Genomic DNA, 71,474 nt, shown 5'->3' with positions numbered 1-71,474 from the left:
AAAGAATTTTGTCAACGTGAGCACATCCGGCTTGACGTGTCATCAGTGGCTCATCCTCAATCTAATGGTCAGGCTGAGAGAGCCAATCAAGAGATCCTGCGAGGCATCAAGCCCCGGCTTACGGTTCCCCTGCAGAGGACGCCGGGCTGTTGGGTGGAAGAGTTACCTTCTGTGTTATGGAGCATCAATACCACGCCCAACAGATCTACAGGTTACACACATTTTTGATGGTTTACGGAGCAGAGGCGGTTCTCCCTAGTGACATCCGTCATGACTCGCCTCGTGTGGCAGCTTATGTCGAAGCTGACAATGAGAAGGCACGACAGGAAGCACTTGACCTGTTAGATGAGGAGCGTGACATTGCAGCAGCTCGTTCGGCGATTTACCAGCAAGATCTACATCGTTATCACAGCCGCCGGGTTAGAACCAGAACTTTTCAAGAAGGCGATCTGGTGCTCCGACTCATCCAGGATCAGACTGATATGCACAAGTTATCCCCACCTTGGGAAGGACCCTTTGTGGTCAGCAAGAATCTGCATAATGGGTCATACTACCTTATCGATGTTCGAGAGCACAAAGACTCACGTAAATCGGAGGAGGAGACCCACCGGCCGTGGAATATCGCTCATCTTCGGCCTTACTATACTTGAGCCACAGGCTCTTCTTATGTACATAGTTATGACAATGTATATATTATGATCAATATAATAAACCAGAGCCTCAGCTAAAGTGGGGTCTCTGTTGTTTTTTCTTACATCATGTGTGGTTACATGGGGGCTTCTGTTTATAAAGCAGAGTTCTGTTTACCCATTGATCCGGCTTATAAAGCCCCATATATATAAAAAATCACTTGGGGGCTTGGTCGTATTCGAACCATAGCTACACCTCTTGATCGGCGTAAGGCCACCAGGGAAATCACTTGGGGGCTTGGTCGTATTCGAACCATAGCTACACCTCTTGATCGGTGTAAGGCCACCAGGGAAATCACTTGGGGGCCAAAGAGAGTGTTGCAAAAGCACAACTCAAACATAGGCACCCACTGAGCACAGCTCAAAATATTGCTCGGGGGCTCTTTGCTTCTCAAAGAACAAAGAGTCTACACCCTTGTAATAGGCTATCAAGCCAGGCTTGGAAGCCAGGTGTATTCACCTAAAACCCCGGGTTATCCTGCCTTTTTTAAGTAAGCCACTCCGTCCAGGTAATCCTGGTATGACCCGCCGAACGTTTGGCAAGTCAATCTTATACAGACCCTGAATTTGTCAAAGCTAAAACGACGATTGGTTAATGTGAGGTCCATCTTAAAAGGCTTTGTAAAATGGTTTAACTCAGTGGCCTGGCAGCCCATGAAAAGCCTCGATTTTGGGCCTGGCAGCCCATGAAAAGCCTCGCATGTTATTTTTATGTTTTTATTTGCCAAGTTTTTTCTCCTTTGATGAGGTTTATAATATCTTATGATAAACCGGCATTTATTGACCCGTCTTGGCTTTCAACTATAAGTTGTCAGTACATGATCAGTTATAATCCGGTGCTTATTGACCCGGCCTGGTTTCGACTATAAGTCGCCAGTATTATATATGGTTACTCCGGTGTTTATTACAACCCAGTACGGTTTTATTATAAACCGGCAAAACATGGGAGGAGTTATCAGTACGCAAGATTGGGGTTCTTACCCTTACTACAAAACGTTGGTAAACCAACGATGTGATTCAATGTCACAGGTATCATCTATTTCATATTTGATCATTTTCAAGTACAGCCTTGGCTATAAACCCTGGCTATATGTTTGGGCATCATGACCCGTCCGGCGGTAAACCGCCAGGACGCTTTCAATTTATTGTATGCAGGAACAGCTTGAATAAACCGCTACGGATTATGAGCAGACATAATATCTCTTAAGCATGGCGGATTAATAGTGTCATGCAAAATAAATATGCACGATGGCATAGCAGACCAAGTGTTTGAACTAGCCTATTACAAGGCCCTTTGATGTCCAAAAGGATAATTGTTTTTTTGATCAAGTGTTGCAATATGCAGAAAGATAAACCGGCCTCCGGTTCATGCGTCATCGCCAGGCTGACTTGACGGTTGTGGATCATCCTGCGCCGGTTCATCCTCCTCCTCTCCACCCAGTGGCTGGAAGTCATTGGTTGCCCAGTTGATTCCAGTTAAGGCCTTGAATACAGCTTCATCACTTATAAGGGTGGAAGGTTCAACATCAGGGGCATAAGTATGCTTACGGATTGGAGGAATAAGCGTTGGAGTATCATAAGTTGGCAGATTGACTCTCTTATTGTTAGCATCATAGATCGATTGATAATGATAAAGATCAGTTTCTTCGGCCAGCTTGCTAGCCAAAGGGCGCATTTCCCTCGTCAAAGCTCAGAGATCATCATTATCAAAATCTGATCCGTCCTCCCTTAAGCTTGGAAAGCCATTCCACACGTCAGCCGGATCAAGATCAGGTACCCACGCTTTGGCCCGAGTTAGGGCTGTCAGAGCACCTGCCCTTGCAGCTGATCTCTTTAGCTCCTCAAACCGGGCAGGCATAATTGACAATCTATGAAGCGTTTCCTTGATCGAAGTCGGGGGCGGTTTATTATGGGTAGCCATGTAGATAATCCGTTGTGCACCGGTATAAAGTTGCTCTATGAGAGTATAGGCAGCTTTCAACTTTTTCCGCACATCTGAGCCAAGGTGAGTGATGTGAGATCCTGCATTATACACAATAATCAGTAAACCGGCAGATTTATGGACATTCCAGGCTAAAAGGTTATGAAAAGGTTTGTTACCGAAAACAGCAGAAGTCATGGCATCTATTTGCCGCTTCAAACCAGTCAGCTTTTCTACCACCGGTTTAAGGGCTGCTTCTACGTCCTCAGCTCTCTTTTGCAATGTGGATTTCTCTACGTCCCAATCCGCCCGCTCCTTATTGAAACTCTCCTTCAGCTTTTCCATGGCTGCTAAGGCACTGGTCAGCTCATCTTTGGCTCTGGAGGTTTCTGCTTGTTGGGACTTGATGTTCTCTTGAAGATCAGCGGTTTGGGATTCCTTTTTGCTCAGCTCAGCCTGTCAGAAATATATATCATAAGTTGGCAGCACATATTTGAAGTACCAAGCACATAACAAGTTATACACTTGGTACTTGGGGGCTAATGCCTATTTGCTTGTTATTAGAAATTTTTACAAGTCCCAAGCTCAATACAAGTATTATTCTTGGCACTTGGGGGCTAATGTATATTTTGCTCAAAGTCAAAAGTTCTGGTTCATCTTGAAAGAATAAACCGGCCCTTGGAGTACACAGGCAAAAGTTGCAAGATTAATATGAAAAAGTCCCGGTTCATCTTGAAAAGATAAACCGGACCTTGGGGGCTATGCAAGCAAAGTTGAGGTATTATGAAGTCCCGGTTTACATGGATATCATAAACCGGCCCTTGGGGGCTACTGGAGTTGATATCAGAAATTGGACACAAGAGAAAAACAGTTATGCAGAGTTAAGCAGCAGTTACCTCATATCGCTCTTTCATCAGGTTCACTAAACCGGCTTCATAGTCGCGGCTTGTGTACAGACAGTTCAAAAAGCCAGAATGAATGTCTTGGGCGTTGAGGTGAGCATAGCTTGACAAATCTGCATTCCATTTGCCTTTGTCCATAGCAGAAAATTCTTCCTTGGCACTATGCTTTGATAAAGCGATAGGATTGTCAGGGGTGCTGTGGCCGAAGTGAGTAATCATAATATCATCCGCCTTGTCATCAGCAGCCTTGACTGGGCTTGACGGTTTATCAGCAGCTCGAGCCGGGCTTGACGGTTTATCAACATGGCCCGTTGGATCAACTTCTACTTGTTAAACAAAAAGGTCATGATCTTGTGGTGGCGGATCATCAAGCATAGCGTCAGCATTGGCTTCTTCCGGTTCTGGAGTCTTTTCCGGTTCAGTGACCACATTGTCATCAGCAGGTTTATTTAACTTGGCCTTCTTGCTGGGTCTAGGTTTGGCACTGAGAACACATATAAAGGTCAGTACATCGGGCAAACATAAGGGATTAAAGGTAAATTTAAAGCATGACTCACCCAGGAACCATCTTGAGGGTTGGAAGTTGTGTGGCCGTTGACTCGCCAGATGATGAATGAGGCGTTCCCTGATAGTTTGAGTCAGACGGATTAAGAGGTTGTCGGAAATAACCCGCCTTGGGATAGGAAGTATCAGAAATATAAGAGACCTTTGATTGACATTTCCGGACTGGAGTGTTCGGTAAACCGGCTGAGGTGACAACTTGGCCGCTGTGCCAGGTTGTGCGGCGAGCTTCGTGTTGCTGCTTCTTCAAAAGAAAGTTTGGGTCCAAGTGAGCTAGGGGGTGAGAAAATCTTACTTTCCGGTTTGCTTGACGGATTTTCTGTGTTGGCAGAGGATCTGAACCGGAGGAAAGAATAATTACCTCTACATCATCAGCTTGGCTGCCTTCAGCGTCATCCTGATAATAGTCATTGTCAATGAGGTGTATGAAATAAGAACCAAGAGAGTCAAGTTCTACCTCTGATTCCGGATTATCCAGATCATCATCAATATTGGGTTCAGAGGATTCAGCGGTTTTCTTCTTGGCAGGTTTTTTGGTAACCTTAGTCTTGGGACGAGGTGTCTTTGCCGGTTTATCCTGTGGTTTCTTCTTCCAGAACGGATCATCACCCTGTTGAAGATTGACAAAATTTTGAGGGAATATTTCAAAGGATCGGGTTAAAACAAAAAGTTATATGGTTCTTACAGCTGGCGGTTTATTGGAAGTGCAAAAGGGACTTAGCCCTGTTTTGCTGCAGACAGCCTCCGGTTCATTCAGTATCTTCTTCACAGCTTCAGTAATTTCAGCTTCTATTAGCTGAATGTCAATATGTCGTTGATGATCTTTCAAGTCCCCTGTGTAATCGCACATTAAACCGGGGCGTCGGCTTAAAGGCAGAAAGCTCCAGGAGATCCAGCAACGAACAAAATCAATGCCTGTTAAACCGTTCGCAACGAAGGCCCGAAGTTTTGAAAGCTGTGGCGCGTACTTGGATCGTTCTTTGGCGCCAAGTCCTTGGGGGAATGGATGTGTGTTCGTAAGCCGGTGAGGACGATAACCCGGTAGAGGATTCTCATCAGTTGGAGACGTGTCTCGGCAATAAAATCAAGTCTGATTCCAGTCCTTAGGGTGACTCTGATGCTTGGCGTGAGGGAAGCTGACATCTTTCCTCTTCTAGATTGCCATCCCGCCAAGTTCAGTATTGGGTCCGTCTGTAAATTCTGTACGGCGGTTCAAATAGAAGAAATCTCTAAACAACTCAAGTGTGGGCTCCTCTTGCAGATAAGCCTCGCAAAATACTTGGAAATTACAAATATTGGACACAGAGTTAGGTCCAATATCTTGAGGGTGGAGTTGGAAGCTAGCAAGCACATCACGGAAAAAATTTGATCCGGGAGGGCTAAACCCTCGACCCAGGTGATCAACGAACACGATTACTTCTCCATCCTTGGGCTCAGGAGGATTTTCTGGACCAGGGGCCCTCCAGTGGATGACTTCCTTTTTTGCTAAAGCGCTAGTTGCGACACATCCGTTTAGTTGCTCTTTAGTAACCCGGGAGGGGACCCAGTTACAAGCATAAAATTGCTTGGCCATTTCAAGGAAAAGCTGAAAGAACAGATAAAATGCCGGTTTAAGCATCATGACTGGCAAGTATAAAGCGTCGCAAGATCAGCAGGAGAAGACGTCGAGGTATTTACACATTATTAAACCGGAGTCTAACATTGGAAAGGTTACAAAGATAAACGAATCGGCGGTTTAAGAGGGGACTAATGGTACCTGCCGGATTATCATTTTCTAAAAAGTTAAACCGTCTACTTTGGTACGGAAGGTACAGATCTAAAATATCTAAGTGAGGGAAAAACAAGTTTCGCAGATTGATATGATAATTTCAGATCCGCAGTGTATCAGTAAATCAAAATACACTCAGACCTAAGATACAGGTGCTTAAACAGTTCATCAGATCCAGATGAGATTATTCTATACAGAGAGGATGCACTAATGATGAAGAAGGGGACTATAACTACGACCGCACAGGAAAATATATGATCTAAACTCGCCATTTATGCCACGGAGAAGAACAGGGAAGAACAGCACTAAGCTTCGATGAACTCGCAGAAAACCCTAACGGGATCTATGGGAGGAGCAAAGAGAGACTTACCAGGGTTGTTGAACGCGGAGGCGTACAGGCGGAACTCTGGTCGAATCAGGTTGATGCAACGGCCGTTGTTGGGGCAGAGGCGAAGATCGACGGCGGCGGCAGAGCTCGAGGGATATTACTACTGAGTATAAACCGTCCAGGAGGGGCCAGGTTATACCCATAACAAGTTATTCATATTGAAGCCCATGAAGACAAAGGGGTATGGCGCTTTATGGAGGAGATCTAAAGGCCCAGGGCCCAACGGCGGATTAGGGCCCGTAGACATAAACCGACATATGATATGTAACTTGTGTTGTAAGGTAGGAAAGGGTAGAAACCGAGCCGGACACGTTTATGAGCCGGCTCGGGATTCTGTGAACCGCCGGGCGTCAACCTATGTATATAAAGGGACGACCCCGCGGCGGTTTAGGGACAAGAAACAACAACTCGAGAGCCAGGCATAGCGGATTCGCTCCCTGGTCATCGAAACCCTAGCAATTCCACATCAACTGGATTAGGCCTTTACCTTCACCGCAAGGGGCCGAACCAGTATAAACTCCTTGCGTCCTTTGTCCCGCTTTAACCCCTTTAAGCTAACTACGTCGCGATGGCTCCACGACTAAGTCCTTACATTAGGACATCTGCCGTGACAAAACCACGACAATTACGCTGTGGTGTTCCAAGTGGCGTGAGTTGCGAAACTATTCCGCACTGTTTCAAATGAAGACCAAACTCATAACTCAAATATTCTCCTCCATGATCAGATCATAGAAACTTTATTTTCTTGTTACGATGATTTTCCACTTCACTCTGAAATTCTTTGAACTTTCCAAATGTTTCAGACTTATGTTTCATCAAGTAGATATACCCATATCTGCTCAAATCATCTATGAAGGTCAGAAAATAACGATACCCGCCGCGAGCCTCAACACTCATCGGACCGCATACATCAGTATGTATTATTTCCAACAAGTCTGTTGCATGCTCCATTGTTTCGTAGAACGGAGTCTTAGTCATCTTGCCCATGAGGCATGGTTCGCAAGCATCAAATGATTCATAATCAAGTGATTCCAAAAGCCCATCAGCATGGAGTTTATTCATGCGCTTTACACCAATATGACCTAAACGGCAATGCCACAAATAAGTTGCACTATCATTATTAAACTTATATCTTTTGGCTTCAATATTATGAATATGTGTATCACTACCATCGAGATTTGACAAAAATAGACCACTCATCAAGGGTGCATGACCATAAAAGATATTACTCATATAAATAGAACAACCATTATTCTATGATTTAAATGAATAACCATCTCGCATCAAACAAGATCCAGATATAATGTTCATGCTCAACGCTGGCACCAAATAACAATTATTCAGGTCTAAAACTAATCCCGAAGGTAGATGTAGAGGTAGCGTGCCGACGGTCATCACATCGACTTTGGAACCATTTCCCACGCGCATCGTCACCTTGTCCTTAGCCAATCTTCGTTTAATCCGTAGCTCCTGTTTCGAGTTGCAAATATGAGCAACATAACCAGTATCAAATACCCAGGCGCTACTACGAGCATTAGTAAGGTACACATCAATAACATGTATATCAAATATACCTTCACTTTGCCATCCTTCTTATCCGCCAAATACTTGGGGTAGTTCTGCTTCCAGTGACCCGCCCCTTTGCAGTAGAAGCACTCAGTCTCAGGCTTAGGTCCAGACTTGGGCTTCTTCACTTGAGCAGCAACTTGCTTGCCATTCTTCTTGAAGTTCCCCTTCTTCCCTTTGCCCTTTTTCTTGAAACTAATGGTCTTGTTAACCATCAACACTTGATGCTCCTTCTTGATTTCTACCTCCGCGGCCTTTAGCATTGCGAAGAGCTCGGGAATAGTCTTTTCCATCCCTTGCATATTATAGTTCATCACGAAGCTTTTGTAGCTTGGTGGCAGTGATTGAAGAACTCTGTCAATGACACTATCATTAGGAAGATTAACTCCCTATTGAGTCAAATGGTTGTGGTACCCAACCATTCTGAGTATATGTTCACTGACAGAACTATTCTCCTCCATCTTGCAGCTATAGAACTTATTGGAGACTTCATATCTCTCAATACGGGCATTTGCTTGAAATATTAACTTCAACTCCTGGAACATCTCATATGCCCCATGACGTTCAAAACGTCTTTGAAGTCCCGGTACTAAGCCGTAAATCATGGCACACTGAACTATCGAGTAGTCATCAGCTTTGCTCTGCCAGACTTTCATAACGTCCGGAGTTGCTCCTGCAGTGGGTCTTGCACCTAGCGGTGCTTCCAGGACGTAATTCTTCTGTGCAGCAATGAGGATAATCCTCAAGTTACGGACCCAGTCCGTGTAGTTGCTACCATCATCTTTCAACTTAGTTTTCTCTAGGAACGCATTAAAATTCAAGGGAATGGTAGCACGGGCCATTGATCTACAACAACATAGACATGCAAAAACTACCAGGTACTAAGTTCATGATAAATTGAAGTTCAATTAATCATATTACTTAAGAACTCCCACTTAGATAGACATCCCTCTAGTCATCTAAATGATCACGTGATCCAAATCAACTAAACCATGTCCGATCATCACGTGAGATGGAGTAGTTTTCAATGGTGAACATCACTATGTTGATCATATCTACTATATGATTCACGTTCGATCTTTCGATCTCAGTGTTCTGAGGCCATATCTGCATACGCTAGGCTCGTCAAGTTTAACCCGAGTATTCTGCATGTGCAAAACTGGCTTGCACCCGTTGTATGTGAACGTAGAGCTTATCACACCCGATCATCACGTGGTGTCTCGGCACGATGAACTGTAGCAACGGTGCATACTCAGGGAGAACACTTATACCTTGAAATTTGGTGAGGGATCATCTTATAATGCTACCGCCGGACTAAGCAAAATAAGATGCATAAAGGATAAACATCACATGCAATCAAAATAAGTGATATGATATGGCCATCATCATCTTGTACCTTTTGATCTCCATCTCCAAAGCACCGTCATGATCACCATCGCCACCGTCTTGACACCTTGATCTCCATCGTAGCATCGTTGTCGTCTCGCCAACTATTGCTTCTGCGACTATCGCTACCGCTTAGTGATAAAGTAAAGCAATTACATGGCGATTGCATTTCATACAATAAAGTGACAACCATAAGGCTCCTGCCAGTTGCCGATAACTTTTACAAAACATGATCATCTCATACAACAATTTATATATCATCACGTCTTGACCATATCACATCACAACATGCCCTGCAAAAACAAGTTAGACGTCCTCTACTTTGTTGTTGCAAGTTTTACGTGGCTGCTACGGGCTTCTAGCAAGAACCATTCTTACCTACGCATCAAAACCACAACGATTTTTCGTCAAGTTTGCTGTTTTAACCTTCAACAAGGACCGGGCGTAGTCAAACTCGATTCAACTAAAGTTGGAGAAACAGACACCCGCCAGCCACCTGTGTGCAAAGCACGTCGGTAGAACCAGTCTCATGAACGCGGTCATGTAATGTCGGTCTGGGCCGCTTCATCCAACAATACCGCCGAATCAAAGTAAGATGTTGCTGGTAAGCAGTATGACTATTATCGCCCACAACTCTTTGTGTTCTACTCGTGCATATAACATCTACGCATAGACTTGGCTCGGATGCCACTGTTGGGGAACGTAGTATTTCAAAAAAAATCCTATGATGATGCAAGATATATCTAGGAGAAGCATAGCAACGAGCGGGGAGAGTGTGTCCACGTACCCTCGTAGATCAAAAGCGGAAGCATTTAGTAACGTGGTTGATGTAGTAGAACGTCTTCGCGGTCCAACCGATCCAAGCACTGAGCGTACACTCAGCTCGATGATGTTCCTCGAGCTCTTGATCCAGTTGAGGCCGAGGGAGAGTTCCGTCAGCACGACGGTGTGGCGACGGTGATGATGAAGTTACCGGCGCAAGGCTTCGCCGAAGCACTACGACGATATGACCGAGGTGTGTAACTGTGGAGGGGGGCACCGCACACGGCTAAGAGAAACTTTGGTGTGCCTTTGGGGTGCCCCCCTCCCACGTATATAAAGGAGGGGGAGGAGGAGGCCAGTCCAAGTAGGATTCCCCCTCCTCTTTCCTTTTCGGAGTAGCAAAGGGGGAAAGACAGGAGGAGTAGGAGAGGGAAAGGGGGGGCGCCGCCCCCACCCCTTGTCCAATTCGGACTGGTAAGGGGGGGCGCACCACCTCTTGGTCGGCCCTCTCTCTTCTCCACTAAGGCCCATGATGGCCTATTAACTTCCCAAAGGGGTTCCGGTAACCCCCGGTACTCCGAAACTCATCCGAAATGTCCCGAACCATTCTGGTGTCCGAATGTAACCTTCCAATGTATGAATATTTACCTCTCGAACATTTCCAGACTCCTCGTCATGTCCGTCATCTCATCCGGGACTTCGAACAAACTCCGGTCATCAAATCACATAACTCATAATACAAATTGTCATCGAACGTTAAGCGTGCGGACCCTACGGGTTCGAGAACTATGTAAACATGACCGAGACACATCTCCGGTCAATAACCAATAGCGGAACCTGGATGCTCATATTGGCTCCTACATATTCTACGAAGATCTTTATCGGTCAAACCGCATAACAACATACGTTGTTCCCTTTGTCATCGGTATGTTACTTGCCCAAGATTCGATCGTCGGTATCATCATACCAAGTTCAATCTCGTTACCGGCAAGTCTCTTTACTCGTTCTGTAATGCATCATCCCGTAACTAACTCATTAGTCATATTACTTGCAAGGCTTATAGTGATGTGCATTACCGAGAGGGCCCAGAGATACCTCTCCGATACACGGAGTGACAAATCCTAATCTTGATCTATGCCAACCCAACAAACACCTTCGGAGACACCTGTAGAGCATCTTTGCATTCACCCAGTTACGTTGTGATGTTTGATAGCACATGATACGTCTCCAACGTATCTATAATTTTTTATTGTTCCATGCTATTATATTATCTGTTTTGGATGTTCAATGGGCTTTATTATACACTTTTATATTATTTTTGGGACTAACCTATTAACCGGAGGCCCAGCCCAAATTGTTGTTTTTTTGCCTATTTCTGTGTTTCGAAGGAAAGGAATATCAAACGGAGTCCAAACGGAATGAAACCTTCGGGAACGTGATTTTCGGAACAAACGTGATCCAGAGGACTTGGAGTGGACGTCAAGCAATCAACGAGGAGGCCACGAGGCAGGGAGGCGCATGCCCCCCTGGGCGCGCCCCCACCCTCGTGGGCCCCTTGTAGCTCTCCTGACCGACCTCTTTCGCCTATATATACTCATATACCCTGGAAACATCAGAACAGGAGCCGAAACCCTATTTCCACCACCGCAACCTTCTGTACCCGTGAGATCCCATCTTGGGGCCTTTTCCGGCGCTCCGCCGGAGGGGGCATTGATCACGGAGGGCTTCTACATCAACACCATAGCCACTCCGATGATGTGTGAGTAGTTTACCTCAGACCTTCGGGTCCATAGTTATTAGCTAGATGGCTTCTTCTCTCTCTTTGGATCTCAATACAAAGTTATCCTCGATTCTCTTGGAGATCTATTCGATGTAATCTTCTTTTGAGGTGTGTTTGCCGAGATCCGATGAATTGTGGATTTATGATCAAGATTATCTATGAACAATATTTGAATCTCCTCTGAATTCTTTTATGTATATGATTGGTTATCTTTGCAAGTCTCTTCGAATTATCAGTTTGATTTGGCCTACTAGATTGATCTTTCTTGCAATGGGAGAAGTGCTTAGCTTTGGGTTCAATCTTGCGGTGCTCGATCCCAGTGACAGAAGGGGAAATGACACGTATTGTATTGTTGCCATCGAGGATAAAAAGATGGGGTTTATATCATATTGCATGAGTTTATCCCTCTACATCATGTCATCTTGCCTAATGCGTTACTCCGTTCTTATGAACTTAATACTCTAGATGCATGCTGGATAGCGGTCGATGTGTGGAGTAATAGTAGTAGATGCAGGCAGGAGTCGGTCTACTTGTCACAGAGGTGATGCCTATATACATGATCATACCTAGATATTCTCATAACTATGCTCACTTCTATCAATTGCTCGACAGTAATTCGTTCACCCACCGTAATACTTATGCTCTTGAGAGAAGCCACTAGTGAAACCTATGGCCCCCGGGTCTATTTTTCATCATATTAATCTCCCGTCAACTAGCTATTTCTGGCGCTGTTATTTTATTTTGCTTTCTTTACTTTTTAGTCTTTATCATAAAAATACCAAAAATATTATCTTATCATCTCTATCAGATCTCACTTTTGCAAGTGGCCGTGAAGGGATTGACAACCCCTTTATCGCGTTGGTTGAAAGGTTCTTATTTGTTTGTGTAGGTACGAGGGATTTGAGCGTGTTCTCCTACTGGATTGATACCTTGGTTCTCAAAACTGAGGGAAATACTTACGCTACTTTACTGCATCACCCTTTCCTCTTTAAGGGAAAACCAACGCAGTGCTCAAGAGGTAGCAGCACACAAGGTGTTCCTCCAGTATTCGGGAGTTGCATAATCTCATAGTTAGAGGAACATGTATAAGTCATGAAGAAAGCAATAGCAATAAAACTAAACGATCATTATGCTAAGCTAACGGATGGGTCTTGTCCATCACATCATTCTCTAATGATGTGATCCCGTTCATGAAATGACAACACATGTCTATGGTCAAGAAACATAACCATCTTTGATTAACGAGCTAGTCAAGTAGAGGCATACAAGGGACACTCTGTTTTGTCTATGTATTCACACATGTACTAAGTTTCTGGTTAATACAATTCTACCATGAATAATAAACATTTATCATGATGTAAGAAAATATAAATAACAACTTTATTATTGCCTCTAGGGCATATTTCCTTCATGATCAACGTGCATGGATTGCATGGATTTGAGGATCGGATTTTGCGGTATGTGATGTGCGGCGCAACATTTGAGGGGTGCCCGGTCAGTGCGCGCGGACGCGTCCAGACACGTCCGCGGACGTTTGAGAGGCCGGATTTGCAATGTCCTGCTCAAATATGAGGACGATATGAGGGCTCGCGGACGCGTCTGGGCATGCCCGGTCAGTCCGCCACGCATGACACGACCCCACCCAGACCACATTTTCTCTTTCTTTATTCATTCTTTTCTTTCTGTCTCTTCTCCACCAATCACGTGCAAGTGACCGAACATATGAGAAAAATATGAGAAGTGTGGCTGCGCGGACGAAAAAAATAGGGGCTCAAAACGGACACGCCCGGCCAATGGTTGGGCGCGTCCGTGGGCGTTTGAGGGGGTCAAATTAGATGTACGTGACCGAAGATGCTCTTATTATACCATTTCTCTATTCCCTCCGTTTCTAAATACAAGTCTTTTTACTATGAACTACATATGAATATATGTAGACATATTTTAGAGTGTAAATTTACTCATTTTGCTCTGTATGTAGTCCTTTATTAGAATCACTAAAAAGACTTGGGAACGAAGGGAGTAATCCTCTATAAAACTAAGCTCCCTAGTTTTAGAGGTCTCACAATCAACTAAGGTCTCCAATTTGGAATTGGTCATCCAATTTTGACCGGGTCAACAAGTTTACAAGGAGCTCTCATTTAATTTTTATAATACATTATGCTTTCTAATTTTGGAGCTCTCCCATTCCATTGAGGTATACAATTTTAATCCTTGACTTGACTCGGTCAATCCTTAGTTGTGGCCCAGTGACATCTCTAACTTCATTAAGCTCTCTAATTTTCAAGCCCCTCATTTAACTGAGGTCTTCAATTTGGATTGGATACACAATTGATTGTTTCGCTCGCCTGGACTTTATGACGGGATCTGTCGATGAATAGGTCCCTTGGTAAGTGCTTTGGTGATGTGGGCCTTCGTTGACAAAAAGAAAATATCGACTATGACATGTTTAGCATCAGCACAACACAAGCGGCCAACAACATAGGTAAGTTTCTAATGTATATGTATTAATTAAAAGACGCCCTCAAGTCACACGATCAAAAACACCTATCCAAACACCACAATAAAAAAATGAAAAATAATACACTCATGGACGACTTACGGATTCACTATGGATTGGTCATAGCAAACACCACCAATTACTTCCTAGATTTTCACCGTGGGGCCACTCTTTCCTAATTTTCAACCATAAATTGACACATTCATCTGTAACCATGATTTCGTAAAGTCTGTCCATAGGTGTAGCATCTATAATAAAAAAACACTTCATTGTTTCCCCCACACGCTAAACCAACTAGCACGTAAATAATTTTCACAACTTAAAAAAATATCACGTAAAACAAAACATGTACAACCCTAAGAACGTAAGCGGCGCAGCAGAGCGCGCACTGCCATTCTAGTTTAGGATGATGGCTGATAGGTCTTTGGCTTCCACGATACCATTATCCTGTCCAGGACAGTGTGAAGAAGCTCCTAAACTTTGGTCAGCGAACAGGGCCGGCAAGGTAAAGCAATGTGAAGATCATGACAAACCAAGTAGTCCAACCAACAGAGATTCAGATGCCTCTTAACATTTCCGGCACAAGCGTGATTATAACAAAAATGCTGCGGAGACTCCTGTCTGATTTTTCTTTGGAAGATTTCATCAAGTTGTACATTGATCAAATTGCGACGGTTTTACATGATCAGATTGTGAACTGCTCAGAGATTGTAGACTGTTTCTCTTATTCCTTCGAAAATGAAATATGGAATTACAGATAGTTCAAAACTGTGATGTTCTGGAATGACGAAACTTCAAAACTGAGATTATTTCTCTTGTCCCTTAAATGACACATACTTGTCAAACAAAGATTGGTCCATGCATTGTACAGATTACGAATGAAGGCTAGAATCATCAATTCTTTCAATCTGTACACTCATGTTTGAGCATTTCTCATGAAACCACCCTGATATCTTCTTCAGCCACGATGGGTGTATGTTCAGCTTCTGCTCCAGTTTTGCCATACTGATTTCAGATGCAACAAAGAGCATGTGTTGCTTGATTATGCTCCACATGTAGAACAAATGATACTTTCTATAATCCCACATGTGACAGCGAGTATATCTCCCTCCACAATTAAATCATATGTGTAGTGTTCAGACAATCTTTGTTACAAGAAAAGGTGTCGATATAAACAAGTTTCTATAAGAAACATAGCACACCATTTTGAAGGAAATATGCACTAGAGGCAATAATAAAGTTATTATTTATCTCCTTATTTCATGATAAATGTTTATTATCCATGTTAGAATTGTATTAACCGGAAACTTAGTACATGTGTGAATACATAGACAAAACATAAGTGTCCCTAGTATGCCTCTACTTGACTAGCTCGTTTATCAAAGATGGTTATGTTTCCTAACCATAGACATGTGTTGTCATTTGATGAACGGGGTCACATCATTAGGAGAATGATGTGATGGACAAGACCCATCCATTAGCTTAGCATTATGATTGTTAAGTTTTATTGCTATTGCTTTCTTCATGACTTATACATATTCCTCTGACTATGAGATTATGCAACTCCCGAATACCGGAGGAACACCTTGTGTGCTATCAAACGTCACAACATAACTGGGTGATTATAAAGATGCTCTATAGGTGTCTCCGAAGGTGTTTGTTGGGTTGGCATAGATCGAGATTAGGATTTGTCACTCCGTGTATCGAAGAGGTATCTCTGGGCCCTCTCAGTAATGCACATCACTATAAGCCTTGCAAGCAATGTGATAAATGAGTTAGTTGCGGGATGATGCATTACGGAACGAGTAAAGAGACTTGCCGGTAACGAGATTGAACTAGGTATGAGGATACCGACGATCGAATCTCGGGCAAGTAACATACCGATGACAAAGGGAACAACGTATGTTGTTATGCGGTTTGACCGATAAAAATCTTCGTAGAATATGTAGGAGCCAATATGAGCATCCAGGTTCCGCTATTGGTTATTGACCGGAGATGTGTCTCGGTCATGTTTACATAGTTCTCGAACCCGTAGGGTCCGCACGCTTAACGTTCGATGACGATTTGTATTATGAGTTATGTGATTTGATGACCGAAGTTTGTTCAGAGTCCCGGATGAGATCACGGACATGACGAGGAGTCTCGAAATGGTTGAGAGGTAAAGATTCATATATTGGAAGGCTATATTCGGACATCGAAAGTGTTCCGGGTGATATCGGGTCACCGGAAGGGGTTCCGGGCAACCCCCGGCAAAGATATGGGCTTTATGGGCCAAGTAAGTGAACACACCAGCCCACAAGGGGCTGGTGCGCCCCCTATAGGGCCAGCCTCGTGGGGAGAAAGGGAAAGGAGAGGAGGAAAAGGAAAGTATGAAGTAGGACTCCTACTTCCTTCCCCTCCCCCCTCTTCCTTTCCCCCTTGTCCAAATATGGTAAGGGGGGGAATTGGACTAGGGGCCCAAGTAGGATTCCTCCTACTTGGGCGCGCCCTAGGCTGCCTCCCTCCCTCTCCCTCCTTTATATACGTGGGGAGGGCACCCCTAGAACACACATCAATTGTTCCTAGCCGTGTGCGGCGCCCCCCTCCACAGTTAACACCTCGGTCATATCGTCGTAGTGCTTAGGCGAAGCCCTGCGCCGGTAACTTCATCATCACCGTCACCACGTCGTCGTGCTGACGAAACTCTCCCTCGGCCTCAACTGGATCAAGAGTACGAGGGACGTCATCGAGCTGAACATGTGCTGAACACGGAGGTGCCATACGTTCGGTGCTAGGATCGGTCGGATCGTGAAGACGTACGACTACATCAACCGCGTTGATAAAGCGCTTCCACTTTCGGTCTACGAGGGTACGTGGACACACTCTCCCCGCTCGGTGCTATGCTTCTCCTAGATAGATCTTGCGTGATCGTAGGAATTTTTTTGAAATTACTGCGTTCCCCGACACATTTAAATAGGAATGCCAACATGCTGCAGTCATTCAGAGGACTTACTACAGTACCTGAAAATTGGAATGTAAATTAGTAGGAATGTTGCTACTAGTCGATACATGAAGGCATCGGCCTTCTGAATATGAAACAGATGTAATATGATTTGCGAAAAAAGTTTTTCTAATGGCAAGGGCACCTAACGGTGGAGAATCCATCCTTGATTCTTGACATGCATTCGGATGCGTGCAGGCCTTGAGCGTATAAAGTGGGAAAGATTCGTTTGTGCAATGCATTTCTATATATACTGCAAGTCCATACCACATCAAAGCTATCGTTTTCGGTTCCCGAACCCCCGCGTCGCCTAGCTCGGGCGACACGGGGGAACCTAGCGCCGCCGCCACAAAGCTCTCCTCCCCCCACTCCTCCGCATCGCCGCCGCCGGAGGGGCCGCCGGCGAAGCCCGCGCGTGCCCCAGGGAGGGTGGCGGCGGGGCGTTTTCTCCTCTTCCGCAGCGTAGCGCGCGCGGCGGCTGCGTCTTCCCGGCGGCGCGGGCGGCTGGCGGGGTTGCGGGGACGGCGTTCGCGCGGGGAGCGGCTGAATCCTGGCCGGGCTTGGCCTGATCTGGCTTCTCCACCCTCGGTGGCTGCGGCGGAGTGGCGCGCGACGCGTCGGCGGGCCGGTGCTCGGCGGCTCCATGGAGGGGTTGTTGGCGCCGGCGAGGGGCTGCGGTGGGCGGCGTGCATCGACGACGTGGTGCTTGGCGGCTCCATGGTGGAGCTGTGAGCGCTAGCGGGCATCGAGGGCTGGCATCCGGGGCGGCGGCCCGGGAAGGTGGTTGACGTGTCGGCGGCTGTGGAGTTCGCGCGGGCGACGCAGCGGCCGCGGTGTGCTGTTGGTGGGAGGCTCGTCCTGCCTGTCTAGGCAGCTCGGCGACGGCGGTTCTTCGGCAGGTCACAGCTCCGGCGGCTCGGGCTGTGGCGTCTGCGTGCTGCGTGGTCTTTAGACCACCAGATCTGGCCGGCGGGAGGATGCGGGGTGGCAGTCTGCCCTTCCTTGCCCGGAGGACGTGCATCAGTCTTCGTGCTGGTGGTTTGCCGTGGTTGACTCGACAGCAAGGCGTGGTGGTGGTCCCTGCACGGTCATGGCGCTGTGGTTGTGCAGGGGGTGTGCGGGTCAGTGGAGTTGCTTGCGTGAGAGTGGTGGTGTCGATGATCCGAGCGAAAGCTTGGCCGGTTCTTGCTGGCCGGCGGCGGCGGCGCCCGTGGGCGTCGCTTTCTTCCTTGGAGGCGTCGTCGAGGTGATTTGGGCATCCTTCACTCTCGGGTCAAGATCTTCGGGCGAAAGTCATGATCCTGGTTGGATCAGGCGGCGGCGTCGTCTTCAACGTCGTATTCCCTCTTGGGGGCGCCGTCTTGAAGATCTTGGTCCCATTTGTGATTCCTCCAGGCTGGATGTGCACTACATTGCGGTCGGCAGGTGCCCGGCCGGCGATGAGGTGATGTGGCGTTGCGACGTGTGTGGCAATGACGATGGTGGCGAGGAGAGCCGGGTCGTGACTTGTCCTTCTGATGCCGAAGGTCCGGTGCGCCAATGGGTGTGCCTATGTTGGCTTCTGGTTGTGACAGAGAAGTCGGAGCTGCGGGCGGGGGGGCACTGCGGCAACGATGACTCCATGAGGGCGGTTTTCAACGAGTGGTGCTCTTCGGGTGTTGCGTTGGACTAGGTCGATGCAAGTCTTGTAGCTTTCTCCTGTGATGCTCGTCGGCACAATAGGAGCTGCCATGTCCTCGACGTTGCGGTCGACTTTTTGGCGTTGATTTGTTGTTCGGTGCTACCTCTCGACGGTTGTGTCGTTGATTGTGTCGTGATTTTGTTGGTAGCCAGGTCGTCCGTGTGTGCCCTTTGTAGGGTTTGTAATTTAGTTTTTCGTCCGGTTTTCCTCTAATTAACCGGACAACTCTCTTCTTCTTAATCAATGAAAATGGCAAATCTTTTGCCTTGTTTCAAAAAAATGCATTTCTATATACGGCTGACACTTCCTGACAAATATCTGACTATGCCTCCACTAGTTTTATACTCCCTCCATTCCAAAATATAGTACGCCCGCACTTTCCGAGGCCAACTTTGACCATAAATTTAACCAACGAGACCGACTGCGGCCGAAGAAAAAATTATATAATTGAAAACTTCTTTTGAATACGAATTCGCTGGTATAACTTTTGCTCTCGCCACAGTCGGTCTCGTTGGTTAAATTTATGGTAAGTGTTGAAGCACGGAAATAGAGCAAGCACTATATTTTGGAACGGAGGGAGTATCTAGTATTGCATGCACACTTAAAGCATCTACAACCACAAATTCCAAAATCCGGCTCCCAAACTCCCGCAGACGCGGCCTCGTGGACAGTGACCAGAAAACCCATAAAAATTGATTCCACAACCACAAACATCGTTTTAAATCACCAAATCCATATTATTACATGCAACATGAAACCTAATCGAAGTGAAGCTCGTCCGGCTCCACCGTGCCCATGTACAGCGGCCGGCTGCGGCCCTCAAAGTGTTGCTCTTGTCGATGACGAGGTAGAGTAGGACATGGGACATGGACCGGCTCACGGGACTCAAGGCGAAGCCGTCTCCGATGCTCTACACATCCCCGTCGAAGCCCGTCACTTGCACGTTGCCGGTGGACACGTGATATCGAGGATGGGTCCTAGGAAGAGCCGGCGATGTCCACCACGATGCGATTGTGGTGCCCGGGGTAGCCGTGCAACATACGGGGTGCCAAAGAATGTGACTCCGCCTCGCCAACATCCGTTGCCAGATTTGCGTCAGGCGACGCCCATGCGTTCACATCTGCCTCGGCGCGCGGCAACACACCTCTTGCCGGATCCATGCGCCATTTGGGCGGACGCAATGGATTCCCGACGGAAAGATTCCGAGTGGTGCCGTTGGGCGGCCTCCTCTCGGGAGCGGTAGAGCGCAAGGCGGACGATCATCTCCTCCTCGGGGTTGTGTGGGATGAGCTCTGGGTCAATGGATCTGGAGGTGTAGGACTCGGATCCGCTGCCCTCCATGCCGGAGAAGATAGGAGATCGCTGGACGGGAGCTTGTCGGTGGTCGGAGTGGACTGGAGGGGAGCGGAGTGGTGGAATGCGGGTAGGGTTTTGGCCGGATTGCATATATAAGGTCCAATTTATGTGGCGTCGAGTGGTCCAGAGTGGGCCGGATCTGACGAGGTGGGTGCGTCCGGGCATCCCCATATCCGCCTCAGATTTGGGCTGGATATTGGGAGTGCCGGCCAATTCAGGCGTTTGGGTCGAGTATATAGGGAGGTTGGTTGGGTGGTGTTTTTCTGTAAGGACACTAACCGGACTGCCCGTCCTAGCGTTTGGGGCGGGTATAGAGGGTTCGGTTGTAGATGCTCTCACAGTCCTCTTCACCCATAGAGGACTACTCCCTCCGTCCGGAAATACTTATCCGAGGAATGAATGTATCTAGACGTATTTTAATTCTAGATACATCCATTTTTATCCATTTCTCCGACAAGTATTTCCTGACGGAGGGAGTAACATTTATTTTCTTGTGAGATATTAATACACCAATATCTTTTAAACAAAAATCTGATTATTGAATATATATATATATATATTTGAATTCCCAATCTTGAATATATTTCAAATGAGTTTTAAAAAAAACCGATTTCACTCATTTAAAAATACGATTTCACTCATTTCAATCAACAGAGTTTACTCATTTGAAACAAATTATTTCACTAATTTGAAATGCAGATTTCACTCATTTACAAATGATTTAATCATTTCAAATACATATTTCACTTATTTCAAACCACCGATTTTACTCAGTTCAAAACAATTATTTTGCTCATTTCAGAAAACAAATTACACTCATTTACAAAAAAATGTTTTCACTCATTTCAGAAAACACATTAGACTCCCTCATTTGAAGTACTATATTCCACTCGTTTTAAAATACTGTTTTCACTCATCAAAAAATGTATATTTAAAACTACATTTCACTTGTTTCAAGAAACTAATTTCACTCATTTTGAAAAACACATTACACTCACTCAATTGGAATACTCTATTTCACTTGTTTCGAGAAAGTGATTTCACTCGTCACAAAAGATCGATTTCACTAGTTTCATAAAACACATTGCACTCACAATATACACACTGAAATAAGGAGTTTCACAAATAATATTTCAATTTTACAACTATTTCACTCATTTAGAAAATATCATTCAAATAAAACTTATTTACTCATTTTAGAAAACCGATTTCACTCATTTGAAAATACTAATTTCAATAGTTTCATTTGAAAAGACATGCTTCAATTAATTTAAGGACCTAATTTCACTCATTTAAAGAAAAATACTTGTTTCGATAAGCTAGTACGTTTGAAATATAAATGAAACTGGAGTGCTTGAACAAAAACAACTTCACAAAAGAAATACTGAAATATGGATCTTCGGAAATATGGTATTTCAATTTTTAAAAATAGTAAAATTTAAACTAGTTTAAATATATTAAAATTGGTCTTGTTCTATAGATCATGTGTCAAGGAATTTGAATATATAAAAAAATCAATAATAGAACATTATAGTAAAAGATATTGACCATCTAAAATTTTAGACAAAGATGAAATGCATGGTGTTGTTTTGGAGAGAGAGGATGAAGATGCTGCATGCATGTGTACCCTACACTAAATAAGTGTTATTCCATTGTTGACATGGACCAACTTAGCTGATACAGATATGAGTATTAACAAAGATACATGAGATGGATGCCACAATACAAATGCTATACACATGCAGTGGACCCCTACCACACGAATCTCAAACAAGTAAATGTAAGGTGGATGATGAGCTAGCGCAACTTTTAGAAAGCACTTTTGCGTACGATTTGCTCGTTTGCACACACACACACTCACACACACACAATCAGAAGGTTGATAGCTGAATAGTTGATTATTCTCAAACAAAACAAAACACTTTAGCTAGATTTCAGTCAACTGACTTTTAATTTTTTGGTCAGTCAATTTTCTAGCCGTTGGACTGTGCTTTAAGATTTGTGTAGTTTTTCTTTTTTCTGTCATGTTTTGCTGGTGTAATGGGCTGGGCTGTTTGGATTCGACTGACTCCTATTTTCAGTCAGTCAATTTCATTCTTGTGCTGGATTTTGGTGTGTGCATGCTTTTTCCCACGGATTTGCTTTTGTTTTTTTGCACGTGTACGCTTTTATTTTTCTATTTTTCAGTTGATTTTTTTTTACGTGTATTTCAAGATGTTGAGTGTGTGTAAATATATACATGTACAAATTACATTAGAGTACAGAAACTTCACTCTTATATATTTATCCTACATGTTATAAATAGTGCATTGTTTTTGCTAATTGTGTGGAAATTTTTTCTTTATTCTTAAGGTAATAACAATGCTAATTGTTTTAAATACATTTTTCAATTATTATGTGTATGAATGCCTGAAAGTACTATAAAATATTTGTTGGAAATTATAGTAGACCGCTAAAGTTGCATTATTATATGTGTATTCGCTGCATATTATAAAAAGTACAATTTCACTGCAAAGTTGTGTGCAAGTTTTTTTTATTTTCTTTATTCTTGAGAGTAATACCAATGTCACTAATTTACTCTCTCTTAGAAAACTTTCTTTGTTTTATTTTGTTTAGTTTTTTAATTCATTTCCTGTTTCTAAGGACGATACCAATGCCACTAATTCGTTCCTTGTTTAAAAGCTTTGTTTTTATGTAAAATTCAGTATTATGTGTTTATTCTTACATAACTAAAAAAGTGCAATTTGTGTGTAAATTTTGTGCAAATTGTATCATTATTATTTGCACTTTCTTTCTTCTTAGAGGGTGGTATCAATGCCGCTATACTTGATTTCTTCTTAGAACATTTTATTTTTATTTTGTGTGTGTAAGTAAGTATACACGCAAATATGAAACACCATGTGTGTAAATTATAGTAGAGAGCAAAAATTGTATTGTATATGCTTATTTTTTGCATATTACAGAAGTGCAATTTCAGGGCATACTTGTGTGCAATTTATTTTTTAATTTTCTTTCTTCTTAAAGGGTTACATTTTCCCCTATAAAATTTCATTATTTTGTTTTAGTTTCAGTTTTTATATTTTTCTTTCCTCTTAAAGGGTTTCATTCTTACATAGAAAACTTCATTATTTAGTTTTAGTTTTAGTTTTAGTTTTTGTATCTTTTTTTAAAGGGTTTGATTATTCCATAGAAAACTTCATTATTATTTTTAGTTGTAGTTTTTCCTTTTTTCTTCTTAAAGGGTTTCATTCTTCCCTAGAAAACTTCATTATTTTATTTTTGTTTCTACTTTTTATTTTCATTCTTCTTAAAGGGTTTCAATCTTCCCTAGAAAAGTTCATCATTTTGTTTTTTATTTTTATTTTCTTTCTTCTTAAAGGGTTTTATTCCTCCCTAGAAAAATTCATCATTTTGTTTTCATTTTAATTTTAATTTTATTTCATGTTCTTTCTTTAACGGTAATTCCAGTATCATTCCTCTATTATATGGTTATCCTTTTGTATTATAAAAAGCGCAATTTCTGTGTAAAATGTGTGCATTTTTTTGTGAAACCCTTGTGTGTAAATTGTGTGTAAGTTTTTTCAATATTTGATTTATTTTTTATATTTTATTTCTTTTTAATGATAAGACCGATTCCACTATATTATTCCTTCTTAGGAAACTTTCACCATTATATACTTATTCTTGCATATTATTAAAAAAATGCAATTTCTGCCATTATTTGATATATATATTTCATTTTTCTCTAGAAAACTTCGTTATTTTTGTTTTGTTTCAGTTTTTATTTCATTATGTGAATTGTATGCAAATATGTATATTTATTTTTATACATGCATACAATACATATATACACACACATAAATGTCATTGTATATTGAACGTCAGTGGATCAATATACTATAGCCACTAGCCGTTGTAATTTTTTTCGAGGGGGAAAGCTATGCAAACACTATACTAGAGCAGTCTATATTTAACGTAGTAAAAAAAAGGCTGGCTTGGCTGAACTGGAGCGGTCCATCCACTTGTGTGGCTGCATGCGCCGATGTGCTTCAAATCGACTGACTAAATTTTGTGGTCAGTCGACTGACCGAAAAGAAAAAACAGTCGACTTGTACCTAGTCATTCCAAAAAAAAAACTGAGTAGTTAATACCAAAATCAGACCTTACAGCAGCAAAACTGAAGACGTACCTGGACTGGACCTCTTGGGCGTGGACATCGCCCTAGTTCGCTGGAAAGTGCTCGGCCTCCGTCTGCTGCAGGCGCTGGCGCTAGCGCTGCGCCTTCTTCTTCCACTGCTTCTTGCTGGATATGGCAGGGTCGGAGCGGGTTGAATCTCCGGCAACATCATCGTGGCGTCTGTCCCCAACCAGGGGCGTGGCGGCGGCGGACGAGGGGAACGCCACGCGGTATCCGATCAAGCAGGACCAAGCGGGCGTAGGACTCAGTGGCCGTCTTGCAAGCACAGGATTTGGTTTGCAGCCGGTCTGCACACAACTTTTTTGTGAATATGACGCGAACTAAGATCTCGACTCGGAACGTGTGAGGTGCGAGCGTACGGGCCTTCCAACCGGAGTCGGCCGTGCCCTGCCTTCAATAAAGGGTGCGAGCGAACCCCACGTCTCCACCTCACCACAACACCAACGCAAATCAGCGCTCCACATCCAACGAGAGTAATACACGATCGAGAGACGCTGCTCGTCGACCAACTAGAGTTATTGAAAACGCAATGGCGAGCGCGGCGGCGGCGTCCAAGAAGGCGGCGAACCGGCTGGTGGTGGAGGAGGCCGCCACCAACGACGACAACTCTATGTGCACCCTCCACCCGGCCACCATGGAGAAGCTCTCCATATTCAAAGGCGACATCGTGCTGCTCAAGGGCAAACGCCGCCACAACACGGTCTGCATGGCACTGCCCGATGACACCTGCGAGGGGCACAAGCTCAAGATCAACAAGGTGGCCCGCTCCAACCTGCGCGTGCGCATCGCCGACGTCGTGTCCGTGCACATGTGCCATGACGCCAAGTATGGCAGACGCGTGCACATCCTCCCTCTGGACGACACGGTCGAGGGCATCGGGGGGAACCTCTTCGACGTCTACCTCAAGCCCTACTTCGTGGACGCCTACCGCCCGCTCCACAAGGGCGACTTCTTCCTCGTGCGTGGCGGCATGCGGAGCGTGGAGTTCAAGGTCATGGAGATCGACCCTGCGACAGAGTACTGCATCGTGGCGCCCAACACGGAGATATTCTGCGAGGGCGAGCCGGTAAAGCGGGAGGACGAGGAGAGGCTCGACGGCGTCGGCTATGACGACGTGGGTGGCATGGGGAAACCGCTGACTCTGATCAGGGAGCTCGTCGAGCTGCCACTCAGGCATCCGCAGATCTTCAAGAGCATTGGCGTCAAGCCTCCCAAAGGCATCCTCCTCTACGGCCCTCCCGGGTCCGGCAAGACGTTGATCGCCCGTGCGGTGGCGAACGAGACCGGGGCCTTCTTCTTCCTTATCAACGGCCCGGAGATAATGTCCAAGATGGCTGGAGAGAGCGAGAGCAACCTGAGGAAGGCCTTCGAGGAGGCCGAGAAGAACGCGCCCTCCATCATCTTCATCGACGAGATCGACTCCATTGCCCCTAACAGGGAGAAGACTCACGGCGAGGTCGAGAGGCGCATCGTCTCCCAGCTGCTGACGCTGATGGACGGCATGAAGGCCCGCGCGCACGTCATCGTCATGGGCGCCACGAACCGTCCCAACAGTATCGACCCTGCCTTGAGGCGCTTCGGAAGGTTTGATCGTGAGATCGACATCGGCGTGCCGGACGAGGTCGGCCGTCTCGAAGTGCTTCGCATCCACACCAAAAACATGAAGCTGGACGAGGACGTCAACCTAGAGGTGATTGCCAAGGATACGCACGGCTACATCGGCGCCGACTTGGCCGCGCTCTGCACCGAGGCGGCGCTGCAGTGCATCAGGGAGAAGATGGACGTGATCGACTTAGAGGACGACACCATTGATGCCGAGATCTTGAACTCCATGGCTGTCACCAATGACCACCTTAAGACGGCTCTCGTCGGCACGAACCCATCCGCGCTTCGTGAGACCGTCGTCGAGGTGCCCAACGTCAGCTGGAACGATATCGGCGGCCTCGACGGCGTCAAGAGGGAGTTGCAAGAGACCGTCCAGTACCCGGTCGAGCATCCAGAGAAATTCGAGAAGTTCGGCATGTCGCCGTCCAAGGGCGTCCTCTTCTACGGGCCACCAGGATGCGGCAAGACCTTGCTGGCGAAGGCGATCGCCAACGAGTGCCAGGCCAACTTCATCAGCATTAAGGGGCCAGAGCTGCTCACCATGTGGTTCGGCGAGAGCGAGGCTAACGTGCGCGAGATCTTCGACAAGGCGCGTCAGTCTACGCCGTGCGTCCTGTTCTTCGACGAGCTCGACTCCATCGCAACCCAGAGGGGCGGTAGGGTGGGCGACGCCGGTGGCGCGGCGGACAGGGTCCTGAACCAGCTGCTCACCGAGATGGACGGCATGAATGCAAAGAAGACGGTATTCATTATCGGCGCCACCAATAGGCCGGACATAATTGACTCGGCGTTGCTCCGTCCCGGCCGCCTGGACCAGCTCATCTACATCCCCTTGCCGGACGAGGCCTCGCGGCACCAGATCTTCAAGGCCTGCCTCAGGAAGTCTCCTGTGGCCAAGGACGTCGACCTCGGTGCGCTCGCAAGGTTCACCGCTGGCTTCAGCGGTGCCGACATCACGGAGATCTGCCAGAGGGCGTGCAAGTACGCCATCAGGGAGGACATTGAAAAGGACATGGAGCGGCAGAGGCTGGGGAAAGACACCATGGAGGTGGACGGCGGACAGGAAGAGGAGGAGGTGGCGGAAATAAAGGCGGCTCACTTCGAGAAGTCGATGAAGTACGCGAGGCGGAGCGTGAGCGACGCCGACATCAGGAAGTACCAGGCCTTCGCGCAGACGCTGCAACAGTCTAGGGGGTTCGGCACCGAATTCCGCTTCCCGGCGCAGCCGCAGGCGGCAGCTGCCGCCGTCCACACCTCGACCGCAGCTGATGAGGATGAAGACGATTTGTACAAGTGATCCGGTAACCATTGTTAGAAAATGAAGTACCAGAATATATATTATAGGCTATTTTTTTTTTCTGTTTCCTCTCATCGATCATGTATGTTGTTGATTCTTTTCATGTATATAATTTTCGTTTGTAAGAATTTACATAGGTAATAGAAATACAGTTGATGAAACAATAAGCTCCTTGTTGTGCTTTGTTAGACTCTGAAAGCTAGCCTAAGCGTTAACTGAATTGTCGATTACACGGAACTGAAAGAATAAGCTTCTTGTTGTGCTTTGCTAGACTCTGAAAACTAGCCTAAGCGTTCTCTGACAACCCCTCTCTGCTCCTGCACAAGACCACTGGAAACAAAAAGGAAAATAGTTGCTCCGGTTAATTTCTCATTGAACTTGTAAGAGAGCACCTGCTGTCTGAAACCTATGGCTCTCAACAGTCTTAGTTGCAGAGAGTTCTTTGTTATCCAGGCCAATTGGTTGTACCCAACTGAATGTTATTCAACCCGGCCTTTCACAGCATGCTCTTCCTGTTGCGAGTTCTGGTTGGGGGAGCTTGCTTGGTGCTCATGAGTCATGACCACAGTGTCTACCATCAACGGCCGGGCTGGGCATACTGCATGATGCTCATGATCACATTCACAGAAATGCGCTTACGTCTTACGGTTTGCAATAAGAGAAAGAAAGAAGGGAAGTTTATTTAGGGTTTAATTACTCATAAGTTACTCTAGGAATTGAAGGGTTAAATTACTTTCTAAGTTCCTCCTTAAGGTCTGAAAAACTTATAAGTTGCTGATCGGAGTGGCCACTGTCATTTTTGCAATTAAATGGCTATGGAATTCCCGCTGCCAGCTCAACTAGATCCCTTTTTGGCTGCTAACCCACAATAGATTGAATTCCAGTGCACTCGTGCAGCGGAAAATTTTGTCTATTGCAGACTACACTTGTGTTCTATGTGGCTTTCGAGTTATGCAAACAAGGATTTTTTTTTTTCTTTTCTAATGTGAATTTGCACAGGCTTGTCCTACTTGGAAGCATACAAATTACTGTGACATTGAGGGACAGCTTAATCAACTTAAAACACGCTTTGCCGTGCCTTTCTTCCTTGAGCTGATCACTTTAATTTACTGGGGTATTTGGAACGCCATTCCTCTTACATTTTCAATCACGATAGCACACAGCCACTAGTTGCTTAGCTAACGGCGCTCGCCCAGATTGAGTGGAGGTGCCGACACGTCAAGTGCAAGTGGAACCGAGCATTCCACTGCAAAGCTTCCCCTTAGTGCAACAAAAGCAAGTGCATCCAGAATCAGTCTAGCCGATTTAGGATGGGCCGATCAACAGAGTTGGGTTGAGAGTAGTACTACTCGATCGCGTAATCTCCAAAGAGAGCCAAAACCAATGGACCGCCCATGCACATGGACTGGGAAGATGACCTTGGGCCAACCCATTCATGGCTCTCTCTCTCTCTCTCTCCAGCCCCACCCATGTCAATCATTTAGAGCTGGATGGTTATAGCAGCATTGCCGTTGGATGAGCACCAGTGCTGGTAGAAACAGTGACTGGGGTGAGGGTCAGGAGAGCAAATGCATCAAATGCGGCTCACCCAACTGAATTCGGGCGAGGTACAGCCAGAGTGAGGTAAACATCCATGGACAGCCAAGCATGCGAAGTGACATATCTCCCGGCCAATCGTCTTTTTTTTAGGCAATCCGGGCCAATCATCTTTTTTTTAATAATCCGGGCCAATCATCTGTCACGGGTGGACTGGGATTCTCAAGTGGGCGCGACAACAACTTGGCCCACATGTCGGCCATACAGTACTAGTGTGACTTCTCGTCTCACTTTTGGGTGTGTTTGGTTGCGTTCTCGCATAGTTGTTCCCATGCATGCTTAACTCAACATCCCTCTTCATGCATGCTCTCTTCATGTATGCTTTTAGTGTATTTGTGCTAAACTAGTGTGGACTCATGCACCCTTCATACACTCTACCAAACACCCAAAAGTGGGTCGAGAAGGGAACTCTTGGGCTCATGCACCCTTCATACACCCTACCAAACACACCGTTAGGATCTGCGTCCATCACGGGTCCATGCCCTTCCAAAATTGTCTGGCCACCACTTTAGTTCACACTCCACGCGGCGACTTCACTGCAATCCAGTCGACCGGTCACCAATTATTTTGCAGTACTAGTATAGTAGCAGCAGAAATGCAGCGGTGCCTCGAGCTCAGCGTTTCGATGCCCCGGCTCATCTACACCTGGTCATAAAAATTCGTTAAAAATTCAAAATAAAAATATTTTTTCATGGTAGAAAGTTTATTGCATGAGGTCCACTTCAATTTTCATATCATTTGGACAACTGAGTATCTTAGCAAAAAGGACAAATCGGATCAAAACAGTGGATGAAAAGAAAAAAAATACAGAAGTCAAATTTGTCTTTTTTGCCGAGAGTTGCTCCGATGTCCAAATAATTTGAAAAATGAAGCGGACCTCACGCATCAAATTATCTACCATGCAAAAAATGATTTTTTTTTAATATTTTTAGTATTTGTTTTGACTTTTGCTTCAGCGCGGGTGCAGATAAGCCTAGGCTCAGAAGTGGATTATCACCGTGCCTATCAGTTTTGATGTGATTACTCGTGTTCTCTTCCTCTTCCTTGTTCTTGCTGGAAATTTCAAAAACCCGATGCAGAACTCTCCCTCCCAAAGCAAATTACATGGACTTCACTACAAATCAAACGTCATAGTTTTGAGCATGTGAAATCCAATGTTTTATGACAAGTTACATTGTCATGAGGTTGACAGTCTGTAACACTATGCTTCCTAATTTAATAGAGTCCACATTCAATTGAGGTCTTCAATTGGAATTGGGCACCCGATTTTAACTACGTCAATAATTTCTCAAAACTCTCTCGTTCAATTCTTTTGCACTATACACTATGCTTCTTAATTTTTACAGCCTCGTAATTAATTAAGGTCTTCAATTTAAAATTAGGTCACTCGATTTTGACCGGATCAATAATTTCTCAAGGAGCTCTCCCATTCAATTCCTGTAGTTCATTAGGTTTCCTAATTTTGAAGTTTTTTCATTCAATTGAGATATTCAATTTTGGATATGGTTTAAGATTTTGACCGGGTCAACGGTTTTTCAAATCAATTAGCAACAACCGGCCTAAAACACATCAATCTCACGCACCCTTCCACCACCTAGAAAATAAAGCACCGTCATGTCATATTATAACACCAATATAGTACGTGCGGCCACCGACGTAGAAATTTTTACACATAAATATACTTTGGTTAGCGGATAACACAGAACCATGAAAAGCCATTCAAATCACCGCATTTTATAAATAAAAAAACACACTCCATCATCTACCCCACCCATCAAACTAAATATTCCATCAGTTTCAAAATATAAGGGTACTATTTTTTGGAAACTCAAATTTCTTTAAATTTGACCAAGTTCAGAGCAAAAAATATCGACATCCATAATACTCCCTCCGTCCCAAAATAAGTGACTCGACTTTGTACTAACTTTGTACTAAAGCTAGTACAAAGTCGAGTCACTTATTTTCGGACGGAGGGAGTATTAAACAAAAAATGTAAAATTAATTTGACGATGAATCTAATCACAATGATTTGATAAATTTTCATATATTCCTTTATCAATTTGATCGAACTTAAAAGGTTTGACTTTACAAAAAAGTAATACACATAATATTTGAAACAGGGTGAGTATTTTTTTAAGGAATCTAACAACACCAATGGTGCAGCAAAGTGTGCCGAACATTCTTTAGTTTTTCAACATTACCGAATTACTTTGACCTCCGTCCTCCGTATTCTTTTGTGTTAGTAGCTAAGTCCAGAATTGCTTCAGGCTCCCGAGTCTATGGAGCTTGAATTTCAGAAATTAGACTTTGAAGTTTAGAATAACTAAAAGAAAATAACATGTAAATATGGATTTATATTAGTCGCAAAAAAATTAAGGATGTATATTGGGACATGAAATTTATGCTCCCAAGCTCAAATGCACTTTTATGAATAGTAAAACCATCAAAATAGTAAATAAATTTTAGAAATAGCAATAAACATTGTTAAGTGTTCTACAATACATACTTGCAAATTCCCGTAAAGAAAGAACATGCCTAATGCTCTTGGGCAAAACGATGCTTCAAAATGACTATTTTTTAAAGCATTTTGGAGAGCTCATTTTGTTATTTTTGTCCAAACCTACACAAATGTGATTTTTTCATCACAAAAAACTGCACAAGCAGAATCTGACCATTGTTTGTTATAAAAAAAATCAGATTTTTCTAATTTGTGTACTTATTTTTAGTTAATGTTTATAAGGGTGCATTTGATTTTGGGATTAGAAGGACACTTTCATGTATACTGCATGTTTGTAAAGTTTTCTGATGAAATATGTTCCATGTGAGTTGTACATTTATTTATTTATTTATTTATGTAGATTACACCCAAAATGTATTTCATCGTGAAATTTGACGAATATGTAGCAATACTTACATATATTTGTGCATTTTTTAGTTTTTTTGAAACTTGTAAAGTAATAATTTTTTCACAATTTTTTTTCCTGGAGCCAAATGTCAAAAATCATTGCTCTAAATAGTTTGACTAATTTAGTGCTTAATTTGCACCATAGTGTTATTACACCCACTCTGTACTCAAACCAATTCAAAATGAGAAAGTGAAAATTAGAAAAAGAATAGTTTTCCTTTCTCCTCTTGTTCTCCTTGATCTTCCAATTCCCCCCCTCCTCCCATCTTATACCCAAGCCCTTCGGCTTTCACTATATTTTAATGTTTGCACATAAGCCCCTAAAAAAAGCTTTCATCCCTCAGCTCTTCTTCCACTCCTCGGCTCCGGCGAGGTAGGCCTTCTTCCGCTTCTCCGCTCGCGCGCACGCGCAGATGATGACGAAGCACGCGGCATACACGGCGTACACGCGCCAGTTCGCGCGCGGGGCCTCGCCGGCGGCGGCGCGGTGGAACACGGCGGCGTAGTAGTGGAGGCCGACGGCCAGCCCCACCACCATCTGCGCCAGGCCGAGCGCCTTGGTGGCGTCCGCGCCGCCCTCCTCCTCCTCCGGGGAGGCGGCCCCGGAGAAGACGGCGACGAGGTCCACCATCTGGAGCACGAGGTAGCCCATGAAGCCGAGCGACTGCGCGGCCTGCGTCCAGGCGTAGGCCGCGGGCGAGGCGGCGTGGAAGAAGCGGAGCGGCTCCAGCCCCGTGGCGGCGGCGGCGAGCGCGAGCGTGGCGAAGTAGATGGCGAGGTAGGCCTGCGAGAGCAGCAGCGCGCGGTGGAGGAGCGGCAGGTACGGGCCCATGCGCCGCACCAGCGCGGTGAGCATGAAGAGGGGCAGCAGCAGCAGGGCCACCGACGCCGCGGAGGCCGCCGCCGCCCCCCAACGGCCCCCCAGGACCGGCCGCACGCCGCCGGCGATCCCCGCGTTGGCGGCCGACAGGTAGGCCTTGGACGTGTACGACAGCCGCGCCAGGTCCGGCATGAGCGTCTGATGCAGCCGCGCCGGGAGGCCCCGGAACTCGGACATGAGGTCCTCCGTCCCCTCCGCCTCCTCCGCGAACACCACGTCCTCCTCCACCCCCGCCGCCTCGTTGCCGCTCACGGTCGAATTCGCCTTCACCTTCCCGTCGGCGACGACGGCCTTCGCTTTCTTGGTCGACTTGGTCGAATCCACCTTCTCGTCGGCGACAACCTGCGCTTTCTTGCTCGACTTGGCCGAATCCGCGGTCGAATTGGACGGCTTCTTGGCCTTGGGGGCGCCTCCCTCAGATTTCACCGGCTTGGCAGCGCCCGCCTTGGTGGACTTGGCGGAATCGGTGGTCTTGGGCTTGGCGGTGGCCGCCGCCTTGTCCAGCTTCGGGACCTTGGGCTTGCCCGCATCGCCGGCAGCTTTAGTGGCCGGCTTCTTGGTCGTGGTAGAATCCGCTTTAGCGGTCGCCTTCTTGGTGCTGACCTTGGTCGGCGTCGTGGTGGACTCCTCCTGTTTCTTGCCTTTCAGAACCTTGGTCTGGTTCTTGGCGCCAGAGGGGACCTTCTTCTTGATGCCGGCAGCCGCGGTGGCCTTGGGCGGCTTGACCGGCTCGTCGTCATCCGTGGAGACGAGCTCCTTGCGGCCGCCGGAGAGCTTGGCCTTGGGCTTGGCCGCCGGCGGAGCGGAGGAGCACAGCGCAATGTGGCAGCAGAGGAGGGCGAGGAGGAGCAGCAGCAGCACCGGCCTCGGCGGCGACCGAGCTGCCATCTCTGGCGGATCTGGCCGGGGCTTTTGCGGAGCGAGATACGGCAGATCGGGGAAGAGTGAGGGAGGGTTAAGGTATTTTTGGCTCGATTTATATGTGGGGAAATTGGAAGCGAAAAGGAGTGAGGAAGCTGTGAGGCGTGGCCGTGTGTGGGTGAAGACCGAAGAGCGTGTGAGTGAGTGAGTGAGTGAGTGGGGAGCGAACCACACCACCACCGCCACTGCTCGAGTGTGTGAGTGGAGTGGGGAGTGAGCGAACTACGACGGTGTTTGGCACGGCCGGTACCGGGGCACACGCACGACCGCGTCGACATTGGTGCGGCTCCTCCGAATCGTCGGTGGACTTTTGCCAACTCATTGCGCGCGCGCACCCGTCAGCCAGCACGACAAATCAACAAGCTCACGAGTTTGTCGTTACTCCCTAAGTTCCAAAATATAAGTCTTTTACATTCCAATGTGGTCTACATACCGAGCAGGAAGAGTGAATGTATACTCTAAAATATGTCTATATACATCCATATGTAGTATATATTAAAAAATTTAAAAATACTTATATTTAGAAACGGAGGGGGTACTTGTTAGGGCATCTCGGACCCTTAAACGGATATGGTGATATGAGGAGTCGGTCATCCAACCGCGTGCCACAAATATTTCAAGCTTTTAAACAAGTCAAACGATTTTCGTGTAAATCGGATGATTTTTATTTAAACCGGATCAAATTTAATACATTTTCAACATATTTGAACTAAACAAAAGCGGACGACACTTTTATAACCTAGTCTAAATCTTCGTCGCCCGTGGAGACGTCTGTGTTTCACGTCGCGGGCGATGTTCATGGACTGGTACAACGCTCCTTGCTCTTCTAGGAAGCCTGAATCCTCCACGACCATGGCTCGCCGTTCGCCTGCTCGCGGGTGATTTGCCTTTCGGCAAGTGCGTGATCATCGAGGAGCCGGAGGTTGTCTATGAGGGCCAACATCAGAGAGATGGTTGTACACATGTATCATATTAAACGTGTCATTTTTGCTTCCAGCTCATTTGAGGATATCTTAGCCTCCTTGGTTAGAGTGCTATTCATCAGTTTTATCCTCAACCTATTTAACCGGATCATTTGATCAGAATTAAGTCATCTCCTAAAGGATAAATTCCATCCATTATCAGTCATCTACCTCACATTTTTTGTCTCTTCATTGCAAATTATGAGCATACAAGCAAACTGATCTTTAAGAGGAATATTACCAATCCAGGTATCATTCCAAAAGTCGGCATGCTTGCCACTCTTCACCACCATACTTCTATGCTTTGTATAGTATACTTAATCTTTTGGCAGGTCAGACCAACACGGGGAATCCCTGGCAATATGTTTATGATGTACACCATTTGATATTTGTAACCATGTATTTCTTCTTGACTATTTCCCACCACTTATATAATAAGCTCACATGCAATCTTTCCAGGTGTTTGATAACTAGTCCTCCTTTCTTTTTAGGACTTCATATCAAAGGTCATCTGACCAATCTCGCAAAAAAAAAAGGTCATCTGACCAAGTGATATTTTTTCCTTCACACTGCTTCCCCACCAAAAGAATTTCCTGATGGCCTTCTCCAATCTCCCCAGATTTGTTTTTGGGAACCTGTACATGGAGAAGCAGTAAATTGACATTTTTTGGTTAAACATGCATTGATCCTTGTTACCCTACCACCCAAGGATAGGGTCTTAGCTTCCCAATCATCCAAGCCTCTATACATGCATTCTTCAGTTGGCACCTCCACATGCAATCTACTCCCATTGATCGTGACTCCTAGATATTTGATAGGTCAGGCTCCAATTTGATAATTCAACATCTCAACATTTCTCTGACTTTTCTCATCATCATGTAGTACCATAATTACCTCACTTTCCTGAAAATAATCTTCAGGCCAGACATTTGTTCAAACAAATATAGCAGTAGTTTCGTATTCCTAACCATTTCAACGTCATCTTGCATAAACAAGACGGTATCATTAGGATAATGTAAAATAGCCACCCCTTTATCAATAAGATGGTGTACCAGACCCACAATCCGGTTGCGTTCCTGAGCAAGGAGAATAGAGCACAACTCGAGTGGCTTGAGGAGCATGTCCATGGCTCGCTCGACTGGGTTCAGGCACTGATGGGGCTCCCCAAGGCTCTCATTTCTTCTAAGATGCCGACTCCGAATGCTAATATCCTGGAGTTCAATTTTTTTTACTTTCCTGAGCAAGCTGCATTATAGAGTTGTCATAGCTGAGCCTTCATAATTTTATTACATACGGGAACCACATGTCATTAGCCACATACTTATTCTCCAGTTGGACTAAAATTGCATATTCAGTTAACCAACAACGGTGGACCAATGGTCGGACGCATCAGAGTACAGCCGCGGCGACGAGGGACTGAGATCCAGTGACTTCACTTGGTGAAGTCACGTTGCAACTTTAGCCATCTAATCTCCATCCAAAAGACATCCAACGGTCCATATCACACAAAGGCAAAAGCCCTCAGCACTTAGCAGTTTTGGACGAGGGTGGGCTGAAGAAAACACATCGCGGGAATCTGCTTCGTCGTTCTCCCGCGCCGCGCCGGCGTGTCGGACAGGGAGACGGCACTGCTCCGCCGCATCGGGGAGGAAGGGGAACCGCACCGCACCGTAGCATCACGGAGAGAGAGCAAGGGGCCCGTGCCGGCCGCCGCATCGGAGAGGAACAGTATTTTGGGGGGTTAATCATAGTCATTTTGGCCGAAGTGTACAAGTGAAATGGCCTGCTTTTGTGTACTTGAATGATTACTCAATATTGGTATTTTTTGCTGTAGCATTCGGATGTTATGTGCTACAGCCTAATGTCAAGTGCTACTGGATGCGGTGTCGAATGCAACTGAAATGTTCAACTTGGATTGCATAATATGGTACTGTCTAATCTGTTCAATTTTTTGGGTTACAATCTGTTTAAATCAAATTGAATCCAAGCGCAATGTATCATTGTTTGCTGCTAGATTGTACTGTTGTTTGCTGCTAGGCTGCAAAACTGCTAAGTCCTGGAGTTTTTGCCTGTGTCTCATGTAGACCGTTGGATGTGTTTTGAATGGAGATTAGATGTATCATTTTCAACTGAAATGGACGTATCATTCAAGAATCCATGAACATTATGTCTCATACCCGTTAGGGTTTTTATCTCTTAGGCGGTCGCCTTGGCGACTGCGGTGGAGACCTTCGTCCTCTCCTAGGGCAGATCGGATCCCTTCTCCGGCTGCTTCCCTGGAGGGTTCTCGTCATTAGGGCTGGCAGAGGGACACGAAACCGATTAGTCTCGGTGACTCGGCAGCTCGATGGTGATGGCGAGCGAGAACTCGGCATCACCAGCAACTGGATCAGGAGATGGAGGGCGGGATGAAAGGAAGGGAAGTGCAAGAGGGAAGGAGGGGTTGACGGGCGACCACAGGGAGGGAGATAGTCGGGGAACAGATGGAGGCGGAAGTACGTCCAGGCCAAGCGATCTGGACGTTAAGTTTCAGCATCTGAATCTGAGAGCAGAAGAGGAGGAGGATGTAATTCTTGAGGAGGATCTGGAAGAGTTGGAGAAGGATGCTGAGTTCATGGCCTTGGCTAGGGTTCATACCACGCACAAATTTAGTCATGGTGCTTTCTATGGCACCATGCGTTCTGCATGGAACTTAGCACAAGAAGTGGAGTTCAGGGCAATTGAGGACAACTTGTTTTCAGTGCAGATGACTTGTCTTGCAGATTGGGAACGGGTGATGAATGATGGTCCATGGATATTCAGAAACTGCCCGGTCTTAATGGCGAGCTATGATGGATGGTCTGAACCTAAGGATACTAAACTTTATACTTATCAAGCTTGGGTCGTGTCATGGGTTTGAAGGAGAAAATGCGGTCAGGAAGCATAGCCTCACAACTGGCAAGGAAAGCAGGTGTTGTGGAACGTGTGGATGAGCGATCTGTTAAAGGACAGGGTGGAGGCATCCGGGTTAGGGTGACGCTTGATGTACGTTATCCACTAATGAGATGCGCGAGCTTAACTCTGAGGAAGAAGAAGGTCTACTTTGATTTTGTGTATGAGAAGATGTCGTGCTTTTGTGGTGTGTGTGGCCTTGTGGGGCATGTGGCGAAGGAGCATGGGAAAGGAGTGTATGATGCTAGTGCGATTGTCTATCTCCCCTCGTTGATAGCTGCTGAATATAGAAGGGAGGAGCAATGGCAGAGCTTTGGAGGTGAAGGCAACAGGGGGATTCGTGGTGGCAGAGGGAGAGATGTGGGGGGCGGAGGGCGTGGGGATTTTGGGGCCAGAACCGAGGAAATTGATGGTGATGATGATTTGAAGAGTACCGCATCGAGCCCTGGTAAGGTGGATGGTAATGGTGCTAATTTGGTCGGTAGCACCAAGAGAAGGTTGGAGTTCACATCTAATGGCAATGGGCAGGTGCAGCAGCTGTTGTTGACCAGTGGTAAGGGGGAGGATGGACAACACCAAAGGAAACACGATGAGGAAGATGGGGAGGGGGGACGGAGGAGAATGAATCTTCTGGTAGCAAGCGACACAAAGTGGATGATACACAAACTATGGACCTGGCAACATTGGCGGCCTCCGACCGGGAGGACCGCCAGGCCTAATGTGTGCCTTAGCATGGAACTGCCGGGGGGCGGGGAACCGCCGGACAGTTCGGGAACTGCTGGCTCTTTGCCAGTCACATAACCCCAGCCTCGTTTTTCTTTGTGAAACGAGGCAAACGATGGAGAAGATGGAGAAAATGAGATGGAGATTGGGTCTGAAAGGTTTTGAAGGGGTAGGAAGTGATGGAAAAAGTGGGGGCCTTGCTCTTTACTGGCATGAAACTCTCCATGTGGAGATTATTGGCAAGAGTAACAGATATATTGACGTGTGTATAAGGGAGCAGCAGAATGACCCGCCATGGCGCGCTACTTTTGTGTATGGGGAACCATGGGTTGAGAACCTTCACTTGATGTGGACGTTGCTTGCAAATCTTAAGGCTAGCTCATCGTTGCCGTGCATGGTCATCGGAGATTATAACGAGGCTTTATGGCAGTATGAACACTGCTCGATGAGAGATAGGCCGGAATCTCAAATGGCAGCGTTCAGAGATGCTCTTGTAGTGTGTGAGCTACGGGATATCGGTTTCACGGGCTACCCATACACTTTCGATAATCATCAACAGGGGAACCGAAACGTCCGTGTGAGGCTGGATCGGGTTTGTGCAGATGACGATTGGATGGCGCGTTTTCCAAATGCAGAGCTACATCACCTCACGTCGTCGAGATCGGACCATTGTCCGCTATTGTTATGGCTGCAACAGCCGGACCCAAGGCCAAGAAATCGAGCTAGAAGATACGAGATAATGTGGGAAAGGGAGGCGGCTCTACCGGAGATCATTGGTAACTCCTGGGAGAAGGTAAAAGTTGCGGGGGACCTGGGTGTGGTGGCAAAGTCTCTCGGGCAGGTGATTGATGACCTGCACGAATGGAGCAAACGGAAGTTCGGCCACGTTAGGCGCGAACTGGAAAAGTTGAGAGGCGAACTAGCAGAGTTAAATCGCATGGATGCAGATAGGGCCACTATTAAGCAGAAAATGGAAGGGATGGATGAGCTGCTCTATCGAGAAGAAATGATGTGGCTTCAAAGGTCTCGAATTGATTGGCTCCGGGAGGGAGACAGGAACACCCGCTACTTTCAGAGAAGGGCTGTATGGCGAGCAAGGAAGAATCTCATAAGGAAATTGAAGAGAGAAGATGGGGTGTGGTGCTCAGTACCTACTGATATGGAGCGGATGGCATCGTCCTATTTCAAGGAGATATACACAAAGGACCCAACCCTTACACCGGGACCAATCTTAGACCTTCTAACAGGTCGCGTCACAGCTGCAATGAATGAGATGCTGACAAAGGAATTTTCAGAGAAGGAAATCGGAGATGCTTTGTTCCAGATAGGCCCCTTAAAAGCACCGGGGCCGGATGGCCTTCCGGCTCGGTTTTACCAAAGAAATTGGGCCACTTTACGGGAGGAAATCGTGATGGCTGTACAAACTTTTTTTAGAGATGGAGTGATGCCGGATGGAGTAAATGAAACAAGTATAGTTCTAATACCAATGACAAGTGAACCTGAAAGTTTGAACGATTTCAGGCCAATTTCGCTCTGCAATGTGCTATACAAGATAGTTTCAAAGTGTATGGTGAATAGGCTGAGGACTATACTTGATGAAATAATTTCTGAGAGCCAAAGCGCCTTTGTGCCGGGGCGTTTGATTTCAGACAATGCGATTGTGGCTTTTGAAGTGATGCATTACATCCAGCAGGAACGTAATCCGGAGGTAACAAACTGTGCCTATAAACTAGATCTTTTGAAGGCCTATGATCGGGTAGACTGGAACTTTTTGGAGAATGCTATGCTGAAGATTGGCTTCTCGGCGAAGTGGGTACAGTGGGTAATGCAATGCGTGACTACGGTCCGGTTCAGGGTCAATTTCAATGGAAAGCTGCTGGATCAATTTGCACCTTCTCGAGGACTACGGCAAGGCGACCCCTTGTCGCCGTTTTTATTTCTGTTTGTTGCTGATTCGTTATCAAGCTTGATACAGGATGCAGTCATGAACAAAGGGTTGAGTCCGGTAGTCATCTACCGAACAGCGCCTCCGGTCTCACATCTACTCTTCGCGGACGATACACTTTTATTCTTTCATGCATCAGAGGAGCAGGCTGTGATTGTGAAGGACATTATGTACAGATATGCTGCTGGTACAGGACAGTTGTTAAATCCTTCGAAATGCAGTATGATGTTTGCGGATGTGTGCCCGCACGGAAGACGGAGAAGTATCAAAAATATCCTAGGCGTGTTGAGTGAACACTTCGAGGATCGTTATCTGGGCCTTCCGGTCCCTGATGGTAGAATGAATAAGGGCAAATTCCAATCACTTCAGGCGAGCTTGAGCAGGAGATTTTTTGACTTGGGTGAGAAGCATGCTTCAAGTGGGGCGAAAGAGACACTAATAAAGTCGATTGCGCAGGCAATACCGACATACATGATGAGTGTTTTTAGGTTACCAGCATCAACTTGTGACGAGCTGACTCAGATGATAAGGAGCTACTGGTGGGGTTCAGAGAATGGGAAACGAAGGACGCACTGGATTGCATGGGAGAAATTACTACGCCCAAAGAATCAAGGTGGCCTGGGTTTCCGAGATATGAGGCTTTTTAACCAAGCTCTATTAGCTCGTCAAGCATGGCGTTTAATTGATAGACCTGAGAGTCTATGCACGAGGCTACTTAAAGCGAGATACTATAGACACGGCAATCTAATTGACACTGTCTTCACGGGCAATGCGTCTCCTGTATGGCGAGGAATTGAGCATGGGCTGGAATTGTTGAAGCAAGGCATTATATGGAGAATTGGTAATGGTAAAAAAGTCAGGGTTTGGAGGGACCCGTGGATACCACGTGCGGGCTCTTGTAAGCCACTTGGAGAGCGAGGAAGCTGCAGGTACAGACGGGTGGCTGATTTTATATCACTAGAGGGTTCTTGGAATGAAGAACGCCTAAGACAGTACATGGTAGGTGCGGATGTACAAGAGATTCTGAAGATTAAAGTGTCTCGCAGAGCAAGAGAGGATTTTTTGGCTTGGAATCTGGAGAAAGATGGGAGATTTTCAGTCAGGAGTGCCTACCACATTGCAGTTAATCAGATCCAGAACCATGGTGGGGTTTCGACAAGTTCGAGACCAGATGGGGACCGACCCGTGTGGAGAATGTTCTGGAAAATCCAAGTTCCCCAAAAAGTGAAGATATGTGCGTGGAAGATGCTAAAGAAAGGGCTCCCCACACGCCAGGTTAAGAAATCTAAACACTTGGACGTGGTTGATGAGTGTCCGAGATGTGGCCGGGGGACCGAGGATAGCTTTCATGCTGTTGTTGCATGCCCTACCTCCAGTGTTGTATGGGATGCTATGGGTGAAGTGTGGACTGTTCTAGCGAAGGAGACGATTAGGAACACTGGTGATGAGTGGTTGTTCGATCTGTTGGTAACCATCCAGGAAGAAGAACGTGCTAAAGTTCTGATGATAGTTTGGAGAAACTGGCAGCTTCGTAATGATTCCATGCATGACAAGACGGTGCCTCCGGTCAAGGTGTCCAGGGATTTTTTGCAAAGCTATATGGTCTCACTAAATCAGATAAAACTCAGTAAAGGCTATGAAATGCTGAAAGGAAAAGAAGTCATAAGACAGGAGGGGTCGGAAGCTCGGCCACAACGCGGAAAGAGTATTCAGGAGCTAGCCCCATGGCCGCCACCCCCTGAGGGATGGATTGCAGTATCAGTAGACGGCTCCTTTGATGTGGAATCACACACGGCGGGAGCGGCTATGGTGGCGAGAAACAGTAGAGGAGAATACATCATGTCGGCGTGTTGGTTTACACCACACTGCTCGAGTGCCTACAAAACGGAGTGTGTGGCCGCTCGGGAAGGCGTTACTACGGCGCTCTTGCAGTCAACACTGCCTCTTGTTATTCAGACTGATTGTGTATCCCTGGTAAAGGTTTTGGACAGTCCAGAGACAGATAGGTCGGGAGTAAGTCATCTGGTAAATGAGACTAAGGAGCTGTTGAGAGAAAGGGAGTTTGTCTGTAGGCACATTGGTCGTTTGCAGAATAGAACTGCAGATCGCCTTGCTAATCTGTCAAGAGTGGAGCAACGCACCGACTTGTGGTTGCGGGGGCCTCCTGATGCTCTTAGGTGCTATCTAGCAGGTGATTGTACAACTATTCTTTAATTAATAAAGCTCTCTTTCCGGTCGCAAAAAAAAGAATGGAGATTAGATGGCTAAAGTTGCAGCGTGACTTCACCAAGTGAGGTCACTGGATCTCAGTCCGGCGACGAGGTCGAGGCCATTGGTCAAGAACACGATGTGGGCGAAAAAGACCACGAGCACGCCGACAAAGACGAGGATGATTCTGACGACGACGATTAAGACATCGGGATACCGATTCCGACGGTGGAGATGATTGAAATTATATTAATAATTAAGTTATACATCCACTGAAAATGCCTAGTATAATTTGGAGCAATGTTGACAATCCCGCTCATGCTGCCTCTCCTTCTTTGAGCGACGGGGAGGAAAGTGATGGTTGCGGGTGACGGTGAGGGAAGTTGAGGTTGTGTTGGTGGGGATATGAGCTAGGCAAGACGTGACGACCTTTTTATAGATGTGGGCGGTAGGCAGCAGGAAAATGGTGCTGATGGCGGGAATGGCCATGGGAAGTTGGCACGCGGGCAACCGCCATTAGTCGGCAAGCTTCCCGATGCCATGGGCATCTGGTCGTATGTGCCATTGGCGAGTAGAGGGGATGAGTCTCACTGGGAGGACGGCGAAGGAGGTGAAACTTCACTCACTCACGGGCGTTTGACCGATACAACACCCACCAAACCAATGCCTTACAGATCGCATGCTTGATTTGAAGCGTCCTCCATAAATTATGACAATCGAATGACGACCATGCTAGCAGTGGCGTTTCTATGTGTTGGTTGTGGGACAACTGACCCCATAGCTTTTGACAAAAACAGCCTAAAAGCAATTTTTTGTATATTGCGATTTTTTTTTAAAAAAAAGTTAGCAATGACCCCATGGATTTTTTAGGCCGGCTTCGCCACTGCCTGCATGCTAGAGCAGTCTTTTTGATTAATAAAATCATCATATCAACGATTATTATGCTGATAGGGCCGTTATTCCCATTTTTGCTAGAGCTCTCGCCACTCTACTAGTTGTACCTCGCCAGAATTCGGTTAGGTGAGTGGCATTTGATGCACTTGCTCTCGTGGCCCTCAGTCACTGTTTCTAATCCATGGCAGGAGTAGTAACCAACAGTGGTCGTGAGAGAAACATCGAGCATCCAGAAATAATGCTGCCATAACCATCGTAGTACCTCTTAACAAATTATTGACGTGGGGCTGAAGATTCATAAATGGGTTGGCCCAAGGTCATCGTCCCATGCATTCCTTCCATGTGCATGCATGGCCGCATGCGGTCCATGGGTTTTGGCTGGCGCGGCGACCACGTTCTCACGAGGGAAAAGCTCGCCGTGACAGCAAATGTGGTCGATCGTCATTAGCAAAACTACTTCCTCCGTCCCACAATATAAGATTTTTTTTTTACGCTAGTGCATTGTCAAGAAACATCTTATATTATGGGATGAAAGGAGTAGTAGATAAATGCCATGGTAACATATTAACAATCTCCCCACCTACTCCACTACGACATGCAGAGTGCTCCGTGGCATGCCGATCGTGGTGAAACCGAGCACACGGCAATGTGATGAACTACCATCTCGGAGCACTGCTATGGTGAACCAAACACCAGCCACCGGATAGTGATGATTAGTGGATGTGGATCCACCGTTAACGCGTGAAAGCGGCCATGGCACTTGTATGACCCTGACGCTGACACGCGAGTCTTTTTTTTTTTTTGCGGGGGCTGACACGCGAGTCTCGGTCGCAAAAATCACGACGATGCCATGCGTCAGGAATCGAGCGATGGGTCACAGGCGAGGCGCGCCAAGGGGACAAGGAGGAGGCGGCGGCGGTGGTGCCGGTGGTGGGTCACGGGCGTGCGTCGGGTGCGCAAGGCGGCGTCGTCGTCGTCTTCCGGGCTCTGGCCGCGGGGGCCGGCGGTCCACGCGGTTCCACTGGCTGGCTTCCCGGGTGGGCGGCGCGGCGGCACTGCACAGGCGGAATCACCACCGACAGCCCTTGCATTTACGTACTCCAACTGACAGCAGGAGGGGACTAGTCGGCGCTACCGTATGTATTTACGACCTGTAGCGGCTTGGCGTTTCTCATGTGCCGCTCTAGGTATAGGACCGGCCATCTGTGATCCAGTGCATGTGCAGGAGATGTGACCTGCCTGGATGAACTCGTTTGGAGGATCCTCGCTCGCCTCTGTCCCTGTCCTTCCGAAAACCGAGTGGTTTCCAGCCTGGGTGCTTCACCCTCTGTATAAATATCAAATTCAAAAAAGATTAGGAAAATGCAAAAAAAAAACTGGAATCTTGAGATATCAAACCTGGTTGCCTAATCTACTCTTGTGTGAAGTTTCGTGAAAAAATAAGCAATGTATCCGTGACGAAGAAAATACAATCCAACCTACGGTCCACCCAAACAGTTATTTTTATACGTGGGAATTTTTTGTCCTTTTTACTGAGAGTACCACAAAATCATTTTTTCGCGGAACTTCGCATGGGAGTAGATTGGGCACCCAGATTTGGTATACTAAAATCAGATTTTTTTTAAAAAAAAAAATTCCCCTGGTTTTTTTATTTTAATGTTTATAGGAGGTCGGAGCACCCAGGAGCCAAAAATTCGCGTCAGTGGTTTCCATACGTGATGGATGCACATATATTTATTCGTATAGCATGATGCAACGAGATCTCGAACGGATTACGGGAATGCGCATGAAACAGCTGATGGCTGAGATGACTTGCTATTCTTTGGTGAGGTGTAACTGGTTGGTCTTATCACCAAAGACATGTTTTCCATCAGAGATGAAACATGTTCTTTTAAATTTGTTTCAAGGGTAGCACAATTTGTTTCTTCATGAGCTGAAAGTTTTTTTTTGCCACGAACTGAAAATTGTTGTTTGCCTTTGACAACGCACATGAGCACACAATATTTAGGTTGTAGTAGTATATATAATTCTCATGGATATCACACAAGGCTTAGATCGTACATAATTCCCATGGATATTTGAATTATGATCATCCAAGAGTGCACTCACCTTTCTTGTTGTACAGTATTTGTTTGGCATGCCTCCTTGTCATGGGAGTCAAATAAATCTTCTTTGTACACGCTTCATTTCTTGGCTATGATTCATCACAAGGAGGTGATAAACAAGGTGAACCTAGAATGGCCATAGTGCCCTTCGAGTACGTACATTCTTGTTGGGTTTCCACACACTACTACAGCCCTAGTTCATGCTCATTAGCCAGCCTCCTCTGCTCTACAAGCATTTTCATCATTTTGACAGGATGTTTTCACCTACAACCAATCAACATCTTGAGTCGGAGCGGCAAGATAACACAGCGCGAAAACAGGGCAGTCAGAAAATAGCATCGAGCTTACAGCAGCAGATGATAAAAACAGCTTTTAACACAACACGATCGTTCGCGCGACCGACTTACCAGCAATCATCGGTTTCAGACAAATGGTTACAAATGCAAACTACGGCGCTAATTTCCCCTCCCCTGGCAATAGACTGATCTACTTCATCCCAAAAGAGAATGACAGCTTTGGTCGCGACTTGTTCTTGCCCAGCAGCTTAATCTGGTTCTGCTTCTGCTGCTGCTCCTCCATTTGCTTCTGCTTCATGGCTTCCTCCCTCTCCTTCTGAAGCCTCTCCAGCTCCTGGTACCGCTCCAGCTCTTTCTGCTGCTGCTCCATCGCTACCTTCATCTGAGCCTCCTCTGCTTTCTTTCGCTCCTCTTCGAGCTTCTTCTCTAGCTCTTCTCGCTCTTTCTTCTCACGTTCCTGCGGCAATGACAAACAGAAGCTTTCATGAGGTTATTCTAAAAATAAGCTTCCATGAGTTATGACAAGCAGTGCTGCAACAAGAACTAAAGAATCATGCGAAGGTGCACAATACGTGCCAGCAGAAAACATGGCAGCGGTAAAAGAGTTTAGGGTTCTCCAATGTGGAAATAAGCCTGGCCATAAGGCCCTTGAGGTCGACCTTAGTATATTAAGCATTGTGAGAGTAGACCTTAGTCAGAAAATTGCTGGGGTCGCCCATAGCAGCGTGACCCGCCCACAAGCAATACAAAACCATGTTCTCTCTCTCCTCTCTCCGTGATGCATAAAGAAATACAAATGGTTACAAATGCAAACTACAGTTCTAATTTCCCTTGGCCAATCGACTCTACTTCATCCGAAGAGCACATGCATGAAGGGATGAGTGGTTGGGTGAAAGAAAAAAGGAAACTGGCATGTAGGCCCCAGCCTAAGGCCCAAATAGTCCTTAAACATCGTAAGGGCATGGCCAACGGGCCACGCTGGACGGGTGCCCCAGGCGCCACATAGTCCTGCCGAACGCCACCTCCGCCGAACATGCTGCTTGCAGAGAGAACGGACTCCTGCAGAAGACCTCGCCTCCTCCCGGACAAAAGCGACGAGGCAGCCGCTCAGGCGAGGTGGTGTGAGCTTCATAGCTCTGCTGGGTTCAGGACCACGGCTTGGAGGTTGCATGCGTTGAAAAGTGGGCGAGAGAGGAAAAGAAAGATGACGACATCAAGAAAGTAGCCTCCGTTGGGTGATTGTGGCACACACCATAGCTTCATTCAAATTTATCTAGGTGGAAGAGGTGAGGCAGCAGGAAGGTGATGCTTCTTAGTACATGCCCTAAGATTCTTTTTTTGCTATAGCATGTCAGATGGGCCCCAGATTAAGGCCGGTTTATGATCTAAGGACTGGAGATGCCCTTACCGCTCTCTGTTGGGCTTCGACCAAGGCGGACACCTTCTCTTTCTCAATTTGGGCAACTACCTCCTCGTGTATCCTTTTTCGCCCTTCATCAATTCGACGCTGTATTTCATGTTTGATCTCCTCAGAATTCAAACTATCCTCAACTTGTTTCCTAATAGCTTGCTCAACTCTTTTTGTAGTTTCCTCCTCTAATAGCCTTAGTTCAACTTCTTTTTGACGCCTGCAATTGTGAGAAGAAGTTAATGAAGTGTACTTTGCATAAGAAAATATTGACAGATGCCAACACTCAAATCAAATGTCTAAGGGCACAAAAGCAAGGGGCAGATTTAGAATCTTTAACACTATCTATCATCAACTATACCTTTCATCAGCATAGTGTTGAATACAGACTAATGCATTTTAGGCATACCTCTATTATGATTCCAGATCCAAAAAATGAATTAGCAAAACTGGTCAAGAGTAGATAAAGGATCACCAATTGCATCATCAAATATAACAAGTGGAACTATAGCAGTATCTTCCTTCAGAAAAGCCTGTAGAAAAGAATGTCAAGAGTAACTTGTGGCAGATTTAGAGCTAATCATGTAAGCATCTCAATATTCCAACTAAATCATATTTCTGCATGCATCTGAGGGAATATCAAACCAAACATGCATTAAACTTTTTTACCAATTCAATTGCTTATTGTGACTCATTAGTGCAAACAACAAAAAGACGTTAGCACACTTTTCAATTGACAGGTGACAGACAAAAAAACTGGAACGACACCATGGTAATGGTGCATATTTAAAATTCTGCTACTTTGGTTTCATTCCCGACAATAAGTTACATGTCAGTGCAGTGAACAAATTAATCCATATTCAACAGCCAGAACATTAATCTATATTGAGCAGCCAGAACAAATTCTGCTACTCTGATTTTTACAGGAAGCCAAAAAACACATCAAAACTAAGCTAAATGAAAGGAACGCCACGAAATTGGAACCGAGCAAGTATCTACGACCACAAATAACACATTTGTCATCCTAAATTATATCTGGCACTTTCAATTGAATAAGCATAAGAACATGCAAGCTACAAGCCTCAGGCAACCTGACTTAATAAACTATGAACAAGAGCACATATTAATTACCAAGATAAGACAGAAAATGAACGCCTGGTGATAGTAGAATGACTACAAGTAGGCAACTAATTTCATTTCCCACTAAGGGTTATTAATTCAACATAGTTCAATGCACACTGCAAACATAAACATATTTTACTTTTTTGGAGCTACTAGCTTACAACTAAAGTGGTTGAGCCGCAGTTTTGATTTTTTAGACAGGTCGACACTCTCACAGCGTTGTGGTTAAGCAATCGTTATATCTACAGGGAAAAAAATAAGTGTACTAGCAAAAACGAGTTTTGGATGTGCCTTCATTTCGTAAGCAAAGCAACCCAGATAAGAAACAATTATCAAATTAACATTCATATTTGAAAGTATTTCGTTCATTACTGTTCAATAAAAACATGATTGAATTGCACAGCGTATATTCAGGAAAAAAAAGCTAGAGCAAATTGCAGTACATGTATTCAGAAGAGCGTATAATTTAGAACACAGTTAGCCAATAGAACCTGACCTCGTGTCGTGGTGAAAACAGCAGCTAGATGAATACAGTACAATAGCACTATGAAAATGTTCATTAATGACTAGCTTTGCAACATCATGAAAGAGGTATGGCAAAGAGAGAGTGAACAATTTGGTTTGTACATGGCATAATCTAGATTCTAAATAGCAAAGCAGATACTCCCCACCTTTTCTTTTCTTCTTCTAGCCTTTGCTTATCAACGGCATTCTTATTCTCTGTAGATCCAAGATGGGGACTCGATTTGGCAACTGGAGAACCAGTGACACTCGGACTTCTCTTTCTTTTGTAATGGATTTTTGATCGGGATGGACTCCTGCGCCTCCTGGGAGAGGAAGGTGAAGGGCTCTTCCTTCTGCAATATAAAGGTTGCCATTGTGAGGACAAAAATAGGAGCATGATAAGATAACATAAAACAGGTAATCACCGTCACTTACAGAAGCCCTAAAAAGTAAGCGGAAGCAGTTACCTCAAACATCATTAGAACTTTGGAGGATTCCACAGCAATACAGCATAGAGTAAAAATCTTTGTAGGTTCCATGCTTTTTACCGAAGGAACTCTTGTCACTTGTCAGTCTATACAGGCAAGCAACGTAGACTCGTAGAGTACCAGTGAGGCGGTAACTATGTTCAAGCATCATCTGCTCATATGTTCCAAGCTGCTTCCATATGTGTTCCTTGTTCAACATTTTTTCTTGGTTTGGATGTAAATGGATGCAACTGATTTTAGTGGTTCCTATATCATATTAGAAGATCGATAATAGAAGAAACTCCACAGTTAACCATCAATTGCCCACATTCCCCCTCTTCGGGCCTCTTTTGGCCTCTGCAGCGTGTTCACCTAAAGATGTTCAAGAAGACAGTGTGCCCTGGTAAGGCATATGGCATTCATCCATTGCCATCTCAATCAGTGGCGAATCTAGGACGTAAATGAAGGGTGGCTAAACTAGACCAATATTGTTAACTGCAGGTGAGGTGGGGGCTTAAAACAAAGTGGATTACCGAAGAGAATCTAGCAGCCTGCATAACTGCTCATCCAACCCAGCATGAGGTATCATCATTAGCGTTTCTTTTTAGGCTGGACAACCCACTAAACCAGTACGAGACTTGGTGTTTAGAGAAAAGAAAGATCAGCAAATCATTTACTTGATCTCTGTGTTTTCCAGAGTGTCACCAATGGCTGGTGCAAACGGAAGTGTTGTTGGCTTGTTGCACGATCCAAACTAGATAGAAACACCAGCTAACCATGTAAGTGGGCAAGCGTGCACTCAAGGCATGTAACAACACTACCTTGCTCTCCACCCTCAGTCTGACCTCATGGCATGGTGAAAAGGGTTACAAACACCTCTTAATAGATACCGATATTCCGTTCCTGGATAAACCTTGTTTCAGATTTATTTTTCTTCTTCCAAACAGGGTCTGAGTAGTACCGTGAACATAGGCAAGCAACTTTTATACAATCCATATTAAATTTGATGTAAAACAGGAATGCCATTATCTAGTAATCTTGCTCCTTACCAGCGTGAATGTTGCATACATCATAGAACAATCACATATTCACATGAGCTAACTAAGAATCACTTACTGACCAACTTCCACTGGTCCAAACAACCATGAGAAGACCCAAAAGAATCATTCCATTTGGCGAGTTTGCATTCAGAATACACCCGACATAATAACAACAACTAAAGAGGAAAAATAATCATCCCCTAGAATCTTCCTACTCTTTGTACAGGGCATATACACATGACACGCAGACACGGCGAAGATGCTGAAAAAGTAAAGGCGCGCCAGATCGCGGTCGCATGTGACATGGGAGATCACCTATAGGAGGGGCGATAAGGGGACCTGCTGCGGCTGGGCACGCGCTCCCTGTAGCCCGGTCCGCGGCGAAGCGGGGATGGCGACGGCCGGCGCCGGCGCGGCGGCGACCTTGACAGGTCGCGCGGCATCCGGCTGGAAGCTAAAGCCACTGCGGAGGCCGGCACGAGCAGATCTGAACGGATGCGGGGAGATCGGGGACGGACGTCTGAGCGTCGGGCGCCGATCTATGTGTGGACGGGGGATTTTGGGGACGGCGCGCGGGCATCAATGGCGACGGCGGCGGGCTGGAAGAAAAGTGGGAGGCCGACGAAGAGATGAGGAAAATATAGGGTGGGACCCGGACACCAGCTGTTTTGGTGGAACGGCCCAAGCTTTCTGGGCTGAAAACAAAATTTCCATTATCCCATCCAAGAGACTCCCACGTCGATTAGAGCATCTCTAGCAGACCCTGCATATTGTCAACCCGCAGAAAAACGGTTTTGCGGGCCGATTTTAGCTGCGGCCGAACAGAACCCCTATAATCAACCCGTAGCTAAAATCGGCCGCAGCTAAAATCTTTTCTCTAAACACCAAGTCTCGTACTGGTTTAGTGGGTTGTCCAGCCTAAAAAGAAACGCTAATGATGATACCTCATGCTGGGTTGGATGAGCAGTTATGCAGTTATGCAGACTGAGAGTCTATAATGCCTTTTGCTTTCCTTATATAGCATTCGAATATCCTTTTTAATAAGAGTGGCTAACAGCATGTTATCTTCATGCCCTATCATAACAGTTTGTAATAAGTATGAAATGCAAGAATACACAATAATGGAATTCATTCTGCTATAGCAGGGCACGCCGCCGTCGGCCGCTCCCAGCAACCTAACCAATCCACTGGATTTCGAAACCGTCAGACCATGACACAAGGACCAACAACAAAGACGACCTGAGCAACAAACAGATCACCTCGATCCTCTAGACTCACAAACGGACAGCACGCATCACCCTACCAACTCCACGGACCGCACGGCAATTCTATGCACCACGGCATCCCATTGGGCGCGCATGAGGCGAGACCCGCCCCCAGGAACAGCAAATCTCGCCCGCCCTCGTGAACCCTAACCCTCCCTACCCAAAATTCGAAAGGGCGCAATGGAATGACCAAGCGGTGCGCCGGAGCTTACCCCCTCGCGTTCATGGCGCCCGACGTCGCGGCTCGGCTCCCTCCACGGCTCCTGCAGAAAAAACCCAGCACCGCCAGCGATCAGAGACCGAGCAATCGCGCCGTGGCGCCAGAAACAAGGGGACAATCCGGGAAAAAAACACACGGTGGTGGGTGGATTCGGGGTACCCGCGGATCTCCGGCGGCTCTGCCTCTCAATTTCGAGCGGGATCGGCGGCTGGCTTCGGCGTCGGGGGAGGAGGAGGTGGGGGAATGGCACGGGGGAGAGGAGGAAGAGGGAGGCGGTATAGTGGTAGCTCGTAACTGCCACGCGGGCCCGGGCGAGGCGGGGCCCGCTGGCAGCGACGGCAGGTTGCGCGGCGTAGGTGGCGGCCTCTGGATGGGGGCGGTGACGTGTCCCGCCCCGATCGGACGGCCAGGATCGCGCGGGGCTGCGTAGAGCTAACGCGCACATTCTTCTTCTTTCTTTCCAGTTCCTCTTCTCTTACCGCCGCCGCCGCCGCCGCCGGGGGAGTGAGCAGCAGCGTGAGCGCCGAGCTGCCGTACGACTGCGCGGAGGGGTCGCCGGCCGGAGATGGCGTTCGAGTCGTCGGCGGAGACGGAGCGGTTCCTGTGCGAGCGGCTGCTGGACGCGGCGCAGCCCATCGCGGAGCGCTTCCGCGCGCTCTTCTCCCTCCGCAACCTCCGCGGCGACGGCCCCCGCCAAGCCCTCCTCCAAGGTGACGTCCCCGTCCACCATGGTAGCTTTAATTTGATGCCGCGGGTAGTGCAGTTTTCTTAGGTTCAGCTGCAGGGGAGCACAAGCTTTACTACAGTAGCTTCGATGCTTAGTTTCAGCAACCAGTACAGAGAAATATTTGGGATCTTCAGTGTTCCCGGGACCTGATTGAGCGCAGATCGCAGCTATACTTGTGCGCTTCACCGGTTTTCCTGCTACTAGTACTGATAGCTTGAAAGCTTGCTCAGCATAGTTGCCTTGTTCGCCCCTGACTGAATATAGATTTCATGAGCGTACATTAGTTGATTCTGTGCTAATAATATAGGTTGAGCTTGGATTGCCCTCCATGAAACCTGGCACTTCACTTGTCTAGCTGGGTAGTTTTGGCACCTTTCATCCATTTAGAAAGTCCTCTCACACTGTTAAATGGTGCTAGTTTTGGTTGGCCTACTTAGTAGGTCTAGAATTGGGTGTGGTTCTGTGTGTTCATTGTCTGCTGGTATATCTGTAGGGAAGCTTGAATTAGCACCTACTTTTTGTATGGATTTGTGATCCTAGGATTGTTGCCTGTCCCGCCTCTGTGTATATCTCTCTGTCTCCGGATTATTCATCTGTTGATATCTATACATGATGAATTGCTCAAAGTTCCAGCATTGACCACCTTTTCTCTGGGGTTTCTTCTTTCTTGATGATAATCCATTAGTTATTTCCTTGTTCATTTTGCTTAGTTTTGAAATTATATGGTATTTTACTTCAGATCTGCTCTTAGTAGTAGATCCTACTGATGAAGCTCCTAGCTTTAAAATTCTACCGATGTTTGTTTAATCTATCACTGAAAATTATGTGTCAGAAGGAGATGGTTAAGAAAATCTGATCTATTTTCTTGAATGCTCAGCTGCAAGGGATCCTTCCAACTTGCTTGCACATGAGGCTGCATTTGCACTTGGACAAATGCAGGACGCTGAGGCTATCCCTGCATTAGAGGGAGTTCTCAAGGATCTTTCACTGCATCCAATTGTCCGCCACGAGGTACTTCACCATCGCAGAAGTTGATGTTACCTGCCCTTTCTAGTACCTTGCTATCCATTTGAGAAGCTCAATATGTTTATTGATCAGGCTGCTGAAGCCCTGGGAGCTATTGGCTTGGAAAAGAGCATTTCCCTGTTAAAAGAGAGTTTAGCAGCTGATCCTGCCGTGGAGGTGCAAGAAACATGCGAGTTGGCTCTTAGACGGATAGAAGGGCAGAAGAATGCCAGTGGTGCTGAAAGCACAACAATTTCGCCTTATCTATCAGTTGATCCAGCACTGCCTGCCAAGCAGGGACTTTCGGTAGAGCAACTAAGGTATGCCTTTGAAGACAATTCTATATGCGTTCATCGTCTCTAGTATGCATCATCTTTATATTACTAGCATGGTGGATACTTTTCAGGGAGCTTCTCCTCAACGAGCAAGAAAAGATGTATGAACGTTATGCAGCTCTTTTCGCGCTTAGGAATGACGGTGGAGACTATGCTGTTTCTGCTGTTATTGAGGCTCTAGGTGTGAAAAGTGCTCTTCTGCGCCACGAGGTTTGCTTGAACTTTAACCAATTTTGTTTACTGTTTTACCACAAGCATACATTATGAAAGATGGTATCTGCATTTAAATTAATAAAGCAAATTGTCATGCTAAAGTAAAGAACAGAGATGAATAAACCAAAACCAAAAGTATTTGGCCTGCATCTTCTTGCATTTCTGATAACTAGGATTACTAATAAATTATTCTCTGTAACATAATTATTCTTGCTGTTTTAGTGCCTACTGTTTTCTGCAGCATAATATGTTTTCTTCTACTATTCTACAGGTCGCTTATGTATTAGGTCAGCTGCAAAATAAGGCTGCTTCAGATGCACTTTCTGGTGTGCTGAAGAACGTCAATGAGCACCCGATGGTCAGACATGAAGCTGCTGAGGCCCTTGGTTCAATTGCAGGTAACTAACACCGCATGACTTGCCAGAACTCTGGTACTTCTCCAGTCGATCCACATATGTATTCTGCTGATGTTGTTGCTGTTAGATCAAGAAAGCATTGCGCTTCTGGAGGAATTCTCCAAGGACCCCGAGCCCATCGTCTCCCAAAGCTGTGAAGTAGCCCTCAGCATGCTCGAGTACGAGAGATCAGGGAAGTCGTTCGAGGTAACACGCACCTGGCCCAGATCATCAACACGAATAACTATTTATGCACACCGGTCACTTTTTACGTAGATGTTAACATGTGTACCTTTTTTTATGCAGTTTCTGTTCCTCCAGACTCCTCAGGCGCAGCAGGAGTCCTGAGCCCAGCTTCGGATACATACTTTGATGGACCTGTCAGAGTCGACGGTTCGGTGTGGTAGTGGACATGATGTCTGAATGAAGTGTCGTCGCCCTTTTCCGGTTCTTTTTCGGGCGTTCTTGCTTGACACCGGGATAGCAAAACGGCGAAAGATACCACTGTGAATTGCTCTCTGATGAGAGTATCATGTACGCGTGCCCCGTGAAAACAGAAACTGATACTTTGACGAATTTGTTTGCCTGTGGATTGTGCCTATCTTCTGTGGTGGTGTGAAACACTGGGTTTGTACTTTGTATGCATAGCTTCAACTATCACACTGTCACAGAAGACGATGGAGATATAGATATGCAAGAGAAGCACGAACTATCGACACCAAATCAAATATACCTCTTCCGTTTTCATTTACTCTGTGTATTAGCTTTACCCTAAGTCAAACTTTACAAACTATGGCCAAATTTTGAGGGTAAGCTACTAGAAATGCACTCCTTAACTAATACTCTGAACTGAGGTGGTTGCCTCTAATGCGTTGATGCCCGTTTTCAGGGCTCTTTTCACAAAAAGAAACTTTGCAACTTTATCACCATCTTCGAGGCCGCTTGCCATGGCGCTAGCAAGACGATTGGTTCCCCCATAAACGAGAAGGCAATCATTAAGAAATGCAAGAAGTGGGTGCTCTATCTTTGATCCGACATCTTGGAGGAGAAGTCTTTTGCTCCAGGAAGGCATATGCAGCTGCTTTGACGGATGCACGTCATTTCAGAGTTGTCATTGTGTTTTTGTTGGGTACCTTTGTGAGGTCAGTGATCTATGTGCCAGCTGTTTATGGGTGTAGCTTGTTGAGAGTTTATAGAGGTTTGCATGTGTAGTTGTAGGGTTCATGCTTTGGGAGTAATCCACGCCTCTTCTGGTTTTGCCTCGGTTTAAGGAAAAACCGTGCGTTGATCATTTTGGCATGTGCTAGTCGGGCTTGGTCCGACCAACTGACCGATCGAAACGAGAGAGACGAGCAAAGGCGTCTGGCTTTTTTTTTAACACAGTACAGACGCAAGCGCTCATATACACGCGCATACACAACGTACACACGCACACCCGCTAATTTTTTTAAATAATACATTTTTTAAATTAAATTACAGAAATATTATGCTGAAAAAAGAATTTTCAAAAATAATACACTGTCGGCCCGCTGCAGGCCGACTGAGCCCAGTCAGCCCACAACAGGCCGACTGGTGGCCCATCAGCTTGCTGCTGGCCGATTGGGCTGTCGGCCACCAGATCAAGCCCAGTCGGCCTGCAGTTGGCCGACAGGATCCAGTCGGCCTGCAGTGGGCCGACTAGGCTCAGTTGGCCTGCTGTGGGCCGACTGGTGCATGCCACCATTTTTTTCCGAATGATCGCTGGTTTTTTTTGTAAAACTTTGACGTATTCCGCACAACCCTTTCCCGCCACCCGTTTCCCGCCACCCATTTCCCGCCAACCCTTTCCCGCCACCCGTTCCCGCCACCCGTTTCCCGCCACCCATTTCCCGCCAACCCTTTCCCGCCACCCGTTTCCCGCCACCCATTTCCCGCCATACCGCAGTCGTTCTTTCCCGCCATTTTCTCCTGTCTACCTATAAAACCCCCTTCAGACGGAGGTGGATAAGCATTGCAGTGTAGTGTAGTTGAGATGTCCCATTATCCTTTCGATCGTAGTTTCCACCCTGGGATGAGCAGGACTCTTCTGAGGCTAGCTACCGATTTCAGGATGGATAATAGGATAGTTCCATGGGACGAACTCACCGGTAGTGACACCATAATGAATGAGTTGGCTCACCAATTACGTAGGTCTGGGTGGCCTGAAAGGACCTATGAGGAGGTACGTAAAGAACTTCTTAGGTTGCATGACAGGTGAAAGAAGGTAGTGGTGCCGAAGAGTGAAACTTTCAGAAGGATTGCAGCAAATAATCCATGTTTATGGACTGAGGAGAGCGAGGACGAAGATGATATCTTCATGCCGCCGCTTCCGGGTTCTGCATCGTCGAAGGGCAAGAGTTCTTCATCATCGAAGGGCAAGGTTTCTGCATCGTCGAAGGGCAAGAGTTCTTCATCGTCGAAGGGCAAGAGTTCTGCATCGATCGAGGATGACGACGATGACTTCATGTAGTTTTTATGCTGTATGTTGTGAGTTCAGTTACGTGCCATTTAATTTAGATGTAGTTCTATCTAGTTGTTTGTAATGTCTCGTTGTATGAATATTATGTTCTATCTAAATATGATCTTGTAGTTCCGATAACATAGTACTAAAATAGAGTAGGCATATGTCTCGTACATAAGTACATAGTCATTTGTCTCATACATAGAATAGACATAAGTCTCACACAGAAATAGATGGTAATGTCTCTACTGATAGATAGGAGCGTCAATGACGACGTCTGGCCTGGCGGGGAGGCGGATCTCGAATGACAAATTCATCACATATAACTCGGTTTCCTGTAGCAATGCAACTCAACAACCCTTTTCCATTCCCATTCGCTCAGCATTTCTTGAATCTTGCCATCATCAGTTATGTCAATCAATTTTCTTTCCCCAGGGCCATCTGACTGCTTCCTGCTGACGTAGTACACAAAATCGTCTTCCTTCAACCCTTGCTTCAACATGAATTTAGTCTTCAACCAATCAAAAGTGAGGTCAACTTCACTAACTTGCACAACACTTGGAGAAAAGCCTTGGACATGAACAATAGGGCTAAGCACCCACTGAGTACCCTTAGCCATCTGCAACAGACAAATCGCATTGAGTACCTAACCTACCCCTTAATATCCCCACTAACAAATATTAGACATGTCTATATATTACGAAGCTATATATTACAGAATATTAACGGAGCAACTAATACAATTCACCCACCTACAAGTATATTATGAATATTTGCCGTAGCAACTACAAATATTGACAGATTAATATATTTGACTGGACTGCCTATATTACGGACCTTTTTTCTGGACTACTACATATACTGACACTCCTAAATACTTGACATCCACATATAGGACAGATTATTACCGGAGCAACTACACATTTTTACACAACTAATTAGTTGACATCTAAATATATTAAGAAATACTACCGGAGCACCTACGAAAAATAAAATGTGGGCTGAAATATACCCTTGAAGCGTGCGTGCGAACGAAGAACGACGAACGGCGGCCACCAAACTGCCGGTGCTGCGGCTCCAACGAAGAACGATGAACAACAGCTTCACCTCCACCACACTGCCCCAACTTCACCACCACCACACTGCAATGCTTATCCAGCTCCGTCTGAAGGGGGTTTTATAGGTAGAGAGGAGAAAATGGCGGGAAAGAACGACTGCGGTATGGCGGGAAAGGGTTGGCGGGAAATGGAAGGAGGGAAACGGATGGCGGGAAATAGGAGGAGGGAAACGGGTGGCGGGAAACGGGTGGCGGGAAACGGGGCGGGAAATGGGAGGAGGGAAACGGGTGGCGGGAAACGGGTGGCGGGAAAAAGTTGGCGCGAACATATGGCGGGAAAGGGTTCTTCATCATCGAAGGGCAAGGTTTCTGCATCGATCGAGGATGACGATGATGACTTCATGTAGTTTTTATGCTGTATGTTGTGAGTTCAGTTAAGTACCATTTAATTTAGATGTAGTTCTATCTAGTTGTTTGTAATGTCTCGTTGTATGAATATTATGTTCTATCTAAATATGATCTTGTAGTTCCGATAACAGAGTACTAAAATAGAGTAGGCATATGTCTCGTACATAAGTACATAGTCATTTGTCTCATACATAGAATAGACATAAGTCTCACACAGAAATAGATGGTAATGTCTCTACTGATAGATAGAAGCGTCAGTGACGACGTCTGGCCTGGCGGGGAGGCGGATCTGGAATCGGGGACCATCCCAACCTGTCGGGTGCCCTAATGTGAAGAGGAGGAATCTCAGACTCTCCCTGGTCATGCTGTGTATCCTGTGTGGGGCCTGGTGGAGGAGTCGAAAACATGTCCATCCACTGGGTGTGCTGCGACATCTAAGCCTGTATGTTGTCCTCGGGATGTTGATCACTCCCCCACGTATCATGTGATGCCGACATAGACGCCTGATATCCATAGGCTCCTACGCGATGGAACGTTTCATCATGAAGAATGAGGTCGCGTCAATTAATATTGAAAACAATAAATATGAAGACACATACCTGCTGGGTGTGACGTCTGCTCTGGCTCAAACACGAAACTGGACGAGGGACCGTGCTGCTGTGGCTGTGGAGATAACACGAAGCTCGACGAGGGACCGTGTTGCTGTGGCTGTGGAGAAAACACGAAGCTCGACGTGGGACCATAGTGCTGCGGGTGCCACGTAGAACTGCCAGGTTGGTCAGGACGGGGTGGCCTGGTTGTCGGCTGATGTGCTAGATGTGTACGTGGTTGATGTCGGTGCATGGAGTGACGCGGCTGCTCCTGCTGGTGCTGAACAACATCGGTTCTCCGAGTGCACGTGATAGCCTCGTACACAGTCCGTATCTTATTCTGAATTCTTTCCAAGAAGGGCTGTACCACTGGACGATGATGAAGAAGAGGTCCAGTTGATAGTGATCGTCCAAAGGTGGTCACGTCGTCGTAGAGTTCGCGTGTCAAGGTAGCCTGCAAATTTCCATGACGATTAATAATGTCTGTCTCTTGCACGTCAAAGTATGTGACAACATTACGTAAAGAAAATATATCTTACCGCGTACTGCCTAGAGCCCGAAGTATCATAGCTCGGGTACATATCCGACGGAGTAGGATCCGGTATCTCCTCTGAGTGGGAGTACTCAACAATGCGTAACCGTGTTCCGGTCATGTAGCGCCGCAAATAGAGATTGAATTCATCGAGATCGAAATTGTGATTCTCGTGCCATAGATTTGTGTTTGCTGTCTCCCATTCTATAACATACGGCTCTAGTCTAACTAGCCAGTCAGCAGTTGTCCTGTTCATGCCCTTCCTTGTCGTCCTAAAATTGTGGTGTGTGTTCAACAATTACCTAAAGCTTCGAATGGATTACTATGAAAGATAATGCAACATTGAAAAACTAGTTAATACCTGTGGATGTGTGCTGGCACCGGGTTCTCTATAGGGAGAGGTAGCTCCAACTGCAGAAGACCAAATTGCCTCATAACCCTCTGTTGTGCCATCTCCTCGACGAAGACATCGAAGATGATCTTAGATTTTGTCATCCAGTAATCTCGGTCCCTTGTGCATAGCACAGACATACCAGCAGGGTATCTCGCTTGTATGGCTGCTTCCGTGTAGGGCTGCCAGATGACCCCGGTGTACGCATCGAACTGCTCGTTCAATGCCGTGTATGCCTTCCTGGTCTGATCACTAGCAAAGCGTCTCTGCAGAGAAGAAAAGTTAGTAGCCGCTAGCATCGAACTATCTCTTGTGCAGAAAAAGTTGCATTAAACTACAACACGATGCATACCTCGCGACGAGTCCAACACAGACCGAAAGTAGGCATGTCGATGCCGTCAACATCAAACATGACGTCTATAGGCTCATGAACACGTACATCTGGTCGCCCTATAGAGAACCTCTCCCACGACCACAGCTGTAGGAATAGAGGGCATCCAAGAAGGGCTGGCTTTCTCGATGTAAGCTGGCAACCGTTGCACATATCTCGGTATGTAGCCGCTAAGACCGCCGAACCCCAACTCCTCTGTCTGATCTGATCCGCCGTCTGAGCGCTCGCTATCTCGAGTGCCATAGGGATGTAGAGGGCGCTAATAGTGGTGACATGGTTCTCCGTGAAGATCACCTTGCCGAAAAGCCACAGTAAATAGGCCTCCAGGCTCCGAGTGATCTGTTCTGCAGTCAACGGCGCCCGGAAGTTCTGGATCTGCATTAAGCGAAGAGAAAGTTTTAGTAAGCCGCAATTATTTTCTGTAAAACTTTATGCACGATAACTTGAAGATAATCGGTAGGGGAAATTACCCGGAAATTTAGCAACCACTCATACTTAGGTCCGTGATGCTCCCATACCGGATCCGGAGCATCCGGAAAAACACCATGAAAACGTTCTGTAAGAGCTCGCTCCCAACCAGCCGGTGCGTCCAACGGTCCTACGGCATGACCTGCCAACGGTAGTCCGAGCAAAAGTGACACATCCTCCAGAGTAGGAGCCATCTCTCCCCATCTGAAGTGAAACGTGTGGGTCTCTGGCCTCCAACGGTCCACTAAGCAGCTCAGCAAAGACCCATCGATGGCGAGGCGTTTCTCACCCGGGATAGACTCAACCAGACGCGCGAAAGGTAAAAGGCCGGCCCATTTCAACCTTCATCAGAGAACTTTTCAGTTAGTGTCTCCCATTTCAACCATTAATATGCATGTCAGTGTGCAAATTAATAAAGCACGTACCGCTGAAGCCATCCTGAGTGTATCTTCCAGTTTTCCTTAGGAGTGCGAGTGACCAGAGGCTCAAGCTTGCGCTCATACCATATCGCAGCACGATGACCCCTATCAATGTCCCCATTCAGCAACCACAATCCCGACATTCCTGCACATACAAAATTCAGAACATAGTGTCACACTTAATAAAAATTCAGAACATAGTGTCACACTTATTACAAATTCAGAACATAGTGCCACACTTAATAAAAATTCAGAACATAGTGCCACACTTAATAAAAATTCAGAACATAGTGCCACACTTAATAAAAATTCAGAACATAGTGTCACACTTATTACAAATTCAGAACATAGTGCCACACTTAATAAAAATTCAGAACATAGTGCCACACTTAATACAAATTCAGAACATAGTGCCACACCACACTTAATACAAATTCAGAACAAACTAGTGCTAGCTTAGCTTCTTCCTCTCGCCCTTACTCCTCTACTGCCTCTACCTCCTCTTCTTCCCCGGTTGCCTCGTCCACGCCCAGTGACGAAAGTGGGACAATTAGTGTCCCTATGGCCAAATTCATTGCATAGAATGCATTGCCTAGTCGGACCTCCTGCTTCAGATTCATCCATATCATTTCAGATGCGCTGACACTGCCGTCTGCCTCTACTTGTACGCATATGCTTTGGGTTTGGAATGTAACGCCTTTCGGCGGGGTTGACGCTGTTGAAATTACCCATTGATCGAAAACCCATCAGCTCACCTGTCCAGGTATTGAGGACATACTCTTTCAGAAAATATGAAGACACAAACGATATTGCGTCCATTCCAAGCTGCCCGCAAGCAGCAAGTACATGTGAGCAAGGTAGGTGAAGCAATTTCGGTTTATTGCATGTGCACTCACACGTTGGCCAGGCTTCATTGCCAATTTTCACCTCATGCGTCCTCAACTCATTTCCACATCCGAATTTGTTGTTGGCTAAGCGGACCTCAAACCTTCTTTCTTGATTACCGATGGCGACTACAGTGTGTGACCTAGCTTTTTGCATCTTGTTGTCCATGTACTTCGTGACTCTTTCATAGTACCGTGTATTTGGGTTGTTCAAGATATGCTGCTCTGCTATTTGACGTCTGTCTCTGAAATACTTGACGGTGCCATAGAAAATACCCTCAACGATGGCTGTAAGTGGCAATGCCCGGTTTCCTCTAAGGACAAAGTTGTATGTTTCCGCGAGGTTCGTTGTCATGACACCGTACCTTGCTCCATGTGTGTCATGTAGCAAAGACCACCTCTCCAGAGGCTCATGCTCTATCCACTGCTCGAAGGTTTTAATCGACCTCCCGAGCCTTCTCCTAGTACCAGGTGGGTCAAAGCCTGGCAGGTCACATAGCCCAACAGGCTCCTCCTCCACGGCCGCTGTTCCTGTTGCCAACTGTGCAGCTACTGCTTCAACATGTGCCCTCACCGCTGCATCTCTTGCAGCTTTCCTGTCCCTCATGTGTCTCTGCGTGCACACATTAAGTCTGTCGCGTATCAAATTGTACTTCCATAACTGGTTCTGCTTGCAGAGTTTTTTGAACAGATTCATCAGGTTCTTATTTCTAAACTGCGAGAAGAAATTAGCCCCCAGATGGCGCATGCACCAACGGCTCTGCAAGTCCTGCCATGGAACTTGTTCCTCAGGGCCTGGGTTTGTCAGTGTCCTTATCGCACTGAGTATACCTGCATGCCTGTCATGAAGGATGCACACATTGGGCTTCTCCTTCACAACTGATATTTTCAACTGCCTGAAGAACCATGTCCAACTTTCAATGTTCTCACTCTCCACAAAAGCAAATGCCAGTGGGACGACTTGATTTTGGCCGTCTTGACCTATGGCTGTCAGGATCTGGCCATTGTACTTGCCTGTGAGAAAAGTACCGTCAACACATATCACCGGTCGGCAATGCCTGAAAGCTTCGATGCATACACCGAAAGAGAAGAAGAGACGATGCAACACCCTCATAGTAGGGAACTTTGCCATGAACATGTCTTGGATATCGATATAGGTGCCTGGATTCCGCTGCTGCAGGGTGTGGAGGAGGTGGACAACAGAGTCATATGCATCAAAATAAGAACCAAATCTCCTCTCAAGCGCTGCATGCTTAGCCCTCCAAGCCTTGCCATAAGAAATTATGTACTTGAACCTGGCGAAGACTTTTGTCTGGACTGCCTTCACTTCCATAGCTTTGCCCTGCACTATCTCATCGTAAAACAATCGAGCAATAAGCGTGGATGAAAGGTTGGCATGATCTTGAGGGATGCAGGGAATAAGACAAGTGTGATTAACTAAGTCACTTATCACCCAACTTGTGCCATACTTAGGGAGAAAGCCGTGCACCCTGGCGGGACAATCTGCGTTCTTGCATACCATTGTCAGGAATTTCTGACTGGACACCTGAGCTGTGAAAACCCTTTGCGTGGACATTGCCCAATTAATTATTGCATCCTTCAGGGCTTGCTTGTTCGGATACATAGCACCCGTCGCAATATTGTTCTGGTGATATTGCCAGGCTGAATCATGTCCATCATTCACGGTCATTGCATATGATAAGTCATGATTCCACCATGCAGGATTCGGGACCTCCTCTGCATTTTCTTCTTCATCTGACTCGTCAGAATCATCGGCATGACCCCTTTCAACATCGGTGTCTTCTTCTTCCATCTGGTTCTGCATGTGCCCATCTACCTCGTCAGCGTCCACCTCGCCATTGTAATCACCATCGGCATTTCCTCCTTCTACCTGACTACTCTGCCCTGGTTCATAACCATAAGCATTTCCTCCTTCTACCTGACTGCTCTGTCCTTGTTCGTAACCATAAGCATTTCCTCCTTCTACCTGACTGCTCTGTCCTTCGTAGCCACCCTCGCCTTCATGTGCAGTGACCTCCTTCACGACGGGAAGCACTAAAGCAACAGGATTGCATCCCCTTCGTTCACAACCTTGTAACCACCGCACCCAATCGGAGTCTCCCTCTATTGGCCTCAAATAAAAGTAAATTTTTGAACTTGACCGTGTCCACAATGCATGAACACCGACGGTGTGTGTTTCAGTATCAAGACCTAAACTTGCCGCAATCCATTCTTTCAACTGACTAACAGACCATGTTTGTGGTGCGCTCATTGCCACCTCTATGTGAGTAAATTCACTCAGATCTGCTCCCAACTCATTTGTTTGGACAGTACCAGGACCATAGTAAAATCTCAACTTCACTACATCGGACATCTCGACTCACCTGTTTTTTTTCAACAACGAAATACAAGTATTAGACATGTCTATATATTACCAGGACCATAGTAAATTTGACGATCAATATAATTTAATCTATGTGGACGATTATGATGAGTTGCTTGACTCTTGTTTTAATAATAATATAATAAATAGGCCCATGTTTACTAATAATAAATAGGCCTCAAATAATAATAATAATATAACCGACAAATATGATAATTCAGTTTATTTGAATAAATAGGCCCATGTTGATGTATTTTTTATTTTAATCTATTTTAAGAATAATTTAGAAAAAGGCATGCGTCTTTATCCGAAGTTTTTTTGTTAGTAGGCCCACGTTGAGGCATTAGCGGGGTGCTATTGCTTGTTATGGATTAAACTACAGCGTGGCAGTTAAAAAAAAACAGTGTGGCATTGAGACGTACTTTAGTTAATGGACTATAGAAAATACGCAGAATAAAAGTACTTTAGTTAATGTACTTTTCCCTTCTTTTTTTTGCTTGTTAGATTTCCATCACACTGACATGCTATGCACATGCCGACCCGAACTCTTAAAAAAAAACTTGTCTCTTCTTTCGAACTTTTTATTCATGTTTCCAACTTCTTATCAGGCACCTGTGTACGTGTCAAGTATTAAGCAACAACTTATTATCCCCAGTAACAACTAATACAATTCACACACCTACAACTATATTACGAATATTTGCCGTAGCAACTACAAATATTTACGTATACTACCGGGGCAAATAACAATAATCGCACACAAAATTTATTTCACATCGAAACATATTAACAAATACTACCGGAGCACCTACGAAAAATAAAATATGGGCTGAAATATACCCTTGAAGCGTGCGTGCGAACGAAGAACGACGAACGACGAACGAAAAACTGCCGGTGCTCCGGCTCCAACGAAGAACGACGAACAACAGCTTCACCTCCACCACACTGCCCCAACTTCACCACCACCACACTGCCCCAACTTCACCACCACCACCTCCACCAAAATGCTCACCACGACCACCATGAGCTACCCCATCAGTAGATCGAGACCTCTTTTGGCTGCCCTAAATGAGTTGAACCCATTCACGGTGCCAAAATCGCGAAAATCTTGCTCATTTAGGTGTATAAATGGGTGGCATTTTTCTGTAGAGAAAGGAGAAGGGAAGAACACAGAGAACAGAAGAAGAAGCGAGCAAGGGGAGAAGAAGAAGGGAGGAAGGGGAGGATAAGGCACGGGCCAGCCAGCGCGTCAGGTGGCAGCATCCTGTCGGCCAGCAGCTGGCCGATCGGCCGGCGGTAGGTCGACAGGGGCGCACCACGCCGACAGCCCAATCCCTCCCCCTCGCGACGTGGCCCGACCAACCAGAGGCCGCCGCGTGCCAGCCGGGCCTGCAGTCGGCCTGCTGCTAGCCGATCGGCCTGCTGTGGGCCGATTAGGCCCAGTCGGCTTGCAGCGGGCCGACGGTGTATTATTTTTGAAAATAATATTTTTGGAGTATTATTTCTGTAATTTAATAAAAAATGTATTATTTAAAAAAAATTAGCCGCACACCCTACCCTATGAGCAGGGCCGGGCCCACAGTGGTTCAAAAAGTGCGGCCCGCACAGGGCCCAAAATTCTGGGGGCCCCCAAATTTTTTACATAGGCCTTATGCACTACTGGGCTGCTGGGCTCTGGAGTCGGCTCTGCCGCTCGAGTCAAAGCGATAGGGCACGACCGCACGAGGGCATCCATCGAGCGCTGAAACGGGATCAGCCGTTCGGGGATCGGGATCGTTCTCCAATCTCCAGCCCGATCTGTGATCTCCTCGAGAACTCGACTCCTTCGCTGAAACGGTGGCGCGGCAACGACCAACGCTCAAACAGTCAAACGGCATCAGAGACGAGCGCTGAAACGATGACAGCGACCAGCGCTGAAAGCCTGAACCCTGAAACGAGAACTTCTCCTGAATCCTGATCTCGTCGTCCTCGACTGCTTGTACTCGATGAGGCCTGTACTTGGTTTCTCGATCGCTACAGCCTAAAGGGATCGGGAATTCGGGATCGTGAGAAAACTGAAAACTCTTAAGATCGTGGGGCGACGGCCGTGGGCTCGTGGCGTGGCTACAGGAAGAAATGGAACGTCTCAGGGCGACCGGCCGCTGCAACCAGGAGTTGGATAGGTATGGCTTTTTTATATGTCCAATTGTTATGTAAGACATTATCTTATATACGTTACAATTTTTTACTGCGAGATATATATAGTATAATTGCTTGGAAGTTCATTTTTTTTCTGAGATCGGGCCCCACTTCTTAGTTTCGCACAGGGCCCCGGATTTTGCCGGCCCGGCCCAGCCTATGAGCACCTCCGAAAGGCTTGCAGGGGCGTTTTTGTGTCTGGCTTATTGCGATACGTACATCCGCCTCGCCTCAAGGAGGGTCTATAGTAGGCCGGCTAGTAATTGTTAGTTCGTTTGATTATTTCCCCCCTTTTTACTTTTGTTTCTATTTTGAAGTATTCTAAATATATATTTCAAAAAACCACATTACATAAAAAATAAGTTCGCATATTTTTTGATGAGATGTAAAAATTTATCCGCATACCATAAAAAAAATCGTATCATCTAAAAATGTCCACATGTTTAACCATATGTTCATGAAAATGTAAAAAAGGTTTGCATAATTTGTAAAAGCTGTTCATACCAACAAAAATTGTTTATAACATTAAAAAATGTTCACACATTTAAAATATGATCATGACATTTTAAAAATATTCATGAAATATAAAATTGTTCGTACATATTTTTGAATTTTTTATAACATTTCAAAAATGCTCGTGCCATTTAAAAAAATTCTCATAATCAGTTAGGAAATTGTTCGCATATTTGAAAAAAAATGCTCGTAATTTCAACATCTACTTAAAAGTGTTCACTGTGTATTAGAAAAAAAACAATGTGCATTTGACAAAAAATGTTCAACATGTCCTCATATAAACATTCATCATGTATTTAAAAAAAGTTCAACTTGTATACAACAAATGTTCAACATGTATTTAAACAAGTCAACATGTATATGAAAATGATTTTAAAAAACATTAAAACGGTGGAGAAAACACAGAAAACTGAAGGAGAAAATCGCACCAAACCTTCTTAGAAAACGAGCGGAAGGTTTTTAAACCAATCCCCGCTGTAGGTTAAAACGGTTTGCTCACGCCATGTTGAATCGGCCCATCCAAGGGAGAGCTGCTAAGGTCTCGCTATACGCCAAACCATTTCACATAAAAGGATAGGTTTAACATTATGGGCGATACGGTCTTGCTATGACTTTTTCTCTCATGGAAATGGAATCATTATCACATACATATTTTATCCTTGTTTCTGTGGCATTATGGGCAATATGGACAGCTCGACGAAAGGCGATAAATGAACACATTTCCAGCCACCTATGTTTACCCATATACGTATATGTTTATCCGAAGTTTCATCAGTAACCTTGGCCAACTCCCAAAACCAAAACCAAATTATGTTGCAAGTACTCGTGCGAAGGATGATCACCTTGGTCCCCTCCGCTGTTCGGCTTCCTAAAGATTAACGCAGATGGTGTAGTCAAATATTCAGGACGGACGAGGAGCTGTTGCTACTGTGTGTCGGGATCAAAACAACACATACATGGGATCTCATCTATTACTCTTAATGGTGTCACCGATGTGGCTGTTCTTGATGCTCTGGCATACAGAGAAGCTCATCCTTTAGCAACTGATGTTCTGGCGACACATATTCTTATTTTCCGAGACAACAATTCGGTCATCAAAGATATAGAAGCCAATGTTTTGCGAACTCCTCCTCCTCCTCCTCACAAAGAATAATTTTAAAAAGTGCCAGCTTATTTGCAAGGCAAAACGTAGAAACTATGAGCTGATAGTTTAGCTAAGTTTTCTCTTTTACTTGATGCCGGTAGGCAGGTGTGCTCTTGGAGCCACATGATCTTCTAAAAAGGGTTTTTATCATTTATGCCATTAGTTATGTCCCATTACTCAGTTTTGCCACTAGATGTTACAACTGCTAAAAAATGCCATCGTTTCGTGAGATGGTTGCTCAAAAATGCAATTAGATATCTTAAAAATGCATCGTTCCATTAGGTGTTTGCTCAAAAATGCCATTGGACACCATCGTTGTCAGGTCAAACTCGTTGACCATGTTATATGGCGAAAAATACCCCTGTACCCAAATGTCAGTTCTCTGTATCTCACAATGATAAGTGTGGACCCCACTTGTCAAGAGTAAGCAAGCGAATAATTTTAGAGAAAAATAAGAACGATGTTGGGATCAAGTGGGACTCACACTTTGTTGTAGTGAGATAGAGGGAGAGCTGGCATGGTGTGTAGGTATTTTGGTCATTATAACATGGCAAACGAGATTTGAGCTGACAGTAATAATGTCCAGTGGCATTTTTGAGCATGCTTGAGCAGTTGAAATTCTTAGTGGCAAAACTCAGTAGTGAGACACAACCAATAACATAAATGATAAAAACCAACAAAAAAAGAAAGAAAATAAGCCAGACCCTTTAGCATTTGCGCGTGTGAGTCCTAAAAAAACATTTGTGCGCCTGCAGCGCCGAATCCCTCTGCCCAACGAGCTCGCCTCACCGTCGGGCCGGCCGGGCTGCCTCACCGCCGTGACACCGGAGCTCGCCGCGGATCGCCCCCAAGTCCCCTCCGGAACTCGCCGCGCGCCGCGCGCCGCCCCCCAACTCCCCCTACCCCAAGAATCCCCCGAAATCGCGCTCCCACTTCCGCTCTCCCTCCCTCGCCTAGTTGACTCCGTCACGCAGGGCTTCTTGCGGCGGCGCGAGGTGAGCCCATCCGGTGATAGATATTCCTGCAGCGCATCTTCTCCGGTGTGCCGTCTGCACCCGCTCCCTTCTCTTGACGTCAGCTGAACTCTGCAGCTTGGGTGCAGGCAACCTGTTCGACGAAATGTCCAGGAGGCTGAGCGAGGTGGGAAGCACGGCGGCCGTCGGCGAGCACCGCATCGGGGACCTCCCGGACGACCTGCTGGCGTACCTGATGTCGTTCCTGCCCTCGCGCGACTCCGTGCGGACGAGCGTGCTCGCCCGGCGCTGGCGCTCGCTCTGGAGGTCCGTGCCCGCCCTGCGCCTCGAGGACGACACGCGGGGCGACGGCGGGCCCAGGAGCAAGTTCGTCGACGAGCTGCTGCGCCGCCGCCACCCGACGCCTCTGAACGTATGTGACATCTGTTCCGATTACGACACTTTTCACTGCGAGGAGGCGTTCACACGCATCAAGCCGTGGCTCCGCTACGCTTTCTCGCATGACGTTCGGGCGCTGCGGGTTGTCGCTGGTTCGTTGACGACCAACCTGGTTCTGGTCTCGTCGCACCTGAAGAGGGTAGAGCTTTGTTTCATGCAGTTCAAAGGCTCTGTGAATTTCACGGGCTGTCGGGTGCTAGATGTGTTGGAGATGAAAGGCTGTAACATCCTTGCGAGCATCTTGTGTCAGTCAGTGCGACATCTTACCATCAAAGGGGGGTGTTTTGACGATAAAATCCGCCGTCGTATTTCTGCCCCAAATCTCATCAGCTTGAAACTAGCTCCATCCCAGGGTCTGACTCCATTGCTTGATAGCATGCCATCGCTGCTAACAGCATCTGTTGAATCCTTTGATCAGCAGTATCATTACTGTTTTGATGTACCATGTGAAGGGTGTGATAGGCAGGCAAGATTTCCTGTGGTTTTGGAAGGCTTGTCTGCTGCTACAAATTTGGAGTTAACAACTGATGATGAGGTATGCTCCCGTTTTTGCTAATTCCTAATTGCTGTTTGTCATCTGCTAGCTCTCGTTTATGTTTGTATCCAGATATCTGTCAGTACAAGCATATTGCACAAGCTCATTATGTGCATGGTTGTTTTCACCGTTTCACATGTTTGAATCTTGATGTTTCTATGTACTCGTCTGCAATATGCATACCTCTACTTGATACTTTAGTCATATGTATACTGTTATCGTATGTAGGATTGAGATTAATTTGTGAGTAATATTTCTGAGTAGACCAGAAAGTGGCAAAGTACAACTTCGGATATAGATCTCATTATCTGGTAACACTTAATTAACTTAATTTCTATGAAAAATAAGAACCACCAGAAAGTTTCCAAAGCATGTACTTCTGTATCTCAAAAAGCATCGTGTACTTGTTTTGTTTTTAACCCCCTTCATTCTGTCCAGTTATCTATTTTCAGAATGGATTTGAAATGGTGCCCCATGTTTAGCAAGCTCAAATGCTTGTTGCTGAACAAATGGTGTGTGGCTGATTATTTCACTGGATTGGTTTACTTCCTACAGCACTCACCAATTCTAGAGACGCTGACACTTCTGCTTGATTTTCAAACTCACGAGGTATATATTCTCAAAGTTTGATAGGTTTTTTCTTTGAAGTTGCCATGTACCTCCTGCTGACTTCAGGAAAATATTTCTGTTTGCTACAGAAATGGCATGTGATGGAAACATATGGAATCTATGACCCAAAGGAACAATCACCACTATCGAAGCATCTCAAGGTAGTCAAAATCATACGCAGCTCAACAAAGGAAGATGTTATAGTTGACCATATCCTAAAGATCCTCTGTGCCCATGGAGTGCCTTCCGAGCAAATTGACATCCAATAGAACTTTCTTCTGCTGTTCGACTGTAAGTAACCAAACCAGTCTTCATGATTATGTCTTTGATAGTGGGCATATGTATGTACATAGTGTGCTCGGATATGTATAGTTCCGACCGACCTAGTTTGAAGCAGCATTCCGTACTAGTTTTTGTTGCACCATTTCTACACCCACCATAATAGCATGCATTTCAATCCGTGGCACTGGCACCACAATGTCATAATAATAGAAAGTATGAAGTAAGGATCAAATGTTTGATTGGTCAAACTAGCAGATGCGAACTAAAGGCAGGCAGCACCGAAGGCAGGAAGACTTTGCAAGTGTCTATCCATTTCGTCTTCGTAATAGGATTGGTTTGGGGCAGTTTTAGCGAGTTGCTATTTTGTTGCCTGTAGATCGAGTAAATGGTCAATT

At 46.0% G+C, this 71,474-nt stretch overlaps 4 protein-coding genes and 1 pseudogene across 9 annotated transcripts in view; 3 read left to right on the top strand and 2 right to left on the bottom strand.

Annotated features, from left to right (window-relative positions):
* Window positions 1-24,964: 24,964 nt before the first annotated feature.
* LOC109737655 (cell division cycle protein 48 homolog pseudogene) lies at window positions 24,965-27,392 on the top strand (annotated as a pseudogene).
* Window positions 27,393-31,927: 4,535 nt separating this feature from the next.
* Window positions 31,928-33,879, bottom strand: LOC109737650 (uncharacterized). The gene has a single exon (XM_020296773.4). It carries the CDS (start codon window positions 33,604-33,606, stop codon window positions 32,179-32,181), a length of 1,428 nt encoding a protein of 475 aa, XP_020152362.1. The 5' UTR covers window positions 33,607-33,879; the 3' UTR covers window positions 31,928-32,178.
* An 11,810-nt stretch (window positions 33,880-45,689) lies between these two features.
* Window positions 45,690-52,158, bottom strand: LOC109737652 (uncharacterized). 3 transcript variants are annotated; one of them, XM_020296777.4, is made up of 5 exons: window positions 51,866-52,158; window positions 51,722-51,772; window positions 48,905-49,090; window positions 47,112-47,331; window positions 45,690-46,160 (listed from the first exon to the last, which is right to left on the bottom strand). In XM_020296777.4, exons 2-5 carry the CDS (start codon window positions 51,733-51,735, stop codon window positions 45,894-45,896), a joined length of 687 nt encoding a protein of 228 aa, XP_020152366.1. In that variant the 5' UTR covers window positions 51,736-51,772; window positions 51,866-52,158; the 3' UTR covers window positions 45,690-45,893. The 3 variants fall into 3 exon arrangements, with proteins under 3 accessions (XP_020152366.1, XP_020152365.1, XP_020152364.2); XM_020296776.4 differs by having other exon boundaries at window positions 51,889-52,038; XM_020296775.4 differs by lacking the exons at window positions 51,722-51,772; window positions 51,866-52,158 and adding an exon at window positions 50,560-50,948.
* Window positions 52,147-54,980, top strand: LOC109737651 (deoxyhypusine hydroxylase-B). The gene is made up of 7 exons (XM_020296774.4): window positions 52,147-52,439; window positions 53,334-53,467; window positions 53,555-53,781; window positions 53,868-54,006; window positions 54,281-54,407; window positions 54,493-54,611; window positions 54,711-54,980. Exons 1-7 carry the CDS (start codon window positions 52,295-52,297, stop codon window positions 54,750-54,752), a joined length of 933 nt encoding a protein of 310 aa, XP_020152363.1. The 5' UTR covers window positions 52,147-52,294; the 3' UTR covers window positions 54,753-54,980.
* Window positions 54,981-68,941: 13,961 nt separating this feature from the next.
* The window catches only part of LOC109737654 (putative F-box/LRR-repeat protein At5g02930), a 4,341-nt gene continuing 1,808 nt past the window's right edge, over window positions 68,942-71,474 (top strand). The window contains exons 1-4 of one of the 4 annotated variants that reach the window (XR_002226623.4): window positions 68,942-69,236; window positions 69,344-70,188; window positions 70,641-70,797; window positions 70,887-71,088. Coding sequence is in view for 3 of the 4 variants with exons in the window: in XM_040393033.3 (XP_040248967.1) it covers window positions 69,361-70,188; window positions 70,627-70,797; window positions 70,887-71,066 (1,179 nt within the window). In the remaining variant the exon portion in view is untranslated. Of the gene's footprint in view, window positions 69,237-69,332; window positions 70,189-70,626; window positions 70,798-70,886; window positions 71,089-71,474 lie in introns of all 4 variants that reach the window. The other 3 variants (XM_040393033.3, XM_073502566.1, XM_020296780.4) reach the window with 3 other exon arrangements.

The sequence above is a fragment of the Aegilops tauschii genome, chromosome 6, assembly GCF_002575655.3.
Source record: "Aegilops tauschii subsp. strangulata cultivar AL8/78 chromosome 6, Aet v6.0, whole genome shotgun sequence".
In the NCBI taxonomy this organism is placed as follows: Eukaryota; Viridiplantae; Streptophyta; class Magnoliopsida; order Poales; family Poaceae; genus Aegilops; species Aegilops tauschii.
The sequence above is the reverse complement of the archived record's forward strand: the minus strand, read 5'-3'. Positions and strand labels throughout refer to the sequence as shown.

Excerpts from the sequence above, each read along its gene's own strand:
- LOC109737650 (XM_020296773.4), bottom strand. The coding sequence starts at position 33,606 with ATGGCAGCTCGGTCGCCGCCGAGGCCGGTGCTGCTGCTGCTCCTCCTC.
- LOC109737652 (XM_020296775.4), bottom strand. The coding sequence starts at position 50,687 with ATGCCGCGCGACCTGTCAAGGTCGCCGCCGCGCCGGCGCCGGCCGTCG. Across the intron at positions 47,332-48,904 it reads CTAGAAGAAGAAAAGAAAAG|GCGTCAAAAAGAAGTTGAAC; the intron begins GTGGGGAGTATC and ends TCACAATTGCAG. Across the intron at positions 46,161-47,111 it reads TCGAAGCCCAACAGAGAGCG|GAACGTGAGAAGAAAGAGCG; the intron begins GTAAGGGCATCT and ends TCATTGCCGCAG.
- LOC109737651 (XM_020296774.4), top strand. The coding sequence starts at position 52,295 with ATGGCGTTCGAGTCGTCGGCGGAGACGGAGCGGTTCCTGTGCGAGCGG. Across the intron at positions 52,440-53,333 it reads CCGCCAAGCCCTCCTCCAAG|CTGCAAGGGATCCTTCCAAC; the intron begins GTGACGTCCCCG and ends TTGAATGCTCAG. Across the intron at positions 53,782-53,867 it reads CTTTCGGTAGAGCAACTAAG|GGAGCTTCTCCTCAACGAGC; the intron begins GTATGCCTTTGA and ends GATACTTTTCAG.